Raw genomic sequence first — 66143 nt, forward strand, 5'->3', positions numbered from 1 at the left:
CATCTGATTTTGTGCATATATTTAAATATTTGAAATGTATTAAATATCTAATTCTATTTTGGACTTTGGGTGAATAAGATACAATAAAGGGCGGGTTTTTGAAATTTTCAAATTAGCTTTTGAGATATGCAGGTATTATGCGTATAATTCATATATATTATGTATATAATTTATATTTCCATAAGTACAGATTTTTACCTTTTACTTTTTACTGTGGCTATAGTTTCGCTACAGTGAAACCGGTCATAACAACAGGTGACTCAGAGGATTTTGGTCCTCTCAATTCCCAAGTTCAGATCTACTAAAATTTTATCGCAAAATTATTCAAAATTTTTACTTTCCCTCTTCCGAATTTCAACCCTATAATCAAATTTATAGTCCCTCTTTCTCTCTCTACAAAATCCCTAACCTTCTCTACCTCCACTCCTCCTCTATACATTCAGTAGCATCAGAGGTGAGGGTTGTTGCGAGCATGCCTTTGTCATCGTCGTTAATGGATAATTGGAAAACTGCACCGAGAAGATCAGCTCGAATTGCTGAGCGTGCCGGCACGAGTCGCAATGGCTCTGGCTTAACTACTACTACTACTACTGATGGCCACGCAAACCCTCCTCCTAAGCTAAAAGAGGCAACTTTCTTCTTTCCCTCTTCTTCTTATACATGATTCATCTAATAATTATCATAGATTCGATTATTGAGTGTAATTTTATGCTGAATATTTTTGTTGATTGTTTATTATGTTCTGAAGCAGGAGGCTTTGTCCGCTACAATGATTTTGAAGTCAAAATGGGTACTTTGCTCATTGTGATTTTCAAGGTTTCTCTCAAGCTGCGTTAGGGCTCTATTTATTTATTTATTTTTATTTTTATTTTTTTAAATGCACAATTTGCTATTTATGATATGTGTGATTAATCTGTCAAGTTTCTGTAAAAAAGCATATCTGTTTGGATGATGGAGTGGTAATTCACTTTCTGGCTTTCTGCAATATGAATGTATCCTCGTGGAAGCACTTTGGTAATATTACTTGGAGTTTAGTTTACACAGGTTGTGAGTCACTAAGATGTTGAAGTTGACACTTTCTTGTTGTAATTTTGGCGTATATTTTGCAATAAAATAAATATTTTATTTATTATTTATATAAAAGCAAAAATAGTATTATATTATTTTTATTTAAAATCTCATTTTAAATTCAATTTGTTTCAAATATATAAATAGAATTTCATTATAATTCCAATTCCTATTCCTATTCCTATTCCAATTCTGTCGAACCTGCTGCCCCATTGACTAAGAAGGGGGCGGGGGCAGATTCCTTTTTCAAATCCTCAAATAATCGATTCCAAACGAAGCAAAGCCTCTCTACCTCACTCCTCGCCCTCTTTTTCTCTCTACAAAATCCCTAGCCTGTCTACCTCCACTCCTCTATACATTAGCATCAGAGGTGAGGGTTGTTGTGAGCATGCCGTTGTCATCGTTAATGGATAATTGGAAAACTGCACCGAGAAGATCAGCTCGTATTGCTGAGCGTGCCGGCACGAGTCGCAATGGCTCTGGCTTAACTACTACTACTGATGGCCACGCGAACCCTCCTCCTAAGCTAAAAGAGGCAACTTTCTTCTTTCCCTCTTCTTTATACATGACGACGCATCTAATAATTATCATAGAATCCATTATTGAGTGAAATTTTATGCTATATATATTTGTTGATAGTTTATTATGTTCTTAAGCAAGAGGCTTTGTTTGTTACAATGATGTGTCTTTGTATGAAAATCAGCAGTGGTGCTGTGCACAAACGCATTTGTTCACACTTTTTCACCATCTACCCCTCACATCTGATTTTGTGCATACTGTTATCATGTTGGTTTTTTTAATTTTTTTTTAATTATTTTTTTTATATATGTGTGTATACATATATATATATATATATATATATATAAGTGATGGTATTTAAATATTTAAAATGTATTTCCTTTTGAATTCATCCGATCTTATCATCTGTTTTCATATATATGTTTTCCATTGCAAAGTTCTTTGCTGTCCTCTTAACAAGTTTCTATATAGTTTTTTATTCTTTAATATATTAGTTTTTATTTTAAAATTCTGTTGTGAATCAGATCTTTTAGATTTTGCTTTATATTTTCACTAAATCTGGAGTCAATTGTAACATTCTTCTTTGTTTCCTCACTGATATTCTTTAGTTACCTACTTGCAAACTTTTTCAAATCTGCAATTCTATGAGTTTCCATAAAAGTCAAAATAGTTTGTCACCTGATGTGAAATGTGGGTGGAACCTCATATAAGGATGACTGCTTGCCAAAACCATCAGGGGCATGCTGGTGCAGGCCAAGTGTGTGAATGTTGGGAGAAACTTGGGATGATAGGCTACAATCAGTGTACATATTGTTTCTTGTGAAAAACTCTTAACTGTTCTGACTTCTAAATCACTTTAGTTACTAAGCTAGTTTTAAAAACTTCCTCTCCAGTTTCTATTCTTTGTGGACTCTACTTGTGATCCCCCCTACCAATTAGTGATTTTTTATTTTATTTTTTGATTGGCTTTTGTATTAAAAAGATATATCAATGAAGGGGTTATGGTAGGGGCATACCCCCTCTTTACAATAAAAAGAAACGGAAAAGGTACAGAAAATCAGAGCTAGGAAAGCATATAGAACCATCAAATTACAAGTCATTCCATTCAGAAACTAGTAGTATTTGCCAGGTCCAAGACCTCCCAAGTAGCATCTTTTTCAACAGCAGCTGGATAAGCCATGTGATCTTGATGAAAGTGTGCTGTTTATAGCTCTCAAAATACCCCAAATAGCTGCTGTGATTAACATTCTAAACATATATTCCCTCCTAAAATCTTATCCAAAAACTCTACACACCAGTTGATGAACACGTTAAAAGAAGAAACGTTAGGAGCACAACAAAATCTCCAATTTTAAAGGAGCACAACAAAATATCTTCTATAGTACCTTCTAACCATTTCCATAATTGAGAGTAACTTGCAGCAGAAATTAAGAGCATACTTCAGCTTGCACCATTTAATCCTAAGCCTATCTTTACCCTGTAGGTAGTACCATGCCAATAAACACAGTAGTTTTTTCCAATTTCTGTAACTTTCCTTGGGCCAAAACCACCTTAATTCAGACTTAGGTGATGAAACAGAGGATCATTTAAAAAGATGCATCTTCTTTTTGACATCCTTTTCTCCCCATAAAAAGGATTTCATTTTGTTCTCAATAATATGGATTACCAATGCAGGGAGAACTGTAGCAGAACATCAATAGTATAGTAAGGAGTAGAGAACAGTTATGCGGATTTCTTTTCTGCCAGCAAGAGATATGGTCATGTTATTCCAAATTGTAATCTTAGCATTAAATTTATCAAGAAGAGGATTGAAATCAACAATCTCGAGTTTCTGACTATGAGCAGGCAGTCTGGCAGAGAACAGTGGCAGCAAGTAGAGGACAGTGGAAGCAGCATTTAAAATATATAAAAGGCTTGGGAAATATGATTCTAGAGCTCAAGCCTTTGATTTGGCAGATGTTAGGTGAAGTGGGGTCCACTTGCAGTCTTGCATAATTGGGGGGATTGGGTCAAATTGCATTAATTATGGTTAAATTGCATAGTTATGGTAAATTGCATCAATTATAATCAAATTGCATCAATCAAGTTATTTGTTACTTTTATTATGTTAGGGTCAACTATTGATTACCTCAATTATGGGGTAATCTAAGGGTCATAAAGTTGTTATAAAAAAGATAGTATGTGACTTTGATTATGGAGTCCATGAATGAATAAAAAGTCTTTGAATTTTCTTTGTGAGCGATTCACAAGATATGAGGGTGTGAGGCCTTCCCTAGGTGTGATCCCTAAGCCCAGTTTTGTAGTTAAGAATTCTAGCAAGGCTTCTCCTCCTCCTAACTAGTGTTGTTAAGGCGCGCCTAGGCTTGAGTTGCAGGTCTAGCGCATGTTGTCATCCCAGGCTCACTAATGTTTACTATGCGCGTGCCTCGATTGCGCCTCATCTTGTTTGTTAGGCGTGCCTCATTGATTTTTTTTTTTTAAAACTATGATTATTCTATTTCTTAAGCCAAAAATGGTACTTTTGGCAACTTAGTAAACAAGTAAGAAAGCCCAAGCGTATGAGAGAAAATTTTTTTGTTCAAAAGAATAAACAAATCAGAAAGCCCAAGAGTCAAAGTGTCAACCGAACGTAGAAAGAGTGAGACCATGAGATGAACGACCCAGCCCTAATTGCAAAAATGAACGACCAAGCCAAGTCAGTTCTTCTACTTCTTTAACACTTTCTCTCTTTTATCTTCTACTTCTCTCTATTTGTCTACTTCTGTCTCAACATCTTTTTTTTTTTTTAGCTCTTTTTTTTTTTTTTTCTCTCCTTTTCTTAACATATTTATTTCTTTTTGTGCTCTTTTTTGCCATTCAAAAAAAACAAATTCTGCTTTGCCTTTAAAGAAAACAAATTTGTTCTATGTTTAATGGTTGTTGGATGGTTGTTTAGTTGATGGATTTACTTTTTTTATATCTGATATTTTTAGAATGTAGATATGACTTATGAGTTATGAATGTTTTTATGGTATTTTAAATTTCAATTGTGCGCCTCACTTCACTCATGCACGCGCCTCGCCTTGCGTCTAGGCTCCAAAGGACCTCTAGCACCTTGCACCTTTAATAACACTACTCCTAACTGCCTTGGAAAAAGACAGAAAGCTTTTTTCTTGGTTAACAGCAAGACTAGATATCTGATAAAACTAATCCAGAGTTTTTTTTATGCAATTTGCTGAATCCACATCAGCCTTAGTAACCATGACCAAATCATCTACATAAAATAGACGAGTGATAGGTAGTTGGATTCTCTGTACAATTAGTGAAAATTTGAGTGTGTAGTCTGCCTATAGTAATGCTATGTATACCACGCCTCTTCCTTAAAAATAAATAAATAATTATAATAAAAGTGGAACAAATAATATGAGAAGTGCAACGGTATCAATTGAAATGCTTTTAACTCAACAAGTGAGAAGTATATACATTTGCACGCGTGTATAGAGAGGGGTGAGAAAGGAGAATCGTGTAAAATAGAAAAACTACTTGAATAAATATACATTAAGTTCTCATGTCAAATTGGGTACTTACTTTGCTCATTGTGTTTTTCAAGGTTTCTCTCAAGGTGCGTTAGGGCTCTAATTTTTTTATTATTATTTTTAAAAATGCGCAATTTGCTATTTATGATATATGCGATTAATCTGTCAGTTTCTGTAAAAAAGCATATCTGTTTGGATGATGGAGTGGTAATTCACTTTCTGGCTTTCTGCAATAAGAATGTATCCTTGTTGAAGCACTTTGGTAATATTACTAGAGTTTAGTTTACACAGTTTGAGTCACTTAGATGTTGTTGAAGTTGACAGTCTTCACCTTTAAACAGTACCTGCTAAGAACTAATTTTGCTAGCTTATCCCTCTTAAATAAGGATGATCTTGTTGAAGTTGACACTGTCTTCACCTTTAAACAGTACCTGTGTGTGGTGTATATTATTACTGTTATTATTATTGGAGAGGCATATCCTTTTAAATATTTGTACTTTGTTTTTTCTTCTAGCATAGTTCTACTACAAATTTCTTAGGTGTGCTGTTTTTAAAATAGTATAGTTCTACTTTGTAGGTTTTTATTTATTTATTATTTAAAGTCTGTTTCTTGTGGATTTCATATTATAAATTTGCTGTTTTAGTTTCTATTTAAAGTTGCATTTTTTTTAATTTTATTTTTTTGTAAAAAAAGTCCTTTCCAAATATGCAGATGGCTGGAGTTGATCATATCTCCAATAATTTAAAGGTTGTTGCTTGTTCAAGTAGAAGAAAGATGAAAAGCAGCACCCCGCCATTTTTTCCGGAAGAGATCATATTCAACATCCTGCTTTGGTTACCTGCTGAGGTTCTTTACAACGTGATGAGGTATGTTTGCCGAGGGTGGTATAATGTGATCAATGCCCCTGGTTTCATAAACTCACACCTTCAAAAATTAACTGATGATAGCCTCATAATCCGAAGTTGCAAAAGTGCAATTTCATGGTTTGTGGGGATACACACTAGTAATACTCAGATAAGACAGTTAAGACCTGAGTTTGGAGGCGGGTTTCCTAGGCGCATGCTTTGTAGTTGTGATGGTCTACTTTTCTTGTGCTGTGATGATCACAAAAACTTCTATGTTGGAAATCCTATTACGAAGCAACTACTAACCCTCCCCCCAATATCTATTATGTGTCATAGTTTAAGTTCTCCTCAGTTTACTTATGCTCGCTCTACCGGGAGATACAAAGCACACCTTCTTGTCACTGAAAATGTCCAGAGTAATTTTGTTAGCTGTTTAATATTTACTGTGGGTACTGATAGTGCTTGGAGATCGATTGATACTAAACATATGCCGGATTTTTTTGAGTATGTTAAGTCGCTTTCTACTGGAGGGTATATTTATTATACTAGCCGCATAGAGCCTCATCTTTTTGCTTTGGACGCTGATGCTGAAATATTTCACCAGTTTACTGTTCCAAATGTCTTCCATGAGGCAATTAGAACAAATTTCTTCCACTTGTCAACTAGATTTAATTATATAGTGTGGAAAAGCTTTCTAGCTTGTGTGGCTCATTCTGCTGAATTTGTTTGGGAGCTTTGGGCTTTGACGGAATTGAATACAGGGGAGTGGACCAGGTGTTTTATCATTGACTTGAGTGGTCATATAGGTTTGATCGAGACGTTATTTGATTACCGGAATGTTATATGTCTTAAGAAGGATGAATATTATGAATTACCTCTGGATCTTCGTTTTATTCCTGTTACCTCCTTAAAAAAAGGAGAGTTGGTGATCTTCCGTGGTGTAGAACCATTTCAAAATTACCTTGTTTACAACGTCAAGACAGGAGAAGTTTCTTCATTTGTGATAGGTGATTGCTACGGCTCAAGCATCTTCGAACGCCATGTCAACAGCTTGGTTTCATGGAAAGTCTCTTAGTTCCTGTGTTTTTTGATCTCCACATACATCCAAGGGTCCTATTTTGCTCACCAGTGAAGTGCCTCTTGTCAATTTCTTTTTTCCAAATGTGTGTTTGAGTACTAGTACTGTGCTAACTAATATATAGTCATGACTTTTTTTTTTTTTGATCACTGAGTTGTTATCTGTCATTAGAAACTATATCTCTATTTTAATAAATTATAGCAAGATTGTGTTTTATAATACAGCCCTTGGTTTCTGGATTACTTCATCTATTTGTTGTTTTTTTTTTTTTGTTTTTTTTCATTAATGTTTCTACTAAAACTAATTGGACTTGTTCCTACTAGGGCTGCACACGGATTGTTTGGTTTGGTTTAGACATAAAACTAAAAATAATCCCATACATAGGGTGTCAACTTTGTTCTATTCCGAATACAATAGATGATGAGCTTTCTATGCGGTCCCTGGTTGTGAGTTTTAAGTGGCCTATATTTTGTCACATCATTCTTTATTTAATAGCTCTTAAGGCACCGTCTGAGTGGAATTGAGATAGCATTTGGATCCTTCTTCGTCACCATTTATAAGTATCTTCACATACAAAATAAGTTATGCACATAATACAGACTAAGTAATGTCACATACAAAGTAATTCAATTCAACAAACTGTGTTTGGCAATTACACCACCATTTATAAATAATATTTTATTATCATTTATAAGTATTTTCATCCTTAAATTAAGGTTTTTATTACAAATAATGTCTTAATAATATATTTTTTATTTAATGAATTTTATTTTATTTTATTTTTGAATTTTTTTCTCAAAAAAACCATGCTACCAAACATTACTTTAAGACACTGCTCCTATTATTGCAGCCTATACTTAAATAAAAAAATCGCTTCACCAAAAACATCGTGGCAAAAAAATAATTAAAAAAAACTCTAATCGAGTTTTGATTTACAGTATTTCACGAGCGACAAGATCACTTTCAGTTGCACAGTAATTCATTTCTTTCATTAATTCATTTCTTTCATTTTTGTCAGTAAAAGTGCATCTCAATATTTTCGTAAAGAGCATCCAACATTTTCTTACTATGCATCTCAATATTTTCCTATTATACATTCCAAAATAGATGATGTGGCCATTTTTTGACTACTCATTTCAAAATAGAGTAAATAACACACTATTTGACTGGAGGTAAATTTCACCCATGCGAGCCCCCTTCATTAGGGGCACATTTGTCTCGACGAAAAGAGCTTCACAGAGCTCGCTCCGAGTATAATACTCCTCCATTTGAAACCCTAAAAATTAGGTTGTACCGCAACGGGCGAACCAGCTCCTACATTCACTACCCAAGCGATCGCCACTGCCATCGGGACCGCAAGGGTTCGGTTCTCGTTGCGATTGTGGATCTGGACAACATGGCTTGGTCGTCGATCTCAATCACATCAACGGCCGCCTTGCTCTGTGGCGGTTGCGGCGGCTGTTGATGTTTTGAGATCGAGGACAGAGCCGTTGGTGTTGTCCACCAGGGAGGTGTTGTCGTTGAGATCGACGATGGAGAAGAAATTTCAATGCCCCCTCCTGCTGTACTATTTTACAAATACATTTTAGCCTAACAATTCATCAAGAGCATCGATTTCAAAGTTTTGATGTACAGCTATTGGCTTCGGTAGCGGATGCAGCGGCTTATGATATTTTTTTATGATTGTTGTCTGGATAGTTGCGGTTTGGGAACAAAGGGTGTCTCCCTTAAAGATAAGTTTAGCACTTATTTATAAGATTGAGGTTCTATGGCACGCTTCAACTCCTTTATTAAACTGTTTTCTCATCAGTTTAAGATATTTTCCTTCTAATTGTTCATGTGAATTAATGCTGTTTTAAGCCTAAAGTGTTAATTAATTCATTCTGTGATAGGTTGTTCATTACTTGTTTATCTTACCATAGGCCTCTTCATCGAATTGACGCCAGAAAACAAATAGATGAAGTAATCCAGAAACCAATGGTTCTATTATAATTTATAAAACAGAATCTTGCTATAATTTATGAAAAGTGAAATATAGTTTCTAATGACAGATAACAACTCAGTGATCAGAAAAAGAAAAAAAAAGTCATGACTATATGTTAGAATACTCCTTAGGACAGTACTAGTACTCAAAACACATTTGGAAAAAAGAAATTGACAAGAGGCACTACACTGGTGAGCAAAATAGGACCCTTGGATGTATGTAGAGATCAAAAAACACAGGAACTAAGAGACTTTCCATGAAACCAAGCTGTTGACATGGCGTTCGAAGATGCTTGAGCCGTAGCAATCACCTATCACAAATGAAGAAACATCTCCTGTCTTGACGTTGTAAACAAGGTAATTTTGAAATGGTTCTACACCACGGAAGATCACCAACTCTCCTTTTTTTACGGAGGTAACAGGAATAAAACGAAGATCCAGGGGTAATTCATAATATTCATCCTTCTTAAGACATAACATTCCGGTAATCAAATAACGGCTCGATCAAACCTATATGACCACTCAAGTCAATGATAAAACACCTGGTCCACTCCCCTGTATTCAATTCCGTCAAAGCCCAGAGCTCCCAAACAAATTCAGCAGAATGAGCCACAAAAGCTAGAAATTTGCTTTTCCACACTATATAATTAAATCTAGTTTCGAAGAAATTTGCTCTAATTGCCTCGCGGAAGACATTTGGAACAATCAACTGGTGAAATATTTCAGCATCAGCGTCCAAAGCAAAAAGATGAGGCTCTACGCGGCTAGTATAATAAATATACCCTCCGGTAGAAAACTACTTAACATACTCAAAAAAATCCGGCATACGTTTAGTATCAATCAATCTCCAAGCACTATCAGTCCCCACAGTAAATATTAAACAGCTAACAAAATAACTCTGGACATTTTCAGTGACATGAAGGTGTGCTTTGTATCTCCCGGTAGAGCGAGCATAAGTAAACTGAGGAGAACTTAAACAATGACACTTAATAGATATTGGGGGGAGGGTCAGTAGTTGCTTCGCAATAGGATTTCCAACATAGAAGTTTTTGTGATCATCACAGCACAAGAAAAGTAAACCATCACAACTACAAAGCACGCGCCTAGGAAACCCGCCACAAAACTCAGATCTTAACCGTCTTATCTGAGTATTACAATTGTGTATCGCCACAGACCATGCATTTGCACTTTTGCAACTTCGGATTATGAGGCTATCATCAGTTAATTTTTGAAGGTGTGAGTTTATGAAACCAGGGGCATTGATCACATTATACCACTCTCGGCAAACATACCTCACATTGTAAAGAACCTCAGCAGGTAACCAAAGCAGGATGTTGAATATGATCTCTTCCGGAAAAAATGGTGGGGTACTGCTTTTCATCTTTCTTCTACTTGAACCAGCAACAACCCTTAAATTATTGCAGATATGATCAACTCCAGCCATCTGCATCTTTGGAAAGGATTTTTTACAAAAAAAAATAAAATGCGACTTTAAATAGAAACTAAAACAACAAATTTATAACATGAAATTCACATGAAAGAGAGTTTAAATAATAAATAAATAAAAACCTACAAAGGAGAACTATACTATTTTAAAAACAGCACACCTAAGAAATTTGTAGTAGAAGAAAAAACAAAGAACAAATATTTAAAAGGATATGACTCTCCAATAATAAAAACACTAATAATATACACCCCACACACACACAGGTACTGTTTAAAGGTGAAGATGGTGTTAACTTCAACAACGTCGTCCTTATTTAAGAGGGATAAGCTAGCAAAATTAGTTCTTAGCAGGTACTGTTGAAAGTGAAGACTGTCAACTTCAACAACATCTAAGTGACTCAAACTGTGTAAACTAAACTCTAGTAATATTAAAGTGCTTCCACAAGGATACATTCTAATTGCAGAAAGCCAGAAATTGAATTACCACTCTCTAATACCCCTAATTTTAAAAGGCTATTCCTGGAATTTAATTTATGGCTTATTTGCATTTTATTTGCTTATTTGCGTAATAGTTTTATGATTTATTTGTTTAATCAGTCATGTTACTTAATTAATTGCTTAATGGTATTTGTTTAATCAGTCATGTTACTTAATCTGTTTTTGGTAACTGTTTATATAATTTTATTTATTTATTTAATTGTGTTTATTTAATTGTTTAATCAATTTTATTTAATGGAAATTTAAATTTATGGGAATTTAGTTTTCTGTTCTCTACGTGAATTTAGGGTTGCAATTTACATGGGTGGCCGACGTAGGTATATATCTTAGGTCGGTTTATGGGCCGAGATGGGCTCTGGCTTTAAGGTTACAAGGATTAGGGTTTAGAGTTAAGCTTATAAATATATTACGTGCGGTAAGCTTAGGGTTTGGATTCATAGCAGTTAACTCGGAGACGTGAATTGCATTATGTGAAAGACACAGAAATTGTGAGGTACAGGGGGAGAACAGAGGAAGATAGGAGGTGTCTCTGGGTTGAACCAAGTTATTGGGGAAGTAGACTTGCAGTTTAGGACATAAACATATCACCACAGAAGCTAAGAATTTAGAGTTTCAAGTCTGAAACTCAAAGGCAAGTTCTTCTCTTTCTCCTTCTCTTTGGTTCGTGTTCTGTGCACCTAGATAATCTCTAGGGTTTAACCAATCAATAATTGGAAGATATATATTTAATATATGTCATGTGAATGATCTGTTATGTTGAAAAATCAATCTGTTACAGTTCATGCATGTCTCGTTTCAGTTTTCTGTTCTATGAGCATGTTGCTTTGTTGTAACTTTAGTCTTTGGAATTGCTTTTAATCTCTGTAAATGAACCATGGGGACGTTATTGGGATTGATATAAGATCTTTAGGTTCAGTGGTAAAGGGGAACAGAGGATTTGGAAGAGAACTGAAATTTTCTTAAATTAATTTTCAGTGTTGTTCTTCAAGCATACCAATTTAATGGCTTCGGTTAATCGCTGTAATTGATTTCAAATTATTGTAATAAAATCTTGGGGATGCTATTAGGCTTAAATATGACTCTTAAATTAGTTTTAAAACCCAACAGAAAGATTACAACTGGCCGAAGTTGGAACAGAGGTCAGAACGAAGCTGAAACGGAGGGGAAGCTCGCAGGGGGAGAGAGAGCCGGCTCTGGAATACCAAGAGCCGGCTCCCACCTGTTTATAGCCGGCTCCAAGGTGGTGGTAGAGCCAGCTCTATGCTGATTTAGAGCCTGCTCTATTTTTCTAGAGCAGGCTCTTTCATTTTTTGATGCGTACAGTGTTTATGGCTACTGTTTGGGCACTTGTGGTTCTTGAACAGTTTTAAAATTTTAATGGCCTTTTTAATAAATAATCTATGATGTAATTAAGGTCTTGAATTACATCAAATACCCTCTTGGTATTAATGGAATTAACAATACGCTATTTGACAACTTTGCGTACAGTTAACGGCTGAAAGGAGATTTGTTGATTAATTTTAATATGATGGTTTAGGGTGCTATAAAATGAGTTTAAATTTATTTTAGATGCACGATGAAGTCTTTTAAAGTAATATATTGGACTTGTGGCATAGTGGGGGCTCTGTGCTAAAGGATACAACAAAATATAAGTATATGACTTAGTACTCTATTACCGGATGGAAGGAACTAGATCGCTTAGATTAATTTAACGATTTATTGGACTATAATATTATTATAGAACTAATTTTAAATACATGATAGGGTCATTGTTTTATTAAATTTGAACTATGCATGTGTTGGATGTTAATTGTTAGAATAGTTCATTCTTTGATGCAATTACATGGATTACTACTGGATTTTAATTGCTAGATTGTTAAGATTCCTTCTGCGATTATTGGATGGTGGTTTTTGGTCTGTAAATTATTGAACTGTTATATATGTTGTAATTTACATGGATATGGAGGATTGTATGTACCGGTACGGGACGGTGACATACTAGGGACGGTTTAGCTCAAAACGCATAAACCTAACCTAATGGATTAATGGAATGGATTGAAAGATATTGAATCCTAATTGTGGCTAAGTCAGATCAGCTGTAACCAAGTTGGATGACTTCCTGGATTAAAGGATGGGAGTTAAGTCATATCAACCGAATAAGTTGAGTGACTAACTAGTTGGTTTATTGTATGTCAGTTTAATAAATAGCTGAATTACATACCCTGGATTTGGACGGACTTTATATATATGTTTATGGTACCACGAGTTGAGCTTGAGTCTCAGACTCGTTGGTTAGGGTGCGTATATGCGGTGGATGCGTAGCTGGTTATAATAGGTTGAGGTGTACCCTGTTAGGTCTAGGTACTCATTCCCACCTTTGGGTGCGTATTCGCATGTTGCCTTCTATTCAGGTTGAGACCCCTATTATAGACTAGTGAATGTCCCCTAGTGTGGATATATTTATACGTATGGACTAGATAGATATTGTGAGGTGTCTACGGTGTATCTGCGTATCGGGTCACTGTATGGATTGCAATTAGATTAGAACTTGCTCATGGGTCTGACCCACTCCTTTATTATTCTTTTTAGGTACAGGACGGTTCCAGCCTTAGAGCTTGATCGTGCTTGTCGAGGACAGTCTCACTTTCATCGAATTACGTAGGACTTCCCTCGATATTTCTAGTATTGTCTATTTTCAGTTTTCAGTTTCAGTTGAACTTTTAGTTAGGGGTCCGTCAGTGGATTCCCAAGTTGTAACCTTGAAGTTTTGGAGGATTGGAGTTTCAATTTTCAGTTACACATGGAGGATTTGATTATTATTATTTCTTTCAGCTTTATTCTAACTTTATTGTTCTTTTTGTCATCTATGTTTATTTTAAAATACTTTAATTGTTTGATATTCCCTCGGGTTTGGGCCTGGGCCTGATCAACCCGTGTCTCGGATCCGAGGGGTTTCACAATTGGTATCAGAGCACTCTGGGTTCAAGTGTCTTTAGGACGTTTCGTATTAAGATTTCTGCGTACCGTTTTTTTATATAGAGCTCATGTTTAGGATTCGTTGAATTCTTTTACGGTTCGTTTAAACTCGTACTGATGTCTGTCTTTCTATGTTAACAGCTGATAAGCGCCGAATAATGTATATTCAAGCGCCCTAAATTACATTAACAAAGTCCAGTTATTAATTATTTTATGTAGATTAACTCCAATTCTATGTTTTTATGCATTTTCAGGTTCATTGGCCAAAATGGAACAAGAATAAGGCCTTGTGGAATCTTGAGCAACAAAAGGTGCCAATGCTGAATTCTGGCAGCAGTAGAGCCTGGACTTTGCTTGCCATTTTGACCTTCCAAACTCGAGAACTGGACTTCCCTCATAACATGAAAGATTTAGAGCTCTGAATCAGCTTTCCAAATCTTCAAGTGGTTCATCATTCGGAGTTTGGAGCAGAGAGTTATGATCTTCACAACAGAGGTGCGCAGAACTGCCTAGCAGCACTGATGTACTGCCTTTCTCCCCATTTTCGACCAACCAGACTTGAGAATTGGGTCTTCATCAAAACATGAAGTTTTTAAAGCACTGAATCAGCTCTCCAAAGCTTCAAACAGATCGTCATTCGGAGTTCGGGGCACAAAGTTATAGCAGTTTTCCCAAAATAGGTCAGCACTGAGCAAGAGGAGCATGTTGCACATTGCACTAAGTTAGAGTGCTCGAAGTCACCAAGCGTGTGCTCGAAAATCAGGCAGAATGCCCTTCGGAAATGGCTCATTTCAGCCCACTTGCACATTGGTTTCCTCAATGCCATCTTCCTTCTTTATGAAGTGGTTGGAGGTGTTCCTTGGAGGAGAGAGGGTATTGTTGGAGCATAAAAGGCTACCCAAAGGCCACATATAGGAGCAAGCTTTATCTTGAGCAAGAGAAAGGAGAGAGAAGAGAGCAAGGAGAAGGGTGTTCTTGAGTGCTACAGTAGGAGCTTGAAAATGGAGATGAGGATGATGCTTCTTCCTTCTTCTAGCTCACCAATGGGTAACTAAACCTCATCTAGGGAGGTGATGAAACCCCTCCCTTGTAAGCATGTGTTAGTATAGTTTATTTTTGGGGATTACATTGTATTTTTGATAGTCTTTCCATGGTCAAGAGCCTCATTTTTGTTGTAATGAATGTTGAATGTTTTAAATGATTATTGTGAGTTATTCATCTTGTCTTGGATGGTTGCTTTTCTTAATCATATTGCTTGCACTTCCATGGTGACAATGGAAGTTAGATCATGGAATGGTTTTAATGGCATGGAGTTGGAGAACCTAGATAGTTCATGGCTTAGGGTTTCCCTTTGATGGGCTATACTTGATTCTTAGCTTTATGTGCATTCACCATTTAAATTAGGGCTTGATAATCCTTGGCTTAGTAAGCATGTTCTAAGCTACATTTTAGTTAGGTAGTTGATCATGTGAACCTTTGATGGTTTATTCTTGCCTTTCTAATTAAATGAACTTCTTAAGGATATTATAGCAACCTAGTATTGTTATGTATCATGACTATCATATATGTTGTTTTTCCCCTTAAATTAATCTTAACCTAGCATGTGTATAGGGATGGAGGTGGATTCATTTCCCTAGCCTTCTTTACTTGTACTTCACTCCCTTGAATTCTTGCAATTTATTGTTTTATGCACTTTTAATTTCCTAGCTTAAGTGACATCCAACAAAACCTCTATACACCCTTCATCATTCTAAGAATGATTCTAGACATTTAGGTTGTATTAGACTAGCGTAGTCCCTGTGGTTCGACTTACCCGACCAATAGCCCTATTTTACAATGATTCGTGCTATTGCGAAGGTTGATGTTAATTGACCAACCGATCAATTTTTGGCGCCGTTGCCGGGGACTGCAAACGGTTTAGCAACCAAAGTTTAGGGTTAATTTTAGTTTGATTGTGAATATTGTGTCTTGTGAATATTCCTTGTGTGTTTTGATCATCTTCGTGTTGTAAGATTCTAGGGACTCGGAGCTCGCCGTGGGATTGCTAGCAAATTGTAAGTCTAGAGGACCCCAGGTAAGTCTCTTGACTTCTAGTTTCGCATTGTGAATATTGTGTATGTGTTTAATTTAGTTGTGAAGCCCTTGTCGAGGCTCTTATCTTGTTTATATTTTGTGTTCAAGCATCGGTCCTTGTCGTGGCCATTTACATTTTCTGTCTTGATAATTGAGGAGAAAGGGAACATCGTATGTGGAGTTGTGGTTAATGAATTGCTTTGTTGAGTATATGCTTTGTTGTTGATGTTCGGTCGTAGGTCACTTTCCTTACCCACAATCGATTCTCCCATTGATATTAACTCTCTTGAAAGAACTCTTAGACGGAACCTTAGGGAACCCACTCTTACAAGGGACCTTGAAACTGAATTCAATATAATGGGGGATAACGTAGGAAATCCGGGGAATGAAAGGGCTGAAATTCCTAATGTAGAACCAATGACTCTTAGAGATCATTTCATCCCTACCACCTATGCTTCTCCATCTTGCATAGTGATGCCAAACATCGATGCAGCTCAATATGAGATCAAGTCTAGTACCATTCAAATGCTTCCATCATTTCATGGCTTTGATAATGAAGATCCATACAAGCATCTTGATGAGTTCCTTGAAATCTGTTCAACCATCCGGTTGAGAGGTTTTCCGGACAATGCACTCCATCTCCATCTCTTCCCATTCTCCCTAAAGGATAGGGCAAAATATTGGTTGAACTCCCTCGCTCCTAACTCTATTACTTCTTGGGCTCAATTGCAACAAGAATTTCTTAAGAAATATTATCCGGTGAGTAAAACCAACCAAATGAGGCGTTCCATTCTAAGCTTTTCTCAAGTTGATGGAGAACAACTCCACGAGACTTGGGAAAGGTTACAAGATCTTCTTCGGAAGTGTCCTCATCATTTGATCCCAAAATGGCAATTAGTGCAAGCTTTCTATGCCGGCTTGACCGAAACCCATAGATTCATGGTTGATTCTTCTTGTGGTGGGATGTTCATGTCCAAGAATGCGGATGAGGCTTGGACCTTACTTGAGAATTTGAGTGAAAATTCACTTCAACACAATTCTCGTAGGGCTCCGACCGCAACCACTCCAAACAACACCAACCCTTGTCAACCAAAGTCAATAAGGGAGGAATCATCTCAAGTGGATGCCATCGCTCATAAATTCTATCAATTGATGACACCACATCTTCCTCCTTCATTGTCTCAAAATTCGGCAAGTTCAGTTTGTGCTTCATGTACTAGTCCATTCCATCTCTCAGAAGATTGCCCCACATCGGAGCAATTTCCTAGTCCCAACCAAGAGCAAGCTAATGCCATGTTCTCGCGGCCCGGGAACAATCCATATTCCAACACCTACAATCCGGGTTGGCGTGATCATCCGAATTTCTCATGGCGGCAACAAGCCCCACAGAATTCCCAATTCCAAAACCAAGGGCGGCAAAATCAGCCCTCTTCTCAATATCAAGGTAGACCTTTCCAAGCCTCTTCAAGCTACCGTCCTCCTTACAATCCAAATGTCTCCAATCAACCTCCTGTGTGTCCAACTGACGAGATAGTAGCTGCAAACAAGCAAATGATGGAATCATTAAATAAGCAAATAATGGATGCCAACAAGCAATTCTTGACATCCTTGCAGCCTACTCTCCAAATGGTTCACTCTCATACTCAATCCATAGCTAATCTCGAAAATCAAGTGGGCCAAATAGCTAACTCGGTGAATCAATTGCTTCAAAAGGACAAGGGCAAGCTTCCCTCTCAACCTTTTGAAAATCCTAGAGGAATGCATGTGATTGACGAAACCCCTCCTCCGAGTGGGCCGACTCATGAACAAGTTCAAGCTATCACCACCCTTCGGAGTGGTAGAGTGGTGGACAACAAGGTCGATGGAGACAAAAGTGAAGAAGTTTCGCCGTTGAAAAATCCAAATTCAAGCTCTTCTAATCCAAATTCTTGTCCCAATACCATTCACGGATATCCCACACATGTCTCCCCAAATGTGGAAACTACTTATGAGCCAAAAGCTCCGTTTCCTCAACGTCTTCAAGAGTCGACACACTTTGGGAACAAGAATTGTAAAATTCAAGACATGTGGGAAATCTTCAAGCAAGTGAAGATTAACTTGCCCCTGTTGGATGCTATCAAGCAAATCCCCCCCTATGCAAAATTTCTCAAAGATTTGTGCACTCAAAAGCGCACTTCTAAAAATCATTTGCCAAAAAAAGTGAGGTTGACTGAAAATGTTAGTGCTATTATTCAGCACAGCACTCCCCCGAAGTATAAGGATCCGGGTGCCCCCACAATCTCGTGCGTCATTGGTAACAGCAAAATCGAGAGGGCCCTCCTTGACTTAGGAGCTAGTGTGAATTTAATTCCATACTCGGTCTACCTACAACTTGGTTTGGGCGATCTTAAGCCGACTTCCGTGGTTTTGCAACTTGCCGATAGATCGGTCAAGCATCCACGAGGTATTCTTGAGGACGTCATCATCAAGGTGGACAAATTCTACTTCCCGGTAGATTTTGTGGTTCTTGATACGGAACCAGTCCATGACCCAAAAAAGCACATTCCCGTGATCCTTGGTAGACCATTTTTAGCTACGGCTAATGCATCGATTAATTGCCGAACCGGGGTGATGGACATTGCTTTTGGAAACATGCAAGTCAAACTCCACATCTTTCATGCAACTCAACATCCCTCCAATGAGGATGATTGTTTTCTTGTGGATGTCATTGATGAAGTGGTCGAAGAATCTCTCCCCTTCATCCTAAGCAAAGATCCCCTTGAAACTTGCATGTCTCATTTTGACTTCTCAAACTTTGATGTTGATCAAGCCATTCAAGAAGTCAATTCCTTGCTTGATATTAATGCTATCATGGATGTACCTCCTTGGAAAATTCCAAAAGAACCACTTCCCCAACTTTCCACCACTCCTCCGGTCCCATCATTGTTATCTCCGCCACAACTTGAGCTTAAGCCGCTCCCGGCCCATCTCAAGTATGTGTTCCTTGGTCCAAAGCAAACCCTTCCGGTCATTATTGCCTCGGACCTTCAAAAAGACCAAGAGACCAACCTTTTAGCGGTGCTCCAAGAGCATAAAGAAGCTATTGGTTGGACAGTGGCAGATTTGAAAGGAATTGACCCCTCCATTTGTATGCACCGCATTCATATGGAGGATGACGCAAAGCCTACTAGAGAGGTCCAGCGCCGGTTAAATCCAAACATGAAGGAAGTGGTCATGAAAGAGGTGATCAAATTGCTAGATGCGGGAATCATCTATCCTATCTCTGATAGCAGGTGGGTGAGCCCCACACAAGTTGTCCCCAAGAAATCCGGGCTCACCGTTGTTGAAAATTCAGCGGGCGAGCTCGTGCCACAACGAACCACCACCGGGTGGCGTGTGTGCATTGACTATCGTAAACTCAACTCATCAACTAGGAAGGATCATTTCCCACTCCCATTTATTGATCAAATCCTAGAAAGGTTAGCCGGCCAAAGCTTCTATTGTTTTCTTGATGGTTATTCCGGCTATAACCAAGTGGCCATCGCCCCCCAAGATCAAGAGAAAACAACATTCACATGTCCCTTTGGTACTTTTGCCTATCGACGCATGCCTTTTGGTCTATGCAATGCACCGGCAACGTTCCAAAGGTGCATGATGTCCATATTCTCCGATATGGTTGAAAGGTTCTTGGAAGTTTTCATGGATGACTTTTCCGTATTTGGCTCCTCCTTTGACTCATGTCTCAAAAATTTATCTCTTGTGCTCCAAAGATGCAAAGAGACGAATCTCATTCTAAGTTGGGAGAAAAGCCACTTTATGGTCCAAGAAGGCATTGTTTTAGGACATGTCATTTCTAAGCGGGGAATCGAGGTAGACAAGGCAAAAGTTGAGTTAATCTCTAATCTTCCTCCTCCGAATTCCGTCCGTCAAATCCGTTCTTTTCTTGGCCATGCCGGATTCTATCGTCGCTTCATCAAAGATTTTAGCAAAATCTCACGGCCTTTGTGTAATCTCTTAGCCAAGGATGTTTCGTTCAATTTTGATGACGCTTGCATGGAAGCTTTCATCAAACTTCGCATTCTCCTCTCCTCTGCCCCGATCATGAAACCCCCTAATTGGTCTCTTCCCTTTGAGATCATGTGTGATGCATCCGATTATGCATTAGGGGCGGTTTTGGGCCAACGTGTGGATAAACTTCCGCATGTCATTTATTATGCTAGCAAAACTCTCTGCGATGCCCAATTGAACTACACCACCACTGAAAAAGAATTACTAGCTGTGGTGTACGCCTTGGATAAATTTCGCTCCTATCTTCTTGGCTCCAAGGTCATCGTCTTTTCAGATCATGCCGCTCTTAGGCATTTGTTAGCGAAAAAAGAGACAAAACCCCGCTTAATTCGATGGATCCTCTTACTTCAAGAGTTTGACATTGACATCCGGGACAAAAAAGGGACCGACAATGTTGTCGCCGATCATCTCTCTCGCTTACTTATTGAGAAATCTTCAGAACTTGCAGCCATCCGTGATTCTTTTCCGGATGAGCAACTTCTTCAAGTTTCACATTCTACTCTTCCGTGGTTTGCGGATATTGTCAATTATCTTGCGGTTGGCAAAATTCCAGCTCATTGGTCCAAACAAGAGAGGGACCGGTTTTTCTCCCAAGTCAAGCATTTCTTTTGGGAAGATCCGGAATTATTCAAGTATTGCCCGGACCAAATCATCCGGCGATGTATTCCTGAAACCGAGGCCACAAGCATTTTAAATTTTTGCCATACTCTTGCTTGTGGAGGCCATTTCAGTGCCAAAAAGACCGCTAACAAAATCCTTCAAAGCGGATTCTTTTGGCCTACCTTGTTCCGGGATGCATACAATTTTTGCAAATCGTGTGAACGATCTCAAAAACTTGGATCCATGTCCCGAAGAGACATGATGCCCCTCACCAACATTTTAATTGTTGAAATTTTTGATGTGTGGGGGATTGACTTCATGGGACCATTTCCATCTTCTTATGGCTATGAGTACATCCTTGTAGCGGTGGATTATGTGTCTAAATGGGTTGAAGCCGCGGCTACCAAAACCGATGATCATAAAGTCGTGATCCATTTCATTCAATCTCACATCTTTAGTCGTTTTGGTACACCCCGAGCAATCATTAGTGATGGCGGATCTCATTTCCGAAATCGTTATCTCAAATCCGTCCTTGCTAAGTATTCAGTCATTCATAAGGTTGCTACACCTTACCACCCTCAAACGAGTGGTCAAGTAGAGATTTCTAACCGGGAGATTAAGCACATTTTAGAAAAAACGGTTAGACCGGACCGCAAAGATTGGTCATTACGGCTAAACGATGCACTTTGGGCTTACCGGACAGCTTATAAGACACCCATTGGCATGTCACCATATCGACTTGTCTTTGGCAAAGCATGTCATCTCCCGGTAGAATTAGAGCACCGTGCTTATTGGGCCGTAAAAAGGTTCAATTTTGATCTCAAACAAGCCGGCTCTAATCGTGCGTTGCAATTAAATGAACTTGAGGAATTGCGTAATGACGCGTATGAAAATGCAAAAATTTACAAGGCAAAGACTAAAGCTTTTCATGACAAACACATCGTCAAAAAGTCTTTTGCCCCGGGACAAAAGGTCTGGCTTTTCAATTCCCGCTTGAAGCTCTTTCCCGGTAAACTCCGGTCAAGATGGGATGGTCCATACATTGTCACTACCGTCTTTCCTCATGGAGCAATCGAACTTCATGATCCTGCAAGTGGATCACTCTTCAAGGTAAATGGCCAAAGGCTTAAGCCTTGCATTGACAGCACAATTCTAACCCGAAAAGTTGAGGAAGTCCCCTTGACGGATCCCATTTATGAGGAATAGTGCCTGCTCTAGCTTGGTCTAGCTATCGACATTAAATTTAGCAAAGCAAGGGAATAAATTCTTTCGATGTTCCAAGCTTCCTTCTCTTTGAAATTGCTCGTGCCTTACAAAATTTTTTTTTCTGGGAAACGGTTTAGATAAGCCAAAAATTTGATTTTTTCTGAAATGGTCTTCAGTTGTGTTTCGCAATTTTAGACTGGCCTCTTAGACCTTCTCAGCTCTAATTTTCATTCCCGGAAATTTCCATCGCTTTCGAGCAATTGCATAGGATCTTTGGCATGCAACTCATGTGCAATCTCTCATTTTTAATGCATTTCTTAAATGTTCTTAATCTCATCCATGCATTGACGAGATGTTCCAAAGCTTGAAAATTTTCTCAAAATCATCCATACATTATGTGAGGTTGCAAAAGTTGGGAACTCTTCTTGCAATCATCCATACACTCATTGAAAAAAAAAAAAAATAAATAAAAAAAAATAAAAAATAAAAAAAAAAAATAAAATAGTGTGCCAAGTTTCATAATTTTCCATGCCAAGTTTCCCTTTCTATCCATGCATGCAAGGTGCAGCTATTCTATCCATGCATTGATTTGGAAGCATATTTCAAAGTTGTATCAATTCTTCAGCTCTCAGTTGATCATATTCACATTCACAATGCATAAGAATGAAGCATAATGTTCCAAGGCTTTCACCAAGCTTCCATGTGCCTCCTGCCTTCAGTTAGAGCACTCTAACTTCCAATTTGAGTGCTCCAAATTCTTCAACCCATACTGCCGACCCTGCTGCTCTCATTTCGAGCACTCTCAATTCTAAGAATGAGTGCTCGAATTCCATGCACCATCCAACCCTCACTCTCTGCCACAATGTCGAGCCCTCGAGAAGGCCATTTCGAATGCTCCAACATCCACCCTCTCGGCCATTCAACACATCACCACCCTGCATGCATGCATGCACGCCTATGCATGCATGCCACCCCTCCAACACCATCAACCTTCCTGCATCCACATGCATGCACGCCCATGCATGCATGCAGAACCTCACACCCTCACCACCCAGCTCACCACCCTCCTACCAACCCTCTCAAGCCACCCATCCACCCTCTCGGCCATGCATGCATGCACGCCCATGCATGCATGCCACCCCTCACACCCTCACCACCCAGCTCACCACCCACCCACCAACCCTCTCCATCCAACTTTCCTATCTCTCGGCAACCTCAACAACAAACCACCCAACCCAAACCATGCAACCCCACTTCTCGGTTCCTCTCTCTTACATACACCAACCATAACCACCTTCCATGCAACACCCTCACCACCCCTCCACCTTAACCCCCTCGCACCACCCAGCTCTCGGCACCCCTCACCCTTCCCTGCAACCCACTGCTCACATTTCGAGCACTCGAAGACCAAGCTTCGAGTGCTCGAACTCCTCATGCCCACACCCTATGCCAAACCCAACTCTCTGCCACCATTTCGAGCACTCGAAGTGGGCCTTCGAGTGCTCGAACCAAGCTCTCTTTTCTCTCTTTTAAAACCCCTTCTCTCCCTCGCAGCTCCCTCCCTCTCAACCCACAAAACCACCACCAACCCCTCTTCCACCTCACAACCACCTCTCTCTCTCTCGGCTCCTTCCCTTCCCCAAACCAACCAACCAACCTCCCCACTCCATCTCCCTCTCAACCCACCAAACTCCCACACCCTCACCCCCTCACACCACCCAGCTCTCGGCACCCCACCCACCAACCCCTCCATGCACCAAATGCATGCAACCACTTCCTCTCTCTACCCAAACCACCCAATCCATCTTTCATCCACCACCAGCCCACCCACATTGCCACCACCCCTACATCTCTGCAGTTCCCATTTCCTATTCTGTCCTAAGGTATGTGAGCTTCCTATTTTTCTCCTTTCCTTGTCTTTATTTCATCATAAGGAGGATGGGATTGCATGTCGGTGATTTTGTTGATGCTTGGGTTGCTTGTTGTTGATGTTGCTCTATGCTAGAGCTTGTTATCTTGCCAAATTTTTTTGGGTTTGCTCCTCCATCCCACTCACTTCCATCTTCTCCTTTTTGTGGTGCACGCCAGGTGTTCGCTGAAATTCCTCAACCAAGTCCACCTCTCTAAATGTCTCGTGCCGGTCCTTCTCGCCCTTCTCGACCCTCTTCAGGTGCCCGTGCTGTCACTCGTGAGCGACCACGTGATCCTTGGGATCGCAAACAACTCAACTACGAACTCTCATTTCCGCTCACGGATGCCTTTGACATTCTACCCACAACTTCGTGGGCTGTAGCCGAATTGACTAACCGGCGTCTGCAACACATTTGCGCACCCCTTGCCAGGGTTGCCTACCCCCGTGTAGTGCGCCTCTTCTACCAGAATCTCCAGTGCCCTGAAGAGCCACCCATTTCTCTCACTACATCCATTGATGGCACCGCCTATGCTTTCACTATGACCGACATCATTCAGGTTTCTGGTTGCCCCATTGAGTGCCCCGATGACATTGTCAATCGTGAGAATCTCCCTTTATATGAGGAGCCGGATACATTAACTGTGGCGCAGATTGCCGCTGCCATTTGCCCTATTGACGATCCTACTCGGCCCCGGTCTTTTATCCGCAAGACCAATCTTCCGGAACGCCTATGGTTCATTGACACTGTCTTCAAGCACAATGTTTGCCCTTTGGTGCACAGCACCGAGCGTCGGGGCCTCTTTCTGCAAGCCTTATATGCCATAGACCAAGGCCAACGGTTCTCCATCCCAGAGCTCATTTGGTCCACCTTTATGAAGTTTTGGCATGATGCTCATAATGCACGGGCTCCGCGAGTTGAAAATCGAAAATTGCCTTTGCCGTTTTTCATCACTCGACTCCTTCAGCACAAGGGTTTCGTTGTTCCTCCCCACGAACCAAAAAGCGACAAAATTAAAATTTTTACCCAGCGCCGGTGGATCAATGTTCTGAGCCATTCTAGTACCCCTCCGCCTCCTGCCCCCCTGTTCATCCACGCTCCACCTCCTCCTCCTTCTGAGGCAGTTTCCACCGCCGCAGCCACTGCAAGGGTAGAGCCTTCGGTCGACTCTCACCAGGACCAGGCTTTCATCCGGGCTTCCATTGCCGGTATTCATGCGCGACTAGATCGTTTTGAGCATTCTTTGTCCGCGTGCACTCAGGCTCTGTGTGAGTCTTCTTCACGTGCTGAAGAAGATCGTCGTCTTGCTGCTGAAGATCGCCGTGTTGCTGCTGAGGACCGTCGTTTGGCTTCCGCTGAACGGCGTAAGACTCAATCTCTCCTCCATTCCATCCTCGCCCGTTTACCTTCTGGCCAGTAGCTTGTTGCGCGTGTGGACCTTCTCTTTTGTTTCCTCTGTAACTATTTCTCTTGTATATTTTGTTTTCCTTTTACACTGTAAGAATTTGCTATGTATAAGTTGCTCTGGTCAACATGATCCCTGTACAGCTCTTTTTGTCATCATGTAAACTCTTTTTGCAATGCAAATTCTTTATGTTCTGTTAACTTTCGATACATTCGTTTTCTGTCTTTATGCTTGTGCTATTAATGCTGTTTGTGGTTGTTTCTTTTGGTTCTTCCGGTTGCTTTCCAGGTTGCGCAGTCCAGTTCAAGTTTGGGGGTTTTTGTCTCAAAATGCCGTTCCCTCCCCCTGGGTATTGTTGTTCCTTTTATACTCGTTGTCATTTTTGTCTCTCACTTGCATCCATGTCCACATTGAGGACACTGTGTCGTTTAAGTTTGGGGGTGCATCAAGCATTCTTGGCATATTTTTGGTTCCATAATTTTTGCTAAGCAATGATAGTATAACTTGACACTTGTCGGAGATGAAACATATGTTTAATACCTTGTGTATAGAAGTAATTGAAAATTTTGAAAATAAAGAAAAATTTGAGTTGAAATGATCATGTAAATACAATGTAGTCTGTATAAATGCCTCAATTAGATTCTTGCTGGATTTACACTCTTAAGTTTCACAATGCACAGATGCACATTGGAAACTTAACTGTGAGGCATGCAACTTGATTGACCTTGACCTTGGCCTAGTTAATCTGATTTGATGAACCTGATAGATGGATACCTTTGGCATGTATTTAAAAAAAAAAAAAAAAAAAAAAAAAAAAATGACCAGTTGACGTTCGTAGCTTTCCAACTCGAGCTATTAAGCCCTAGGAGTGTCTCTACACTTAGCACCCTAAAGCCATCTGGTTTGGGAGTTGTTGGCCTAACGCTTGCTACAAGGGTTGGTTAGAAAGCTTAAGGGACTTAAACATTGCACGGTCATTCAAAAAAAATTAAACTAGTAATAAACATGGTTCGTTGGAGTTCGTAGCCTTTCCAACTTGAGCTATTAAGCCCTATGGAGTGTCTCTACACTTAGCACCCTAAAGCCATCTGGTTTGGGAGTTGTTGGCCTAATGCTTGCTACAAGGGTTGGTTAGAAAGCTTAAGGGACTTCAGCATTGCACAACCATTCTATGTTTCGCTTATGTGTTGAAATAAATTGTTAACAAGCAACAAAAGTTGTCTTGAAAATAAAATCATGCCTTAGGGACTTCATGTAAAAGGGAATTCATTGACTTGAAAACTTGTGCCTTGGAATTGGAAAAGAAAGTAAAAGCCGCATGTTGAGAATCCAATTCACTTTCACTGAAGCTAGAGTTGATTTCTATTCAAGAGATGATAATTGAGTTATTTATATAGACTTTGATGTTGATGCATGTATGTAGAAAGGTATTTAGCCAATTTTTGTATCAATGCTTCATATATGTAAGGTAGTTTTCCCAATGACCCCATCTCCAGTTTTTGTCTGTTTCAAGTTGTATTTGAGCTATGTTTCTATCTCATTTTATCATGGAAGATATTTTTGTAGTAGCATGCCCATGGTTGTCTTTTCTTTATGTTTTTCATTGTAGTTTTGCGAAGGGACTAGCAAAATGTAAGTTTGGGGGTGTGATAAGCGCCGAATAATGTATATTCAAGCACCCTAAATTACATTAACAAAGTCCAGTTATTAATTATTTTATATAGATTAACTCCAATTCTATGTTTTTATGCATTTTCAGGTTCATTGGCCAAAATGGAACAAGAATAAGGCCTTGTGGAATCTTGAGCAACAAAAGGTGCCAATGCTGAATTCTGGCAGCAGTAGAGCCTGGACTTTGCTTGCCATTTTGACCTTCCAAACTCGAGAACTGGACTTCCCTCATAACATGAAAGATTTAGAGCTCTGAATCAGCTTTCCAAATCTTCAAGTGGTTCATCATTCGGAGTTTGGAGCAGAGAGTTATGATCTTCACAACAGAGGTGCGCAGAACTGCCTAGCAGCACTGATGTACTGCCTTTCTCCCCATTTTCGACCAACCAGACTTGAGAATTGGGTCTTCATCAAAACATGAAGTTTTTAAAGCACTGAATCAGCTCTCCAAAGCTTCAAACAGATCGTCATTCGGAGTTCGGGGCACAAAGTTATAGCAGTTTTCCCAAAATAGGTCAGCACTGAGCAAGAGGAGCATGTTGCACATTGCACTAAGTTAGAGTGCTCGAAGTCACCAAGCGTGTGCTCGAAAATCAGGCAGAATGCCCTTCTGAAGTGGCTCATTTCAGCCCACTTGCACATTGGTTTCCTCAATGCCATCTTCCTTCTTTATGAAGTGGTTGGAGGTGTTCCTTGGAGGAGAGAGGGTATTGTTGGAGCATAAAAGGCTACCCAAAGGCCACATATAGGAGCAAGCTTTATCTTGAGCAAGAGAAAGGAGAGAGAAGAGAGCAAGGAGAAGGGTGTTCTTGAGTGCTACAGTAGGAGCTCGAAAATGGAGATGAGGATGATGCTTCTTCCTTCTTCTAGCTCACCAATGGGTAACTAAACCTCATCTAGGGAGGTGATGAAACCCCTCCCTTGTAAGCATGTGTTAGTATAGTTTATTTTTGGGGATTACATTGTATTTTTGATAGTCTTTCCATGGTCAAGAGCCTCATTTTTGTTGTAATGAATGTTGAATGTTTTAAATGATTATTGTGAGTTATTCATCTTGTCTTGGATGGTTGCTTTTCTTAATCATATTGCTTGCACTTCCATGGTGACAATGGAAGTTAGATCATGGAATGGTTTTAATGGCATGGAGTTGGAGAACCTAGATAGTTCATGGCTTAGGGTTTCCCTTTGATGGGCTATACTTGATTCTTAGCTTTATGTGCATTCACCATTTAAATTAGGGCTTGATAATCCTTGGCTTAGTAAGCATGTTCTAAGCTACATTTTAGTTAGGTAGTTGATCATGTGAACCTTTGATGGTTTATTCTTGCCTTTCTAATTAAATGAACTTCTTAAGGATATTATAGCAACCTAGTATTGTTATGTATCATGACTATCATATATGTTGTTTTTCCCCTTAAATTAATCTTAACCTAGCATGTGTATAGGGATGGAGGTGGATTCATTTCCCTAGCCTTCTTTACTTGTACTTCACTCCCTTGAATTCTTGCAATTTATTGTTTTATGCACTTTTAATTTCCTAGCTTAAGTGACATCCAACAAAACCTCTATACACCCTTCATCATTCTAAGAATGATTCTAGACATTTAGGTTGTATTAGACTAACGTAGTCCCTGTGGTTCGACTTACCCGACCAATAGCCCTATTTTACAATGATTCGTGCTATTGCGAAGGTTGATGTTAATTGACCAACCGATCAATTTTTGGCGCCGTTGCCGGGGACTGCAAACGGTTTAGCAACCAAAGTTTAGGGTTAATTTTAGTTTGATTGTGAATATTGTGTCTTGTGAATATTCCTTGTGTGTTTTGATCATCTTCGTGTTGTAAGATTCTAGGGACTCGGAGCTCGCCGTGGGATTGCTAGCAAATTGTAAGTCTAGAGGACCCCAGGTAAGTCTCTTGACTTCTAGTTTCGCATTGTGAATATTGTGTATGTGTTTAATTTAGTTGTGAAGCCCTTGTCGAGGCTCTTATCTTGTTTATATTTTGTGTTCAAGCATCGGTCCTTGTCGTGGCCATTTACATTTTCTGTCTTGATAATTGAGGAGAAAAGGAACATCGTATGTGGAGTTGTGGTTGATGAATTGCTTTGTTGAGTATATGCTTTGTTGTTGATGTTCGGTCGTAGGTCACTTTCCTTACCCACAATCGATTCTCCCATTGATATTAACTCTCTTGAAAGAACTCTTAGACGGAACCTTAGGGAACCCACTCTTACAAGGGACCTTGAAACTGAATTCAATATAATGGGGGATAACGTAGGAAATCCGGGGAATGAAATGGCTGAAATTCCTAATGTAGAACCAATGACTCTTAGAGATCATTTCATCCCTACCACCTATGCTTCTCCATCTTGCATAGTGATGCCAAACATCGATGCAGCTCAATATGAGATCAAGTCTAGTACCATTCAAATGCTTCCATCATTTCATGGCTTTGATAATGAAGATCCATACAAGCATCTTGATGAGTTCCTTGAAATCTGTTCAACCATCCGGTTGAGAGGTTTTCCGGACAATGCACTCCATCTCCATCTCTTCCCATTCTCCCTAAAGGATAGGGCAAAATATTGGTTGAACTCCCTCGCTCCCAACTCTATTACTTCTTGGGCTCAATTGCAACAAGAATTTCTTAAGAAATATTATCCGGTGAGTAAAACCAACCAAATGAGGCGTTCCATTCTAAGCTTTTCTCAAGTTGATGGAGAACAACTCCACGAGACTTGGGAAAGGTTACAAGATCTTCTTCGGAAGTGTCCTCATCATTTGATCCCAAAATGGCAATTAGTGCAAGCTTTCTATGCCGGCTTGACCGAAACCCATAGATTCATGGTTGATTCTTCTTGTGGTGGGATGTTCATGTCCAAGAATGCGGATGAGGCTTGGACCTTACTTGAGAATTTGAGTGAAAATTCACTTCAACACAATTCTCGTAGGGCTCCGACCGCAACCACTCCAAACAACACCAACCCTTGTCAACCAAAGTCAATAAGGGAGGAATCATCTCAAGTGGATGCCATCGCTCATAATTTCTATCAATTGATGGCACCACATCTTCCTCCTTCATTGTCTCAAAATTCGGCAAGTTCAGTTTGTGCTTCATGTACTAGTCCATTCCATCTCTCGGAAGATTGCCCTACATCGGAGCAATTTCCTAGTCCCAACCAAGAGCAAGCTAATGCCATGTTCTTAATTATTAGGATTACATGGAGTTAATTACGAATGTCTTGTAGACTGTGTGGATTTGGAGTTTCTAATTTCTTAATTATATTAGAAATTTTCTGTGAGAGCTTGTCCACTCGAATTATATGTTCATGGAAATAGAAATTATGCTAAAAATTTATATTTCACTGAAAATTAGTTGATGATTAAATTTAACGGTTAGTGCAGCAAGTTGTTGGACAGGAAACTATAAGTATAATAGATTACTTATATTTATTTTGCATGCTATAGATTTGAGTGAGAAAATATCTATTTAGGCTCTGTTAATTCTATGGAAACTGGGAATAGGTCATAATTACAAATAAAGTCCTGTATGATCAAATTATGGATTCTGAATTGGCTTACTTAAGCATGTTTGTTAATCTGTTCTAACATGTTTAGTTTGGAACTGTTGGTATTGACATTTATATGGTCATTATTTTATCAACTGTGAATGTAAGTAAGCATGTTGATTATCTATTTCAATATGCATAGTAAGGAGTAGTTGACATTGATATTTATATTTTCAATGTGAATCAATTATTGGTATTTTTAAGAATGGTTGCTAATGCATTCTATTATGTTTAGTATGGAATTGTTGATATTGTTGTTATTATTATCGATGCTTTATCAACTATTGGACGGATTGGATTGTATGTACCGGTATGGGACGGTGACATACTAGGTTTGGATTAGCTCAAATTGCTAAGTCCTACCTATTTTGGAGTAAGGGCACGGGTTATAAAATACAATCCTCCTTATATATATAAGTCGGCACGGTTGAATACGCCGAGTGACTTACTGGATTTCTTGTGGATGGATAGAAACGGAGTTTAGATATATTTTTATGTTACCGTGTCATGAGCTTGAGTCTCAGTGTCGACGGTTAGGGTGCGTATATGCAGTTGGATGTGTAGCTGACTGTGAAGGTTGAGGTATACCCTGTTTAGGTTTAGGTACTCATACCCACTCAGGTGCGTATTGTGTGATGCCTTCTATCCAGGTTGAGACCCCCTTCGTGGCCTAGCGAGAGTCCAGTAGTGTGGATATATTTATGTACGGATTATTAGTTATTGTTAAACTATTTAGTATGTACATGCGTATCGAGTCTCTGCTTGGATTGTAGTAGGTTAGAACTTGTTCGTGGGCCTGACCCACTCCTATTTTTCAGGTGTACGTCAGTTCCAGGCTTGAGCTTGTTCGTGCTGAGCAGAGACGATCTTCCATTCTACCGACGATGTAGGATTTCTTTCCAGATCTTGGATTTGGGTTTTATCTTTCATTTTACTTTCATTTAGTGTGAGATTTTTATTAGGGGTCCACTAGAGATGGATTCCCAAGTTGTTCAAATTATGGATATTTGGTTTATCAAATTTAAGTATTTAATTATTTAAGGATTATCTTTTAGTTTCTTTTCAGCTTTAAACTTTCATTTCTTAATTCATTTTGTATTCCGTGTTCGTTATAAAATATTAATTGTTTGATATTCCCTCGGGTTTGGGCCTGGGCCTGATCAACCCGTGTCTCGGATCTGAGGGGTATCACAGAAAGGCTAGGAGCTCTTTCACAAAGGGGAGTCCACCTATGTTCTCAGGCTCCACGGATGCGAGAGCAGCTCACCAGTGAAAACAGGACATTGAGCGTCATCTTCGTTTGGTTCAGTGCACGGAGGTTCAGAAGCAGATGCTTGCTACTTTCAAGCTAGTTGGGGATGCACTACAGTGGTGGAAGTCAGTTACCACCTCAGAGGAGAGGATGACATTGTCTTATGATGAGTTCAGTGCTCGCTTTGACGAAAAATATTTTCCTTATGCAATCAGAGCAGCTATGAAGACTGAGTTTCTAAATCTGCAGCAGGGAAACATGACAGTGGCGGAGTATGAGCAGCAGTTCACATGCTTGTCTCTCTTTACACCGGAGGAGGTGAATATAGATGAGAAGAAGTGTAACAGTTTTGTCAAGGGACTGATGTGGTTTATTAAGAGAGCTATTACAGTTAGTCCAGCCTATACTACCTATGCTCAGGTGGTAGACACCGCTCTACAACAGTATCAATTGACTGTGGACATCAGACAAGCTCGTGGTGAGAAGCAGGTGGTAAAGACTCTACTAATCAGTCAGCTGAAAAGGGGAATAGCAATGGTCACCGGCAGAATGACAAAGGCAAGTTCCAGGGACAACAGCCTTGGAAGAAGCACAAGGGTGGTTCAGATGCTCATCAGAATGGGGCACCTATTCAGAGGCAACAGAATGGGGGACCACAGGCAGGACAAGGTCAGCCACAGGCTAACCGACAGAGGAGGCCATTTGGTACTTTCCAGGGTAGTTGTTACACTTGTGGAGAGTATGGTCATACCACCAGGCAGTGTCCTAAAGCAGGATAGGGACAAGGACAGTATGTGCAGCAGGGACAAAGGGCGCCAGTGCCTTTACCAGCTCCACAGGTTCCACGGATTCAGGGACAGACACATCTGGCTTTACCGGCACCGCCGCAGACTTAGGGACAGGCACCACAGCAGTTGCACTATGGTAGGGTGTATAACCCCATGCCACAGGATGTTCAGGCATCTCAGACTATTGAGGGTAAGTTTCCTATTCATAGTTTGCATGGACGTATTTTATTTGATACAGGTGCTACACACTCATTTGTAGCTAGGACTTTTGTTGCTTTATCTAGGATGAGGACGAGGGTATGCATTGGACCTCAGGGTATTTCTACACCATTGGGTGATACAGCTATTATACATGAGAGTGATGGGCCTGTGACATTAGATATTGGCAGACTCAGATTTCTAGCCAATCTACTGGTCCTGGACATGCACACTTATGATGTGATACTTGGGATGGATTGGTTGTTTCACTACCATGCTCAAGTTGATTGTTTTGATAGATCTATTATTTTTATCATACCTGGTCAGGATATGTATGTAGTAGCTATGCCACGTTCTAAAGGGGGCGGTAGCACCTATTTATTCCATGTGGAGGGCGAAAATGAGGAGGGGATTACTGTGCCATTGGATAACATACCGATTGTACAGGATTTCCCGGATGTATTTCAGGAGATTCCAGGGTTGCCACCTAGTCGAGAGATTAATTTTGTGATAGACTTAGTTCCAGGCACTGCGCCTATTGCTAGGGTACCCTATAGGATGGCACCGGTAGAGATGAGAGAGCTAAGGGATTAGATTCAGCAGTTACTCAGCCAGGGTTTTATTCGTAGGAGTACATCACCTTGGGGAGCACTGGTTCTGTTTATGAAGAAGAAGGATGGTTCGCTTCGTCTGTGTATAGATTACAGGGAGTTGAACAAGGTTACAATTCGTAACAAGTATCATTTGCCCAGGATTGATAACTTGTTTGATCAGTTAAGGGGAGCCACATACTTCTCCAAGATTGATCTGCGTTCTGGGTATCATCAGCTGAGGGTTAGGGAGCAGGATGTTCCTAAGACAGCATTTCTCACGAGATATGGTTTTTATGAGTTTCGTGTTATGCCATTTGGGACGACTAATGCACCTGCAGTATTCATGGACTTAATGAATAGAGTCTTCCGGGCTTATTTGGATTAGTTTGTTATTGTCTTTATTGATGACATCTTGATCTATTCTCGGTCGGAGGATGATCATGCTGAACATCTTCGTATAGTCTTGCAGACGCTTCGTGAGCACCAGTTATATGCAAAGTTCGAGAAGTGTGAATTTTGGCAACGGGAGGTGAAATTTCTGGGTCACGTGGTGTTAGAAAAGGGGATAGCAGTGGATCCGGCCAAGGTTTCAGCGGTGGTTGAGTGGGGACAGCCTACATCACCTACTGAGATTCAGAGTTTTCTCGGTCTGGCAGGATATTACAGGAGATTCATCCAGGGGTTCTCCAAGATAGCAGGACCACTCACTCATCTGACCAAGAAGGGTGTACAGTTCGTGTGGGATGAACACTGTCAGCGAGTTTTTGATGAGCTGAAAGGAAGCTGACTTCTGCACCGGTTCTGGCTACTCCGCAGAGCGGGATAGAGTATCTTGTTTACACGGATGCTTCATTGCAGGGTCTTGGATGTGTATTGATACAAGAGGAGCGGCCGATTTCTTATGGATCTCAGAAACTTAAGCCTCATGAGCTTAATTATCCAACACATGATTTGGAGTTGGCAGCAGTGGTCTTTGCCTTACGTATTTGGAGGCATTATCTGTTGTCCTTCAGATTATTCAGTGATCACAAGAGTCTGCAGTACTTGTTCACTCAGTGGGAGCTGAATATGAGACAGCGCAGGTGGTTGGAGTTTGTAAAAGACTATCATTTTTCTATACAATACCATCCAGGGAAAGCGAATGTAGTGGCGGATGCACTCAGTCGCCGACCTGTTGGTAGTCTTTCTGCTCTATTCACTACTGAGTGGAATGCTTTGAAGAATGTAGATGAGTTGTCAGACGCTTTTATGGCTTGCATGGTGGTTACACCTTCCATCATTCGCAAGGTTTTACGAGCACAACTCACCGATCAGCAGTGTGTCGACAAGGTCGCAGAGATAGCTTCCGGAGAGGTTCCATTCTACTATGTTGGGGCTGATGGAGGTTTAAGGTACAAGGGATGGTTAGTGGTACCTTCTGCTGATAATTTGAGGAAGGATGTGATGACTGAGACTCACCACTCTGAGTTCTCTGTTCATCCAGGAGGCGATAAGATCTATCAGGATATGAAGCGGCAGTTTTGGTGGGCAAGTATGAAGAGGGACATTGCTCTTTTTGTTTCTCAGTGTAGTACTTGTCAGATGGTTAAGATTGATCATCAGAGGCCGCCAGGAGCTCTACAGCCACTACCAATTCCGAAGTGGAAATGGGAGAGCATATCTATGGATTTTGTGGAAGGGTTGCCAAATTCTTTCAAGGGGCATAATTCCATATGGGTCATTGTGGATAGGTTGACCAAGTCAGCTCATTTCTTGCCTATTTGCACTGACTACACTTTGGAGCAGTTGGCGAGGCTTTACATTTCAGAGATTGTGAAGCTACATGGCATTCCATTGTCTATTATATCTGACAGGGATTCGAGCTTTGTATTTGGATTTTGGAAGAGTTTTCAGCAGGATTTAGGTACGGAGTTACACCTTTGTACTGCTTATCATCCTCAGACTGACGGACAGACTGAGAGAGTGAATCAGATTATGGGAGATATGTTTCGGTCGTGTGTTCTAGATTTCAAGGGCCACTGGGTGGAATATTTGCCACTTGTGGAGTTTGCTTATAACAATAGTTTCTAGAAGACTATTGGGATGGCACCTTTTGAGGCGTTATACGGTCGACCGTGTCGATCACCTGTTTGTTGGATGGAGGTTGGAGAGAATCGATTCTTAGGTCCTGAGTTTATCAAGGATACCTCTGAAAATATTGCTCTTATTCGAGATCACATGCATACTGCCCAAAGTAGGCAGAAAAATTATGCTGATCGTCGCACTCGTGCTTTGGAGTTTCGGGTTGGGGATCAGGTTCTTCTCAAAGTATCTCCATGAAGGGTGTTATACGCTTTGGGAAGAAAGGGAAGTTGTCTCCGCGGTTTGTCGGTCCATTCATGATTACGGATCGAGTGGGAGCTGTGGCTTATCGGTTGGCACTTCCGGATAACTTGGATCGCGTTCATAACGTGTTTCATGTTTCCATATTGCGAAAATTTCTACGCGATGAGGATCGGTATCAGCATATCGATGTTGGGGAGATTGAGTTGCAGCCGAATGCAACTTATTTGGAGCCACCATGTCGTATTGTTGACGGTCGGGATCAAATCCTTTGCACTAAGGTTATCTCTTTGGTTCGTGTGCAGTGGAGTCATCACAATGAGGCTGAGTCCACTTGGGAACGGGAGGATATCATTCGCTCGCAGTTTCCTGCAATATTGGATGAAGGTAAGAGCGAATTCCGAGGACAGAATTCCTTTTGTTAGGGGGGAAGAATGTAATATCCCTAATTTTAAAAGGCTATTCCTGGAATTTAATTTATGGCTTATTTGCATTTTATTTGCTTATTTACGTAATAGTTTTATGATTTATTTGTTTAATCAGTCATGTTACTTAATTAATTGCTTAATGGTATTTGTTTAATCAGTCATGTTACTTAATCTGTTTTTGGTAACTGTTTATATAATTTTATTTATTTATTTAATTGTGTTTATTTATTTGTTTAATCAATTTTATTTAATGGAAATTTAAATTTATGGGAATTTAGTTTTCTGTTCTCTATGTGAATTTAGGGTTGCAATTTACATGGGTGGCCGACGTAGGTATATATCTTAGGTCGGTTTATGGGCCGAGATGGGCTCTGGCTTTAAGGTTACAAGGATTAGGGTTTAGAGTTAAGCTTATAAATATATTACGTGCGGTAAGCTTAGGGTTTGGATTCATAGCAGTTAACTCGGAGACGTGAATTGCATTATGTGAAAGACACAGAAATTGTGAGGTACAGGGGGAGAACAGAAGAAGATAAGAGGTGTCTCTGGGTTGAACCAAGTTACTGGGGAAGCAGACTTGCAGTTTAGGACACAAACATATCACCACAGAAGCTGAGAATTTAGAGTTTCAAGTCTGAAACTCAAAGGTAAGTTTTTCTCTTTCTCCTTCTCTTTGGCTCGTGTTCTGTGCACCTAGATAATCTCTAGGGTTTAACCAATCAATAATTGGAATATATATGTTTAATATATGTCATGTGAATGATTTGTTATGTTGAAAAATTAATCTGTTATAGTTCATGCATGTCTCGTTTCAGTTTTCTGTTCTATAAGCATGTTGCTCTGTTGTAACTTTAGTCTTTGGAATTGCTTTTAATCTCTGTAAATGAACCATGGGGATGTTATTGGGATTGATATAAGATCTTTAGGTTCAGTGGTAAAGGGGAACAGAGGGTTTGGAAGAGAACTGAAATTTTCTTAAATTAATTTTCAGTGTTGTTCTTCAAGCATACCAATTTAATGGCTTCGGTTAATCTCTGTAATTGGTTTCAAATTATTGTAATAAAATCTTAGGGATGCTATTAGGCTTAAATATGACTCTTAAATTAGTTTTAAAACCCAACAAAAAGATTGCAACTGGCCGGAGTTGGAACAGAGATCAGAACGAAGCTGAAACGGAGGGGAAGCTCGCAGGGGGAGAGAGAGCCGGCTCCCACCTGTTTAGAGCCGGCTCCAAGGTGGTGGTAGAGCCGGCTCTATGCTGATTTAGAGCCTGCTCTATTTTTCTAGAGCAGGCTCTTTCATTTTTTGATGCGTACAGTGTTTATGGCTACTGTTTGGGCACTTGTGGTTCTTGAACAGTTTTAAAATTTTAATGGGCTTTTTAATAAATAATCTATGATGTAATTAAGGTCTTGAATTGCATCAAATACCCTCTTGGTATTAATGGAATTAACAGTACGCTATTTGACAACTTTGCGTACAGTTAACGGCTGAAAGGAGATTTGTTGATTAATTTTAATCTGATGGTTTAGGGTGCTATAAAATGAGTTTAAATTTATTTTAGATGCACGATGAAGTCTTTTAAAGTAATATATTGGACTTGTGGCATAGTGGGGGCTCTGTGCTAAAGGATACAACAAAATATAAGTATATGACTTAGTACTCTGTTACCGAATGGAAGGAACTAGATCGCTTAGATTAATTTACCGATTTATTGGACTATAATATTATTATAGAACTAATTTTAAATACATGATAGGGTCATTGTTTTATTAAATTTGAACTATGCATGTGTGGGATGTTAATTGTTAGAATAGTTCATTCTTCGATGCAATTACATGGATTACTACTGGATTTTAATTGCTAGATTGTTAAGATTCCTTCTGCGATTATCGGATGGTGGTTTTTGGTCTGTAAATTATTGAACTGTTATATATGTTGTAATTTACATGGATATGAAGGATTGTATGTACCGGTATGGGACGGTGACATACTAGGGATGGTTTAGCTCAAAACGCATAAGCCTAACCTAATGGATTAATGGAATGGATTGAAAGATATCGAATCCTAATTGTGGCTAAGTCAGATCAGCTGTAACCAAGTTGGATGACTTCCTGGATTAAAGGATGGGAGTTAAGTCATATCAACCGAATAAGTTGAGTGACTAACTAGTTGGTTTATTGTATGTCAGTTTAATAAATAGCTGAATTACATACCCTGGATTTGGATGGACTTTATATATATGTTTATGGTACCACGAGTTGAGCTTGAGTCTCAGACTCGTTGGTTAGGGTGCGTATATGGGGTGGATGCGTAGCTGGTTATAATAGGTTGAGGTGTACCCTGTTAGGTCTAGGTACTCATGCCCACCTTTGGGTGCGTATTCGCATGTTGCCTTCTATTCAGGTTGAGACCCCTATTATAGACTAGTGAATGTCCCTTAGTGTTGATATATTTATACGTATGGACTAGATAGATATTGTGAGGTGTTTACGGTGTATCTGCGTATCGGGTCACTGTATGGATTGCAATTAGATTAGAACTTGCTCGTGGGTCTGACCCACTCCTTTATTATTCTTTTTAGGTACAGGACGGTTCCAGCCTTAGTGCTTGATCGTGCTTGTCGAGGACAGTCTCACTTTCATTGGATTACGTAGGACTTCCCTCGATGTTTCTAGTATTGTCTATTTTCAGTTTTCAGTTTCAGTTGAACTTTTGGTTAGGGGTCCATCAGTGGATTCCCAAGTTGTAACCTTGAAGGTTTGGAGGATTGGATTTTCAATTTTCAGTTACACATGGAGGATTTTATTATTATTATTTCTTTCAGCTTTATTCTATCTTTATTGTTCTTTTTGTCATCTGTGTTCATTTTAAAATAGTTTAATTGTTTGATATTCCCTCAGGTTTGGGCCTGGGCCTGATCAACCCGTGTGTCGGATCCGAGGGGTATCACACACTCCATCATCCAAACAGATATGCTTTTTTACGGAAACTGACAGATTAATCTCATATATCATAAATAGCAAATTGCGCATTTAACAAAAAATTTTTTTTTAAATTAGAGCCCTAACGCACCTTGGGAGAAACCTTGAAAAACACAATGAGCAAAGTAAGTACCCAATTTGACATGAGAACTTACTGTGTATTTATTCAAGTACTTTTTCTATTTTACAAGATTCTCCTTTCTCACCCCTCTCTGTATACACACGCGCTCACATTTATATACTTCTCACTCGTTGAGTTAAAAGCATTTCAATTGATACCATTGCACTTCTCATATTATTTTTTCCACTTTTATTTTAATTATTTATTTATTTTTAAGAAAGTGGTGTGGTATAAATAGCTTTACTATAGGCAGACTACACACTCAAATTTTCACTAATTGTACAGAGAATCCAACTACCTATCACTCATCTATTTTATGCAGATGATTTGGTCATGGTTACTAAGGCTGATGTGGATTCAGCAAATTGCATAAAAAAAACTCTGGATTAGTTTTATCAGATATCTAGTCTTGCTGTTAACCAAGAAAAAAGCTTTCTGTATTTTTCCGAGGCAGTTAGGAGCAGTGTTATTAAAGGCGCTAGAGGTCCTTTGGAGCCTAGGCGCAAGGCGAGGCGCGCGCCTGAGTGAGGCGCACAATTGAAAATTTAAAATACCATAAAAACATTCATAACTCATAAGTCATATCAATATTTTAAAAATTAATATCAGATATAAAAAAGTAAATCCATCAACTAAACAATCATCCAACAACCATAAAACATAGAACAAATTTGTTTTCTTTAAAGGCAAAGCAGAATTTGTTTTTTTTTTAATGGCAGAAAAGAGCACAAAAAGAAATAAATATGTTAAGAAAAAAAAAAAAACTGTTAACAAGAAAAGAAAAGAAAAAACAGAGCCAAAAAAAAAAGATGCAGGGATAGAAGAAGTAGACGAAGAGAGCCCTGCCAAAAATAATATAAACAGAGAGAAAAGAACTAGACGAAGAGAGAGATGTAAACAAAGATTAGAAGAGAGGAGTAGAGGATAAGAGAGAGAAGAAGAACTGACGTGGCTTGGTCGTTCATTTCTGCAACTAGGGCTTGGTCGTTCATCTCACGGTCTCACTCTTTCTATGTTCGGTTGACATTTTGACTCTTGGGCTTTCTGATTTGTTTATTCTTTTGAACAAAAGTTTTTTTCTCTCGTACGCTTAGGCTTTCTTACCTGTTTATTAAGTTGCCAAAAATATTCTTTTTGGCTTAAGAAATAAAATAATCATAAGTTTAAAAAAAAATCAGTAAGGCGCGCCTGACAAACAGGATGAGGCACAACCGAGGCATGTGCCTAGTAAACATTACTGAGCCTGGGATGACAACATGCGCTAGACCTGCGACTCAAGCCTAGGCGCGCCTTTAACAACACTGGTTAGGAGGAGAAGCCTTGCTAGAATTCTTAACCACAAAACTGGGCCTAGGTATCACACCTAGGCAAGGCCTCACACCCTTATATCTTGTGAATCATTCACAAAGAAAATTCAAAGACTTTTTATTCATTCATGGACTCCATAATCAAAGTCACATCGATGGCTCTGATGGGCGGTTTTGCTAGAATAGGCATAAAGATGAATTCGTATCTTTTTTAAACCTATCGTTTTTCCTAAATCTGTCTACTCGACCCAACTGCTCTTTTTACATAGCCTCGCTATTTGCCTTCTACGCTGTGAACTCATCTGGACCTACTTCTTTTACAAAATATGATGGGAGGACGATGATGACAACAGTCCGTAAGCCGAGACCGCTGAAACAAATAAGGAAGAACAATCAGAGCTGACTGATGAAGAAGTTCAACGGAAAATCAACCCTGCGAGCTATTTCTTAGTCTTTTTCTCAATTCCGTAGTGAAGTCAGCTTTTCCGGGCTTGCTTCGGGGGGCTACCTCTCCTGGTCCCTTCGGGTGCCCACTCTTCTCTTAAGATCAAGACTCCTTCTTTGTCTCCCGAAAGAAATACATATGGCGCGAGATAGATCTCTCTCGATGAAAGTAGAGAGAAAATGACCTATTGGATTCGTGCCATAGGTCAATTCTCCATCAGAGGAAAGAGTATTTCAAGGGTGTGACTTATGATTCGAAGACCAAGTCAGAGACTGAGACTGCCGGACGTCTCGCGGAGTGACTCTCAACGAGTACGTTGATACTGTTCGCAAAGAAAAGCTTTTGTGATTGCTTCGACACGTGCACGAGGTGCTTGCTGGGGTGAAGAGAGTGCTGGGGAGTCCCTCTCGCAACTGCTATATCTCTATCCCCTTCCCGATTTGAATAATGGTTAGAATTATAAGAAGGTAATGAACCGGGAAAGCCTCTTTTATAAGCCTTCAGTCTACATAAAATGCTAAAAAAAATCTCTATATACAATGTCTGAATACTGTAACTGTCCATAAGGACAATATTATAAACTACTTTCTTTTGAAGCTCCTCGCGAGTATCAAGTTGATTATTTTCTTTTGATTTGGAGATACTCGCGGTACGAACAGGGGGGAAGGAGGTTAAGAGAGACTTTTGGATTAGAGTAGGTACCGGAAGAGATTCAAAATGCCCCGCTTCCAAAATAACGCTGAGGCGGTACGCTCACGGGAATAGAATAGTATTGGGCACAGTCTACAACACGAGGGGGATCGGGGAATTCAATAAACCTTCTTACTCATCTGGGAACAGTGGGATTCACCCTGTAGGTAGAGAAATATTGCAAGTGTTCCGTGTGTGATTCTATCTGAGATTTCTTGCTTTGCTGGAGGCAGAGAGAAGGAAATTGATTTGCGAAACCCCGTGTTTTCGTCCTTAACCTCAACCCCATTTCTGCCTTACGACCATCAGAAAAACGAAACACTTTTTTTCTTATATAGCTGCAAAAGTTGTGATTCTGCTTTCTTTTGGTTCGCTCTCGCTCTTCATGATTCGATCCAGCCACAGGTTTCCCTACAGCTACCTTGTTGCGACCCATGAAAGATAGGAATTTAGTACGAGGTGCTTGAACACCTAGCGGTGCTTACACGTCTCGCCTATCTAAGTTTTGACAACCCTTTTCCGACAGCCCTTATCGAAGTCGTATTTGCGGGTGATCCACTCTTCTATACCAACTTAGCTTCCCGTTGCGGTTCGGTGATACCATAGGTTGGCCCCCTTCTTTTTTCTTGGGGTTTGCTCCTCTTTCTGACCTACTCCCTCTTTCTTTGGTTGGCTTTTTTGTAAGGCTTCTCTGGTTTTTTTGGCGCATTCTTTGATGAATTTTTCTATTTTTTTCACCGCGAATACTATTTTCATTTCCAGTTTTTTCTCTTTTTTTGCGCGAGTCCTGCTGAATTCTTGGACCCGTTTTCTGATAAGTGTTTGAAAATACGTGAGCATTTTTTTCTCGCTGTACTAATAGGTCGAGTCATATGCCCACTTTACCCTTGATTTTATTGCCATTTCTATGGCTTTTAGAAATTCCTCAAGGGTTTTATTTTCATTGTGCATCTTTGCCATGATTTTCTCCAAAGTGAGTTTTTATTTCCACCGGTCTAGTGGCGCTCCTTTTTCCAACATCCCATTTTCTCTTATGGAAACTACTAATCCCAAAATACGTGTTTTATTTGGTCTTCCTCGAATGAGTTTGATCGCCGTTTCTTTCAGTTTGAGTTCCCTTAACGCCTGCAGGAAAACTTGCCGAAATCGTCGATATTCCCTGTTCGAATGGACTCTTCTTTTAATGGCGATTAGTAAATCGTCGGCATATCTTATGTATTCGCTTCGACCCTCTTTTCCCAGCTTTTCTTTGATTGTATTATCCAATTTATTGAGAAAGAAGTTGGCTAGCACTGGTGAGGGGGAGCAGCCTTGCGGTAAACCTTGCGTTTTGTGTGAGCAGTCTTCTTTTTTCTTATCATCCCATATCTTTGTTTTTATAAAATTCGATATGAGATTGACGAAAGGTCGATTTGCTTCACCTAAATGGTCATGGAGGGCAGAGAGGAGAAGCTGGTGGTCAATGTTGTCGAAGCACTTGACGATATCTGCCTTGATGAGTAGATCCATGGGATCCCAGTTATCCATGTCTTTAAAAAAAGTGAGAAGTCCTCTTCTTTTTCTAAAGCCATGAGAGTGTGGGGAGAACATGTTATCCAGGATTATGTCCAAGAGCGCCGCCAGTGCAGCCAACACAAGCCTATCCGCGATATGCGACTTCGTAATTGGACGTGTCTGACCGGGTTTGTTTGGTTCGGGTCTGTACAAGCGGTTCATCGGCGAGAACGAGAAGGTGCCCTTCAATAAGGAGCTTTTTAAGTTGGCCAATTCACCGCGGTTCCTTGTTTGACGATAGGCAGCATTATTGGACCACAGATGCTCTACTATTAGTACCAACTTGTCCATCAGTCCTTTAGTGCGAAGATCGGGTGATTCCTCACGGAGACGGGTTAGTACATCCCTTTCCTTTCGGTTTTCTCACTTTAATAGTCATATATTCTTTTTCTATTCAAATTCATACACTTCTGGGCTGGAATAAGAAACGCCGCGAGGAGAGAGAACATTAGAAAACTTTCGAGCTACCTATTGTAAGAGATTCAATTGGATAATGGATATGAAATGGACTGGTAATTCGACTGAGGTTAGATCCATGAAAACTATCTGATAGAAAATGGAGGTGCAAAGTCCAAAGCTAGCACACCAAATCTTGTATGTACAGGAATGGAGTTCAGCGGGAAAAACGCATTCGAGATCGATTCATCTCCTTCCCTTCCCACTTAATAGGATAGGGGTATATCTGACTTGCTTTCTGCTGAGCGGAATAGAGTTTTTGGACCCGAGTGTGGTGTCGTTTTCCACCAGTCGTCAAGGTTCGCAATCAGACGTTGACCGGCTCAAAGCGAATCATTTTTTCGACTCTTAATGTGATGAGCTCCTTGGTTCGTAGATTCCTTGAACTACTCGATAACTTTTGGAATCTCACATTGATTCCTATATTATTTATAATAATATGAATTATCGAATCGAGTCTCTCTTTTCTTTGTCACGAGCCGGATTCGAACCAGCACCCCCTGATTCACAAATGAAACCAGAGCGAACTTCCTTTATTTATTCGAATCGAGACTTTTGTTTACCCGGTTCATCTCTCTTCTTTCTTTTTGATAAGACTACGTCCGGAGCACCTATTGTGCAATAAACTCACTCAACTTCCGTTGCGTGGGGAGCGGCAATTGAGCATTAACGACCTTTCCCATCCCCTAATAGATTTGAGGGTTAGTGTGAACAAGGATTGAGAGTTCTTGCTCAAAATTAGGTGATGTAAGCTCCTGGTCGACGAACTGATCGTCAAGCAGTCGTTCGGTATGAATGTTATGACTTCGCTTCTGGGCCGTCGCGAATTTTTAGTAAAGCGCACCAGAAGTGACCGGCAGCTCTCAACCCTTTAATAAAAGACTGAAAAGGGTTGCTGGTTAACCCGGCAATGAGCCAGGCGTGCTATTTAACGTATAGCTTAGAGTTAGCTGCTATGTATCTCTTACGTATGGTTTATCGCGGCCAACACTCCTTAGCCGCTCCAATCGTGAAATTGGACCTTGACCTATGCGGGGCTATACCATAAAAATACCAGAGGCTTGCCAAGCCAACGCCACCAGCCCCCAAGGGTGGGTACTGTTCACTTCCCCAGATCGAGCTAGAAACAAGTTATCATCTTGTCATCCTTCGAAATGAGGAAGATCCATTTTAGGATTTCGAGCTTTCTAAGCTCAGCTGGTTCTTGAATGAACGCGGGCGGAAAACAAAAAAATGTTGTCGCACCCTATCAGTCCATAACAGCGACACGTCGGAATCCCGCCAATAGCTTATCTAAGCAAGCGATCAAACGGAATGACTACTTGAGTTGGTAAACCCCATATTCAAAAAGAGAGAGATATAGATGACTTGGAAAAGTTGATTGTATTTCTTTATTAGCACATGTTTGGGTGAATAACTGACTCAAATAGCCCCTCTTTCCGTATGATTGAATGCTTGCGCCCGATAAGTGTTAGCTTTGGGGAGAATTTTCCTAGATACCCAAAGAATTGTTTCGCGTTGGATCCCAACATCGCCTGTATAAGCTTGAGCTTTCGTTTCGGCGGGAACTATGTTCTTTTCCCAGCTACATGGTGATTGGTAAGGTTGGCAAAGTCAATATAATCACTTAACAAGCTGGTTGGCTTGAGTCTGTGTACATGTGACTCTTCACTGTCATCTTGGAAGGACACCCTTAGATTACCCCATAATTGAGGTAATCAATAGTTGACCCTAACATAATAAAAGTAACAAATAATTTGATTGATGCAATTTGATTATAATTTAGGGAAAATTACATATAAATGGAGTCAAAGTTCCATATTTACTTAGAGGCTGAGTCAAAGTTCCATATTTCTCTAAAATGGATTGCTGAGGTGGTACATGGTTTTTTACTGTTTAGAAATTGTGGTGCCTAAAATACCCTTCCACGAAGGTACTACTTTTTCTTCGAAGGTACTACTTTTTTAAACTGAAGGTATTATTTTTTGGCGTCCAGGTACCATGTTTTTTAAACACCCGCGAAGGTACTACTTTTTCTCCGAAGGTATTACTTTTTTGAACTGAAGGTACTACTTTTTTACACTGAAGGTACTACTTTTTTGTTAGGGAAGGGCATTTTAGGCACCACAATTTTCTAAACAGTAAAAAACCATGTGCCACCTCAGCAATCCATTTTAGAGAAATATGGAACTTTGACTCAGTTTCTAAGTAAATATGGAACTTTAACTCCATGTATATGTAATTTTCCCTATAATTTATGCAATTTACAATAACTATGCAATTTGACCCAATCCCCCCAATTATGCAAGACTGCAAGTGGAACCTACTTCACCTAACATGTGCCAAATCAAGGCTTGAGCTCTAGAATCATATTTCCCAAGCCTTTTATATATTTTAAATGCTGCTTCCACTGTCCTCTACTTGCTGCCACTATTCTCTACCAGACAGCCTGTTCATAGTCAGAAACTCAAGATTGCTGATTTCAATCCTCTTCTTGATAAATTGAATGCTAAGATTACAATTTGGAATAACATGACTCTTATCTCTTGTTGGCAGAATAGAAATCCGCATAACTGTTCTCAACTCCTTTCTATACGATTGATGTTCTGCTACAGTTCCCCCTGCATTGGTAATCCATATTATTGAGAACAAAATGAAATCCTTTTTATGGGGAGACAAGGATGTCAATAAGAAGATGCATCTTTTTAAATGATCCTCTGTTTCATCACCTAAGTCTGAATTAAGGTGGTTTTGGCCCAAGGAAAGTTACTGTAACGTTCCCAATCTTTTTTTTTTTTCTTCTTTTAAGTATATATTATTTATTTTTATTACTGAGTGATTAAATAGGTATATATATATATGGATAATAAGGTAGTTGAGGAAATAAGAATTTTTTTTTAAAATTTAAATTTAGAAAGATAACGTGATAGCGAGATTTTCTCTCACGTTGGCGGAGTTCTCTCCCACTGAGCATGATACACGCCATTATATGCAACCGTTGTCGTATTATATTCGGTGGAGAGCAATCGCTTGAAAAAAATAATAATAAAGTATTTTTTTTATTGGAAGAGCTTCAGAGAGCGAGGGGAAGCCCTATGTATAGAAAAAGGCTCAAGAGAAGGAAATCCAAGCCTGATTAATCAGAGAGGACAGTAGATTTGGGAAGAAGAGCTTTGGAAGCGTTACTACGGCTGAGAAGAATTAGTAGGCAAGTTAATCTCTTCTATGTTTTAATTCCAATTATATGATATATTTAGGCACGAAATTATATTATTTCTACTTAAATTGGAGCTCTGTTAGATGTGGATAACTCGTGCCGTGTAGTTTCTACATGCTTAATCTCGGTTTCCTTCTATTGTTGGGTTCATGAGTTTTAGTCTTTGTGGGTTGACTGTTATGAAGTTGAGTAGGATTATACAGGAAGCATGTTCATATATGCAAATCTCTTATTTTGGGTTCATATAGTACATGGAATACCAATATTTTTATTGTGGTTACCTGGGCACGATTCCATGAGTGTGAGCATTGGATGACTATATATCTAGATTGACTTACAGGGATTACTTGATACGAAAAGTATGTGTGGGGTAGCTAATATATGGAACCATGAGACATGATAGATGATGGGTTGACTGACTTCACATATAACTGCAGTATGAGGATGGAAATTAATTTTGATAATTTAAGGTCTTGAATCATGCATTAATTCATTTGTATGGAGTTGGATTGCAGAGTGACTATTTATATATATGCATATAGATATATATATATATATATATGTATGTAATTTATTGTTTAAGCCGTATAGATGCTTAATTGGCCAAGGTTTCAGGAACATTAATTGGTGAGTTGGAGAAACTTTTTTCTGTTTAGAGTTGGGTTGATGGTACTGACAAATGACTTGGGGAGTTAGGATGGATAGTTCACTTGCTGAGTTATACATTATAAGTCATTGGTAATGTTCCATTTAGATGTGATTCGGGTCTGTATATAGAATTAATTTTTCAATCAGTGTGTCATTATTATTATTATTATTATTATTATCAAGAATAATTGTTTACTAAATTAATTAATTAATTATGGATGATTGTCTATAATAAGCTATGTGAAGTCAATATCTAAGTAATTAAAGTATTACTTTAGTAATTGTACTCATTCATATTGGGAAGTGAAAATGGTAGGTATATGTTAAAGGAATGTTAAATGGAATTAAAATAATTAGGTTGGATTTGTTCCTTACTTATTAAGAGATGGTTGGATTCGTTCCTTACCATAAAATTAAAGATTGGATTTGTTCTTTACCACGTAATTTAAGGTTGGATTCGTTCTTTACTATATATATTAAAGGTTGGATTCGTTCTTTACCTATGGTTGTGGGTTGGATTCGTTCTATACCCGAAATACTAGAATTGGTGCAAGTAAATGAGAATTTAAATGATTAAGGAATTTCTTTTGGTGGAAGGGTTGAAGTTACCTTATCTAATTAAGCTAGAAGGCTATTACATATTTTTTTTCTTTGCTTATAATATATTGTGCAATTGTTACTAAGGTATAATAAGAGTTACTTGTTGAGCTGTGAGCTCACCATTTATTTAAACATTTCAAGTAAGACGCCTATGGAGTAGAATTGATGTTGCTATAACAAGCTTACTTAATAAATGTTTAGTTTATTGCTATTGTAAGCAAGACATTTTAGAGTGAATAATGTAACTAAAGGATTTTGTTCCTCGTTGTTCATATGGAACACCTTATCTTTTCCTTATATGTACGGTTACTTATTTCTAGTAAATAATTCAGTTATTGGTTTTTATTTTGTTAAATGATGAGATTTAAGTTTTAGTCATGCCATGTAAAGTTTTGGGGCGAAGGAACCCTTTATTGAAATTGGAGCGTGACAGTTACAGAAATTGAAAAAACTACTCAGTGTTTATTGGCATGGTACTATCTGCAGGGTAAAGATGGGCTTAGGATTAAATGGTGCAAGCTGAAGTATGCTCCTAATTTCTGCTGCAAGTTACTCTCAGTTCTGGAAATGGTTAGAAGGTACTAGAGAGGATATTTTGTTGTGCTCCTCCTTTAAAATTGGAGATTTTGTTGTTCTCCTCCTAACGTTTCTTCTTTTAACATGTTCATCAACTGGTTTTTGGATAAGATTTTAGAAGGGATTATATGTTTAGAATGTTAATCACAGCAGCTATTTGGGGTATTTTGAGAGCTAGAAACAGCACACTTTCATCAATATCACATGGCTTATCCAGCTGCTGTTGCAAAAGATGCTACTTGGGAAGTTTGGATCTGGCAAATACTACTGGTTTCTGAATGGAATGACTTGTAATTTGATGATTCTATATGCCCTCCTAGCTCAGATTTTTTGTACCTTTTCCATTTCTTTTTATTGTAAAGAGGGGGTATGCCCCTGTCATAACCCCTTCATTGATATATCCTTTTAATACAAAAGCCAATTAAAAAATAAAATAATAAAAAATCAGTAATTGGTAAGGGGGGGTCACAAGTAGAGTCCACAAAGAATAGAAACTGGAGAGGAAGTTTTTTAAAACTAGCTTAGTAACTAAAGTGATTTAGAAGTCAGAACAGTTTAAGAGTTTTTCACAAGAAACAATGTGTACATTGCTTGTAGCCTATCATCCCAAGTTTCTCCCAACATTCACACACTTGGCCTGCACCAGCATGCCCATGATGGTTTTTGCCTTAATGACCAAGCAGTCATCCTTATATAAGGTTCCACCCACATTTCACATAGGTGACAAACTATTTTAAATTTTATGGAAACTCACAGAATTGCAGATTTGAAAAAGTTTGCAAGTAGGTAAACTAGAATGAATATCAGTGAGGAAAATTACATATATATGATATATGATTCCTTCATGAAAAATAAACTATCAACAAATATATTGAAGATGCAAGAATTCGCTTCTTCTTTCTCTCTCTCTCTTTAGAATTCTTTCAAAAAATTCTCCCCTCTTATCCACCTGTAATGGTCTATTTATAGACCATTACAATTATTATTGTTAACTGATTACATTGGGCCTATATTCAAAAGTTTTCTTCCTTCTGGACCTGATCTCCCAAAGGGCTTGATCTTCCTCGGTAGATCCTCCAGGTTCGGCCCATTTTGGGGTGCTTTGGCATGGGCCCTACTTCAATTGTTCGACCCGATCCCGTTCCAGCGAACTATATCCGGCCCATGCCACTTGTTGCATCCTCAACTGCCCCCATAATTACCCCTTATTGATTAGGGGGTAATTATTAGAGGCTGCTAATGATAACCTGACGGCTCGAGAAGATCGCGTGGGAGAATGGACGGTTAGATTTAGGGGTCGGCGTTTCGAGATTCAAAAAACCCATCGCTTTCCTGACTCCTCGGCCCTTGGGCTCACTTTGTCTTTATAAACTTCATAGATGTTCCATCGATCCTCTTTACCGTCTCCATCTCACTTTCTGTTGTTCGAATCCTCTCCGGCAATCTCTTGCAAAAGATCCTCCTTCCAGTGGCCTTGCAATACTTTTTGCCGTTCTCACTCTCTGAGGTTAGTTTCATTTGCATTTTTCTTTTGGAAGACTTCTTTCTCCTCCTCGAAATCTTCATTCATTCTCACCATGACAGTAGATCTAGACGTTCTTCGCATGAAACTTCACCTTCCCGACGATGTAGAAATTAGAAATTGCCCCCGAAAAGTGAATATTAGAACCGGTGATGGCCTTCTTCCCGACAAGGTCCTGTTTTCACTCCTCCATTTTAATCTCCTTAGGTTTCCTTTGCATCCCTTCTTTTGCTATGTTTTCAACAAGCTAAATCTTTCCCCTTTGCAAGTAAACCCAAATTTCCTTAGGATTTTGTATGTTATGCTACTCCTGATTCGTGACAGAGGTCTGGATCTGGACCTCGTAGATCTTCTCCTCTGTTACAAGGTTAACAAGATCAGAACTGATGAACCGTTTTATCACTTTTTCCCCATTGAGAAGAGGTCCATCTACACGGATAAAATCAAATCCGAGAAAGGTTGGAGGAAAAATATAATTGGGGTTAGGGGAGCCTGGTTCTCTCCAGCTGCGGAGGATTTCCCTATCCCGAGCACTTTTGGAGAGTGCTCTGTCTCTTTTTACAAGAAATATAAAAACCATAAGAGTGACTGTCCTTGCGAGATTTGCATTCCTCGTTTTTGTACTTTCTTGTGCCATTCCTTAGGCATTCCTTGTGATGATTTGAGCTACGGTGTGTGCAGGGATAGGGATAACTACCTGAAGCAGTACGTTCTGACCAACGTTCCCTCCTGCTCGGACCTCCTCACCTCAGACAATCTCCTCGATATCTCAGTCCTCGGCAAGACAATGAGCCAACTCCAGATCCCTTCCTTTGGCAGGAAGAAAACTGCCCCCAGGCCTACTATCACCCCTGCATCAAATTCTTCACCAGCTTCAGCATCTTCTTCTGCTACCCTTTCTGATACCACTCCTTCCACCGATCCATCCGTGACGGCTACTGACCCGGTCGCTAACACAGCGACCGCCAGTCCGAACGTTACCCCTTCTGTCAATAATCCTCCTGGTTCTACTAATGCTTCCGCATGGGAAAAGGCAAGAGGAAAAAGGCACCAACTTGATAGTGCCCTCAGCATCGATGATGTTCCTTTGTCTCAGAGGGTTAGGACCTCTGGGCCGAATGTGATATCCCTAGCGAGACCTCCTCAGACTAGGCCCCCTACCCCTTCTGGGCATGCCTCCGCTTCAGGAACGGCGCCGTGGAACCCTGGCTTCATTCGAACAGACGGATCATCTGTTAAACCGACCGAGACCATGTTCAAAGATGGTTAAACCGCAATGGCTTACTACAGGAGCATGTGGACTCCCAAGGACATCGAGGTAGCCAAAGGTCTGTCTCAAAGGGAAGTGTTCAGCCGATTTCCCTTATCCGCCATGGAGGTAACTTCTGCCCCTTAGTTAATAAGCCTTTACACAGTCTTTACACTTATTTTCTTCTAACCATCTGCTCGGCTTAACCAGTTGTCCTGTATATCTCTACAAACCCTGTACGGGATGATGGCTATGCAGAAACAAGTTGAGCATGTGAATGCCAAGGTCCGTGCGCTTTCTGACAGCCTTAATGCAACGAACAAGGAGAACGATGATTTGGATGCTCAAAAGACCGGGTTAATGGTTCAGCTTGGTAAGATTGAAAAGGAGAAGGATTCGCTGAGGAAGGAGACTGACTCTCTTCAGGATGAGAGGAATGCATTGCAGCTCGAAAAGAGTGTCTGGCATACCGAGCGCGAATCCCTTAAGGCTGAAAAGGAAGAATTGATACACCTTCTGAGTGATGCGCAATCCGCTCGGATGGCCTTTGAGAAAAGGGCTTTGGACGAGTGCAACGCTTTACTCGATACCATCAGTAGGGTAAACGGTGGTTTGCTAGCTCTGCATGCTCGGTTTTCCAGAGTTGGAGCCCTCAGATATACTCAGGGGTTCCGAGAGGGTTATGCCGATCGTGTTCCGGATGAGGGTCAGACCGGTTCTACCCCTGATAATGTTGACAAGGAACTGGATATTGACCCTCCTGGTGTTTATGCCGATCCAGACTCCACCGCTGCTGAGGGTATATTTGATGAATGCCAAGAGATTGCCTCTTCTCGGATCACTCCTACTCCTTCTGTCGCTCTGACTTTGGACATTCTTCCTCTGTCCACCTTGACTCCATCTGTTATTACTGCTGAAGATAACCCTCAGCAGAATGATTCTTCCAACGCTATTGAGGGTAGGACTCAACAGAACGATTCTGTCATTCACCTCGACTCTCCACCTCGTGAGGATGGTGATACCAACAATAATGAGGAGACAGCCCTACATCATCAAGAGGCTAACGCCTCTTAGTTATAACTCTTTTTTTTTTTTTGTACTGACTTTTGTATATTCGCCATCTTTACACCTCATCTTTTTTGTAACTCTTTGAACTTTATTAATGAGATGGCCGACTTCTGATCAAGCTTTTTATGTAAACTCTTTTTATTTCTTAGCAAGTGCCTAGCGTTCGGCTCATAGTGCCAGCTGCCACTTTCTTTGCGTAGGTGCCTGGCGTTCGGCTAAAATGCCACTTGCCACTTGGCTTTTTATTTCTTAGCAGGTGTTTGGCGTTCGGCTCATAGTGCCGCTGCCACTTACTTTGCTCAGGCGCCTGGCGCTTGGCTAGAATGCCACTTGCCACTTGGCCCTCTCTTTTTCTTTTTTTTTAAAGCAATTGTTTGGCGTTCGGCTCATAGTGCCAGCTGTCATTTACTTTGCTCAGGCGCTTGGCGCTCGGCTAGAATGCCACTTGCCACTTGGTCCTCTTTTTTTTTTTTTTTTCTTAGCAAGTGTTTGGCGTTCGGCTCATAGTGCCAGCTGCCACTTACTTTGCTCAAGCACTTGGCACTCGGCTAGAATGCCACTTGCCACTTGGCCCTCTCTTTTTCTTTTTTTTTTCTTAGCAAGTGTTTGGCGCTCGGCTCATAGTGCCAGCTGCCACTTACTTTGCTCAGGCGCCTGGCGCTCGGCTAGAATGCCACTTGCCACTTGGCCCTCTCTTTTTTTTTCTTAGCAAGTGTTTGGCGTTCGGCTCATAGTGCCAGCTGCCACTTACTTTGCTCAACCTTTTAAAGAGGAGTATAATCTTTACAAATCTCAGAAACTTGTACATTCAATTGTGTTCAACTGAAAATGAACAGAATTCAGTATTGAATCTCAACTTTTTATTGATAATACCTCTTCAAAGAAATAGCATTCCAAGGCTTGTTAACCAGCCTTCCGGCCATGGTTTCTAAGGTATACGCCTCATTTCCTATGGCTTCTGCAATTCTGTATGGGCCTTCCCATGGTGGCATCATCTTTTTGACTATCCCCACCTTCTTTTTCAGAACCAGATCACCTGGTCTAAAGTCTCTGTGCTTTACTTTCTTGTTATGGCTGTTCGCAAGCGTCTGCTGGTAGGATGCGAGCCTTACCGCTGCTGCATCTCTTTTTTCTTCCAGCAAATCGAGGTTAAACCTTAACATACTGTCATTATGCTCACGGTTCCATGCCAAGCTTCGAACAGTCGGAACTAAGTGTTCGACTGGTATAACTGCCTCGGTACCATACGCCATGGTGAATGGGCTTTCTCCGGTCGGTCATCTTGGGGTCGTTCTGTAGGCCCATAGGACTTTCGGCAGTTCATCTAACCACCTTCCTTTCTTTTCTTCTAGCTTCTTCTTGATACAAGTAAAGATTGTTCTATTTGTAATTTCCGTCTGTCTATTGGCCTGTGTGTGACTTACTGCCGCCAGCTTTTGATTAATTCCATATTCCTCCAACAGCTTTCTTACTTACTTACTGTCAAGGTTGGTCCCATTATCCATGACGATTGACCTCGGAACACCAAATCGGCAAATAATATTACTCCAAATGAATCGTCTCACATGAGTTTGAGTAACACTCAAATATGGCTCTGCTTCCACCCACTTAGTAAAGTAATCTGTAGCCAGCAGCACATACTTGTTCTGAGCTCTGGCAGTTAGTAGAAGACCAACTACATCCATCCCCCACTGTGCGAAAGGCCATGGTGTGGCAATTACATGCAAGTCTTCAGGTGGTTGGTGAATCAGTGGTCCGAACCTTTGGCACTTATCGCACCTTCTGGACAATTCTTCCTAGTCTCGCGACATGTTCGGCCAGAAGTACCCTTGCGCCATTGCTTTGTGAGCTAAAGATCTCCCCCCTGAGTGGTTTCCACATACACCTTCATAAATAGCTCGTAGTATTTGCCGAGCCTCTGTGGGGGTAACACATTTTAAGTACGGTCCGGAAAAAGATCTTCTGTACAACTGGTTATGCACTACGGCGTACTTCGCAGCATTCGCTTTGATTTTCCTAGCCTTATCTCTTTGCTCAGGCAGAGTACCATCTCGGATGTAAGTTATGATCGGATCAATCCAACTTGGCTCATATGGAATAACATTCACTTGCCAAGGATCCGAGCCTGAAGGTTCTTCGAAAATGGATGGCTGGTTTAATATTCCCACTGGAATCACCCTTGCCAATGTTTCTCCAAAACCCGAGGCACTACATGCTAGCCGGTCGGCATCTTCATTATACTCCCTTGGAATTTGAATGAATTCAATTTTTTCAAAGTTCTTGGCCTCCCGCACAATAGCAGAACAATATGCTTCCATCGTTTCATCCTTGGTTTCATACTCACCCCTCACCTGCCAAACAATTAACTGTGAGTCACTGAAAACATTCAAATTCCTGACCTTAAGCTCCTTGGCAAGCTTAATTCCTGCCAGCAACGCTTCATACTCTGCCTCATTGTTCGTGGCTCCGAATTCAAGCCGAAGCGCTTGGCTTAAGGCTGTACCTTCTGGCGTCTGCAGTTTGATCCCAATGCCTGCACCCATCTGATTTGAGGATCCATCAACGAAGAGTTTCCATAAGCAACCATGAAGATCCTCCTCCACGTCCTCTGAATCACATTCTAGTAAAAAATCTGCCACAGCTTGCCCTTTGACTACTGTTCTAGGTTCGTATGTGATATCAAATGAGCTTAACTCTATGGCCCACTTCGTCATTCTTCCTGAGAGATCTGGTTTGTGCAGGATTATTCTGATAGGGAAAGTGGTTAGAACGATGATATGACGGGATTCAAAATAATGCCTGAGCTTTCTTTTCGCATGCACTAGCGAGAGTATCACTCGCTCTGCCTTTGAATAACGTCTTTCGGCCTCAGTCATTGTTTTGCTAACATAGAACACTGGATATTACTTCCCTTCTGTGTAGCGGATCAGAACGCCACTTGTCGCGATGTTGGATACTCCGAGATATAAAAACAGTTTTTCGCCCGATTCTAGAGCTGACAGTACCGGAAGGTTCTACATATACTTTTTCAGAGCAGTTAACGCTAGGCGTTGTTCATCCCCCCAAACCTGCCTGCCGTGGCTTTGTATTGTGTCAAAAAATGGTTTGCATCGATCTAACAGTTTGGAAATGAACCGGCTCAGTGCAGTAATCCGTCCCGTAAGTGTTTGCACTTCTTTGACTGTCGTCGGCTCGGCATTCTTAGTCAGAGCATCTGTTTGGGCAGGGCTTGCCTCGATGCCTCTGAGATTAACCACGTGCCCTAGGAATTGGCCTGAACTTACACCGAATGAGCACTTGGTCGGATTGAGCTTTATTCCATATCACCTCAACACATCAAACACATCTCGCAGATGCTTCACATGATCAGTTTCTTCTTACTTTTTACCACCATGTCATCAATGTAAGCTTCCACTGTCTTCCCTATTTGTTCCTTAAAAATTTTGCTAATAAGTCTTTGGTAAGTTGCTCCGGCGTTCTTAAGTCCGAATGGCATAACTTTGTAGCAATACGTACCGCGTTCGGTAACGAAAAAAGTTTTTTCTTCATCAGCGGGGTCCATGGGGATCTGATTATAACCTAAATAAGCATCTAAAAAGGTCAAGCGTTCATATCCAGTAGTTGCATCCACCATCTGATCAATCTTTGGCAGCGGGAAGCTATCCTTCGGACAGGCTTTGTTTAAATTGGTAAAATCAATGCATACGTGCCATTTCCCATTTTTCTTCTGCACAACGACCACATTCGATAACCAATCAGGGTAGTACACTTCTCTTACAAACCCCGCGTCAAGCAGCTTGTCAACCTCCTCGGCAATAATTCGGTTGCGCTCGGGGGCAAACCGTCGCTGCTTCTGCTTTACAGGTTTTGCATTAGGGTTAACGTTCAAGGAGTGACAAGATACAGAAGGATCGATCCCTGGCATGTCTAGGTGACTCCATGCAAACACATCTGCGTTTTGAGACAAAAAAATCAACTAATTCCTATTTTTCCTCCTCAACGAGTCGTTCCCCCACTCTGGTTATCCGTTCCGGTCAGAACTGATCGATCTGCACATCAAACAGGGGTTCTTCAGTCCAGCCTACTGGCTCCTCCTCCCCACTCTACTTGGAGGGAGGCTCCTGTAATTACTATCTCGGACTTGCTGAACGAATGGGAGCTTTCCCCTTTCCGGCATGTTTCAGTGTTACAGAATAACATTCTTTAACTGCAACCTGGTCTCCATGAATGTCAATCACTTTGGTTACGTCTGGCCCCAGGCATCTCATTACTTGATGCAGAGTGGAAGGAACACCTTGAACTATGTGGATCCATCCTCTGCCCATCAGAAGATTGTAAGAGGGATGAATTTCAACAACTACAAAAGTTTCCACCAAAACCCTCTCGGCAGCATGCACCGCTACCTCCACCGTACCGACAGGCTCCACTCGCTTTCCATCAAACCCTAGTAGTGGATTCCCGGTGGATTTCAGCCGATCCTGTTTGATCTCGAGCCGATCGAATGTATCTCTTGGCATGATGTTTGCACTACTTCCAGGGTCAATTAGAACTCTGCGCACCAAGCATTTGACCACTGCCAAACTTACTACCAACGGGTCCTCATGAAGGATCTGAACACGCAACAAGTCTGTTACGTCAAACTTTATCTGCGTTGATGCGCTCTGTTGGTGCAGAGTGTTTACACTGCCTATCCTTCTCTTCATTCGTGCCTGGCGAAGGCGTGTTCGAAGCAGTTCATCTGACTCCTCGACAGGTTCTGGCCGACCGTGAATTGTATTGATTACTCGAACTGGTTGCGTGTTGTGAGAATTCGATTTCTGATTCTTCTTCACGTGCTCCATTAGTCGATTCTGTTCCACCGCTGGTCCTTGAATATAACTTGCGAACACCCCTCTGGCTATCAGCATCTCTACCTGTCTCCTTAGGTTCCTGCATTCGTTAGTCTGGTGGCCAAAATCAGAATGAAATGCATAGTGCTTAGACTGATCCCTCTGTTCGAGAGGTTGTCTGATTGGTAAAGGAGGTCGGAACTTATCTTTATTTTCTTGGTACAATCTTGCTAGGGTAACTTTCAATGGAGTAAACAGCTCTTCCTCTCTGGGCCTCTTCTCAGATTTCCACAAGGAGCATTGCGGCTGAACCTGTTTTTGCCTGATATTTGCTTTGGTCTTTTCTTCCGTGGATATGACGGATGCCTTCCTAGCGTTTGCCGCCTCTTCTTCTTCCAAGCGCACAAATCCATCGGCTCTTTCGTTAAGTTCATCCATAGTCTTCAGCGTGTTCACCACCAAGCTTGTGTGGAATGGGGTGCCACGGTTCATGGCCAATATGAATGCTTAAACTGTCATTGAAGGGTGACATTCAATAACCATGCTCTTGGTAAGGTTAAACCTGGTTAGGAAAGCCTGGAGACGCTCATCAGCATGTTGCATCATTGTGAATAGGCTCGAAATATCTTTCGCTGGACGCTTGTTTCCATAGTATTGGCTTATGAACCGATCACACAAGCTTCGGAAACTATCCACTGAACCCCTCGGCAGGTTCTTAAACCAATTCAGAGCTGGTCCGGCCAGACTCGTAGGAAAGCACTTGCACATCAAAGAGTCATTCTCAATGTTTAGAGCCATTTTCAACTGGATGTGATACACGTGATCGATCGGATCGGTCGTTCCGTCGAACAGAATGAAAACGGGCATGGAAAATTTCCTCGGACTTGGAGCATTCAGAATCTCATCTGTGAACGGTGAATCAACCGTTCGAGTTGCTGAACGGAGTGCTTCATTTTCCCTCTGGAACCCCGCGGTTGCTCTCTAGTCTACCGATCTCCTCTCTGAGCTGTGATAGTCGAATGTCGTCATGGAAGGCCGATAGGTCAGATCGAATGACCTGTCATCAACAAAGTCTTTGCGCCATGGAGGCATAGCTTTGTGACGATTCAACTCTATTGCTTCACCTCGGCTGAGCGTTTCTTGATGTGGATCAAAAGTCATTGCTTCGTTTCGCCTGATCTGCTCACGTCGTGGATCCATGTGAGTTGATCCTTCACGATCATCAATACGACGAAGATTTGGCGGCAAACCGTCTCAGCGGATTTCCTCGCGGTGAGGATCTACTAGATTGTTTCCAACCTCCTCACCGTGATGTGCTGCATCGGTACGTGCACCTTCTTCTCCTACCGGGAGTGGTCGTGGAATTACTGGAGCTTCTTGACGCTGTATTTCAGTCCTTAGATCCGCATTTTCTCTCCGGAGAGCTTCGATCATGTTCATCAACTCATCAAGTTTCACTTACTGGACGTTCTCAACCATATTGGAGTTGTCACCCCCTATCATAATTCCGGATTGAAGCAAAGGCATGAATTACGAACTCCGAAACAGATCTAAGCGTCACAGGTGCAAACTCCGTTAGATCTGGGCTTAACTTCACTGAATCGTGATCACTGTTTGCTAGATCTGAACTTTTCTAGCTTTGAACTCACCGGATCTGATTGCAATTGAACAAATCACAATTGCGTCATTCCGAAGCAAATGCCTCAGAATCCACAATAAGTAAGAATTCTCTTTGAACAAACTACAATCTCACTGATCTGGATTCAACTTCCAGAAATCACACTGTGTACTCACAAACTCGATTGAACTAATATGGTACTGATCGGGCTCGAATTGATCTTCTTCCTCGATTCCCACAGACGGCGTCAATTGAAGATGCAAAAACTCGCTTCTTCTTTCTCTCTCTCTCTCTCTAGAATTCTTCCAAAAAATTCTCCCCTCTTATCCACCTATAATGGTCTATTTATAGACCATTACAATTATTATTGTTAACTGATTACATTGGGCCTATATTCAAAAGTTTTCTTCCTTCTGGACCTGATCTCCTAAGGGGCTTGATCTTCCTCGGTGGATCCTCCAGGTTCGGCCCATTCCGGGGTGCTTTGGCATGGGCCCTACTTCAATTGTTCGACCCGATCCCGTTCCAGCGAACTATATCCGGCCCATGCCACTTGTTGTATCCTCATATATTCAGCATAAAAGTTCACTCAATAATGGATTTTATGATAATTATTAGATGCGCGCGTAATGTATAAAGAAGAGGGAAAGAAGAAAGTTACCTCTTTTAGCTTAGGAGGAGGGTTCGCGTGGCCATCAGTAGTAGTAGTAGTAATTAAGCCAGAGCCATTGCGACTCGGGCCGGCAAACTCAGCAATTCGAGCTGATCTTCTTGGTGCAGTTTTCCAATTATCCATTAACGACGATCACAAAGGCAATGCTCACAACCACCCTCACCTCCAGGGACGCAGCCAGAAAAAAATTTCATTGTATACGTATCTACAATATAATATACATGCATATAAGTCAGTTTATATATATATATATATATATATATATATATATATATAGATTAAGAAAATAATTTAAGAGAAAAAAATAAGAAATATATATAAAATTCTATTAAGAATGAAAAAAATTAGGGATCATTTTTCATATTTTTATTAAAAAAATATACGAGTATATATTATTATAAAATACTGCATATATAAAATACCCCTACCACATCTGACGCAGGATGAATTGACTTTTTTGCCCTTTAACTTATTAATTATCCTATTTAAAAAATAAAATTACCTTTTTAACCATCACACCCACCACCACCACCACTCACAGCCCCACCACCGCTTCACACCCCACCACACCCACAAACACATAAATCATCAAATTCAGCCTGTATATAGATATATTATACATACACATATGTAAAAATCCCATTAGAGAGAATCTCACACAAACACAAACGAATAATATATACACATATATATTTCTATATTAGAAATCATTTACTTGGATGCTTGTGTTTCTGTATATCTATATATTGTTTGTATGATTGTTAAAGGATATATGTATATTTGCTGAAAAGGAAAGTTGAAGAATTGAGTGTTTTTTTTTTCTTCTTAAAAGGTAAGAATTGAGTGTATTTGTGATCACATATACGTATATACACACAAACACATACCAAATTTAATAACTTTCCTTTTAATCAAATCCTTTCTCTCTCTCTACAAAAAAAAAAAAAAAAAAAAAAAAAAAAAAAAAAAAAAAAAAAAAAAAAAAAACTAATTTCAATCACACATTAGTCACACACATAAATAATTAATACGCAAATATACATACACAATGAAGAGTTGTTGGTCATCAATTTAGAATCTCGAACACCGGGAAAGCTCCGACCCAAATTCGAAGAAACAGAGGAGCAAGAAGAACAATGAGAGGAGCAATTCCTTCATCGTCACCTCCGCCGCAGTCCGCAAACCATAAATCAATCCGAATTCCTTCACAAAATTTCACAAACCCTAGTTCATTGCAACTTTCACCGCTGCAATCCACTTCCTTCTCGTACCGCCCATCTACAACCAACCTCCTCTTTGCACTCACATCGGTTTATTGGGCCACCTATAGGCACGGATCAACCATGTTGGTAATGATAAGAAAGATGGTGATACAATAATCATCGGTGGGTGGAGAGCGATGGTGGTAGTGGGTGCAAAGATATGGTGGTTGCGATCATGATTGAATAGAGATGGTAATGATGGGTGGAGAGAGATGGTGGTGATGGGTGGAGGCGGTGGCCGTTGTTGAGGAGGGATGGTGGCAGCTGGCGGAGAGAGAAAGGGGAAGAGAAGCGGCGGGTGTCGTCGCTGGGTAAATACGGACAGAGGTCTTCAATTAATGGGGACAAATTTGTCAATTTACAAATTGAGATATATATTTTTATTTTTATTATTAAAATGAATTAAAGATTGGAGGGGCAAACTCGTCTTTTTCTACATTTTAAAAACTTGTTTGGATGATATTCTGACGGGGTTGTGCATGTTAAAAAATGAGTTAATTTCATCCAGTTATTAATAGAGTAAATTCAAAGTGTGTGAGTATAATTAACCCTATAAAATACAAGATAGGAAAAAAACTAAGGGGAATTTGTAGAGAGAGAGGAGGGGGGGACTATAAATTTGATTACGAAGGCTGAAATTCGGAGGAGGGAAAGTGAAAATTTTGAATAATTTTGCCAGAAATTTTTAGTATATTTAACCTCGGGAAAGGCACCCCTTCTGTCTCATGGTGATTGGTTTCGTCCTATGCTAATTAAGTAGCTATAAAAGAGTCAATTAAAAAAATTGAATAAATAAATTTTCAAAATTTTAAATATTATTTTTAAAATACAATATAAATTATTTTAATAGATAAGGTGGATGTGGTTTGTTTTGTCCTCTTCTCACTACTTGACCTATGGTATTTTATTTTTTTAACTTTTTGTTTGACATTTTTCTAATTTTTTTAACTTCTTGTTTGACATTTGGCCTCTTTGAGCCAGTTTGAAATTGCTGTGAGAATGTTTAAAGCGCTTTTAATAATAGAGCTGTTATAAAAATGCTGTCAATAAAATACAGTTAAGCGTTTAGTGACACATTGTATAAAGAACTTTTTATACTCGAAACACTTTTAAATTTGTTTGGTAATAATGTTGCTTAAAGCACTTTTATTACTAATTTTACTATATTACCCTTGCACTAAACATATACTAATTCCCTAATATTAAATATTGTAAAAAAAATTTGAGTTCAATAATTTATAAAGATCAACTTGTATTGTTTTTTTTTTTTTTTTTTTAAATATCACATATTTTGTTTATGATATCGAATTTATACTAAGTACTAAAATATAAATGAGTTAAACATATTTTAATGATGATTAATTTGTATCTAATTTGGAATCTTCTAGTAATAAATTAAGCAAATTTGTTCATATGCTATCTAATAATGAAATTTAATAATATAATATTTTGCAATATAGACAACATTTCATAAAATAAAACTAAACACTTTAACCACAATTAATAATCGTATTACTTGTTATTTAAGATAATAGTATAAATGTATTATAGTTATTTTAAAAATAAATTACAAATCATAATTTATTAAAAATTAAACATCTAACAATTATATAATTCAGAGTTCCAAAATAAACTGAGATTGGAAGGCAACTAGAGTCCCAAAATAAATTAGGATTTTACTTTGTTACATAGTCCATATTATTTGCTATTTGTTTGTAGAAGGGAATAGGGATACAATTGTATCTATAAAAAATATAAAGGAATTAAATTATCTAAAAGAAAAGTAGTTACCTAAAAATATGGACCTTTACCATAACGCGATTTTAAAAGCTGCGATTCCCAACTTCACTTAAATGTGCTTTTTATACCTAACCTTTACCATTTATAAGAGCTTTATTTTTTCACCAAACACATTACATCGTAATTTTTTAAAATAAAAATACTTTTCACTAGTAAAAAAGCAATCCCAAACACCTACTTTATCATGTTATAAATTTTCAGTTTGAGTGATTGATTTTTAGGAAGGGTAAAAAGGTAAATGAATACAAGGGTCCTACGTGGGGGGCAGAGCACCAGATTTTACCTAATTTTGGCACCATTTGATTTTTACATAGAGGGATCTGCTTTTCATCAATGAAGCTTCCTGACAACAAATTGACACTCCACTTCAGTAAAGCTACCCTATGACCCTATCCTTCCCCTCTCTCTCTCTCTCTCTCTCTCTCACACACACACACAGAGGGATGATTATAGTAAGTCCTTTTATTGTTCATGGGCTTTCTATCTCATGTGTGAGAGGGACTTGAGGAAGCCCAACTTTATGCTATGAATTGAATGGTCTATACTCTATAGGCTCATCTTTATGTGCTTTAAATACCGAACAAAATGTGTTAAATATTTTCTAAATAAATTATTAACAAAAAAACATTTTCTAAATGCTATTTTTATGTACTCTATAGATGAAAGACCTCTATAAAACCCTTAAAAATAAATAAGTATTTTATAAAAATTGAGTCCTAACTCATAAGTTAGTCTAATTAGAATTGGTTTTAAAAAATTAAATATAATATTTCTTGTATTTAATTGAATCATGTATCATCGGTTATATCGTTATCAACGAGCAAGTTATGAACAAGAAGTATCATATTTCTCTCTCAATTGTAATCAAGAAAAATGCAAGGTGATTTTCCTCATATTTCCAACGTACATTCTTACTAATATTCAACAAAAATTGCATGACTTAATTTGGCTACTTTTTTACTTCTATAATATGATGACCTAATTTGTTTATTTTCAATATAAATATACTCATACGGTTCCATTCTTAGTTGGGCTTATTTCAATATTGTAAGGTTCCATTCTCAGTGGGACTTATTTTAACTTTTGTGTTTTTTTTTTTGGGATGACATTGCGACATGTGACCGAGAGAGTGCCACCCCTCTTCTCTTTGAGCATCTATTATTTTAAGTTTAAAAAATTAAAAAACTTATTTTAGGTCATAAGTCAGGACTTAATTGATTTGTCACTTAAAAAACTATTCTAAAAAATTCAGAATGATGAGGTGGCAAATGTAATGTGGACATATACTTGAAAACTCAAATGCTACATAGTACTGCATAATGTGGATTATTCATTACTTTTTTTTTTTTTTTCTCCTTTGGAGCCGTAGGTTCACGTGACTTTGGACTATGAAGCTAGTTAATATGATTGGCATTCAAACCAAAAGTGAGACATTTGGAGGGCATACTTTAGGATAGAGTGTCTTGTTGCGTTGTATTTTAATAATTAAACAAACTAAAATAGAGTTTTACCGATTTAAAAATACCAAATTTAAGATTACGTCTACCGATTTAAAAATACCAAATTTAAGATTACGTCACCGTTTTGAACACAAAGGTATTTCTTTGTTTCATGTGAGAGAGTATATATATCAATTTGTTCATTGCGTCAAAAAAAAAAAAAAAATTGTGTTCATTTGATGGTTTATTTAAAATGAACTAATAACAAACATTATTATTATTATTATAACATCATCAGGGTACCATATGCATTTCTCCCACAAGGATATATGAAGGCATCCTTAGCTAAAGTTATTAAAAAAAAAATGATTATTTCATTTGTAATTTTATTGTTTTGTTTTGTACATCGTATAAGCAGCGTTACATATTAACCATTTACAAATAAGGTCAGAAAAGTCAAATTTGACTATTGTAAATAAATGTCAGTTGTTTTTAGAATTTGTTGTGTAATGCTAAATTCTACGTAAATTCGAACTTAACTTTTTACGTTTTGCTTTGTGTTTTTTGGTTTGATTCTTTCTCTTTTCTTTTCTTTTTTTTATTTTTTTTACAAATAATAATAATAATAATTAGGGGCACATTTGTCTCAATGAAAAGAGCTTCACAGAGCCCGCTACGAGTATAATACTCCTAGATTTGAAACCCTATTAAAGAGTAAAAGACAGAAAAGCTATAATTTAAATTTATATTTAGATAAATTAGAAAGAAAATAAAGAAATTGAGAATATTGGTGTTTGGATAGGAAAAAAAAAAACAAAAATAATAATAATAAAATTACCATTTTACTTTTTTTTTGGATAGGGTTAGGAGGGCAAAATTATTTGAGCCCTCATCTCTCTATTCTCGCGCTCTCTCTCTCTCTCTCTCCAACTGCAATCTACAAAATTTACAAAAATCAGAATATCAAAACTCATGTCGGCAAAATCATTTCAGCCTTCCCTAATCGCCTCATCTCACACTTCTCTCTCTCTCTTTCAATTGCAATCTACAAAAATCATAATATCAAAACCCAGCAAAATCATTTCAGCCTCCCTAATCGCCTCATCTCTCACCTCTCTCTCTCTCTCTCTCTCTCTCTCCAACTGCTATCTACAAAATCTACAAAAAATCATAATATCAAAACCCATGTCGGCAAAATCATTTCAGCCTCCCTAATCGCCTCATCTGTTACCTCTCTCTCTCTCTCCAACTGCAATCTACAAAATCTACAAAAATCAGAAGATCAAAATCTACAATAGTTATTGAATCGTGCTTGATCTATGTTGATGCACGCTTGAATGTATTTTTTTTTTTTTTTTGTGGATGATGATGATGTTGCCGAGAGTTTTTTGTTTCTAAAACTGTTTTCAAGTGTCAATTTGATGTGAATTTGATTGATTTGGTTTTTGAATTTATGAAATTTTGATTTTTAAAATAGGGTTTATTTATTTATTTTTTCCATAAGGTTTTTCTGCAATTTCGGCGACTTTTCCCGTTCTCAGCCTCCCTCTCTCTCTCTCCAACTGTAATCAAAACCCATATCCGGCTGTCTCTCAACTCTCTTGCCCCTTGGTTGTAATTTGCTTCCTTTCTCTCCAAATCCCTCCAAATCGTGTCAATTTTGGAGGGATTGGGTTTTAGGCTCAATTTGGTAGATTAGGTCTGAAGGGAAAGGGAAGGGGACGGCGAAGGCGACGGAGGGTTATAAAAAAATTGTGTTTGGGTAAAGGTGAACGGTGGAAACGAAAAAGAGAGGAAAGGGTTTAGAGGGTTAACTTATATCTTTAACAGTGAATTTCTTAACCTTTTAAAATTGAAAGGAAATGAAAGGAAAGGAAAAGGGAAGGAGAGGCTTGGTGAGTGATTTCAAATGTCAATTTTGTCCTTATTGGAAACTGATTTTATAGTTGCAGAGAGGGGTGGCGATGGAAATTGATATGGGTTTTGATTTTTTGAACAATTTGATATGAGTTGATTTTTTGAACAATCTTATATGGGTTTTGATTTTTAAAAAAATTTAAAATTGGGTTTTGACTTTTTAAACAATCTGAAT

General features: G+C 39.5%; 2 protein-coding genes across 3 annotated transcripts; one reads left to right on the forward strand and one right to left on the reverse strand.

Annotated features, from left to right (window-relative positions):
• Positions 1 to 738: 738 nt before the first annotated feature.
• On the forward strand, positions 739 to 7249 carry LOC132266429 (uncharacterized). 2 transcript variants are annotated; one of them, XM_059767301.1, is made up of 2 exons: positions 739 to 816; positions 5815 to 7249. In XM_059767301.1, the coding sequence occupies exons 1-2, from the start codon at positions 787 to 789 to the stop codon at positions 7021 to 7023; spliced, it is 1239 nt and encodes a 412-aa protein (XP_059623284.1). In that variant the 5' UTR covers positions 739 to 786; the 3' UTR covers positions 7024 to 7249. The 2 variants fall into 2 exon arrangements, with proteins under 2 accessions (XP_059623284.1, XP_059623286.1); XM_059767303.1 differs by lacking the exon at positions 739 to 816 and adding an exon at positions 1232 to 1603.
• Positions 7250 to 8987: 1738 nt separating this feature from the next.
• LOC132266430 (F-box protein CPR1-like) lies at positions 8988 to 59614 on the reverse strand. Its single transcript, XM_059767304.1, has 2 exons — positions 59539 to 59614; positions 8988 to 10453 (listed from the first exon to the last, which is right to left on the reverse strand). Exon 2 carries the CDS (start codon positions 10451 to 10453, stop codon positions 9806 to 9808), a length of 648 nt encoding a protein of 215 aa, XP_059623287.1. The 5' UTR covers positions 59539 to 59614; the 3' UTR covers positions 8988 to 9805.
• Positions 59615 to 66143: the final 6529 nt, after the last annotated feature.

The sequence above is a fragment of the Cornus florida genome, unplaced genomic scaffold, assembly GCF_030987335.1.
Source record: "Cornus florida cultivar Cherokee Brave unplaced genomic scaffold, ASM3098733v1 CherokeeBrave_3.0.0_Hap2_Chr07, whole genome shotgun sequence".
Taxonomy (NCBI): domain Eukaryota; kingdom Viridiplantae; phylum Streptophyta; class Magnoliopsida; order Cornales; family Cornaceae; genus Cornus; species Cornus florida.

Coding starts and splice junctions, on each gene's coding strand:
- LOC132266429 (XM_059767303.1), top strand. CDS start 1,457: ATGCCGTTGTCATCGTTAATGGATAATTGGAAAACTGCACCGAGAAGA. Junction 1,604..5,814: donor CTCCTCCTAAGCTAAAAGAG/GCAACTTTCTTC, acceptor CCAAATATGCAG/ATGGCTGGAGTTGATCATAT.
- LOC132266430 (XM_059767304.1), bottom strand. CDS start 10,453: ATGGCTGGAGTTGATCATATCTGCAATAATTTAAGGGTTGTTGCTGGT.